At 45.8% G+C, this 52,157-nt stretch overlaps 1 protein-coding gene and 2 long non-coding RNA genes across 3 annotated transcripts; all 3 read right to left on the bottom strand.

Moving 5' to 3' along the window:
* Positions 1–24,783: 24,783 nt before the first annotated feature.
* On the bottom strand, positions 24,784–29,609 carry LOC120761119 (uncharacterized). The gene is made up of 4 exons (XM_040082016.2): positions 29,321–29,609; positions 27,469–27,810; positions 26,014–26,120; positions 24,784–25,017 (listed from the first exon to the last, which is right to left on the bottom strand). The coding sequence occupies exons 1-4, from the start codon at positions 29,607–29,609 to the stop codon at positions 24,907–24,909; spliced, it is 849 nt and encodes a 282-aa protein (XP_039937950.1). The 3' UTR covers positions 24,784–24,906.
* A 4,231-nt stretch (positions 29,610–33,840) lies between these two features.
* Positions 33,841–38,769, bottom strand: LOC120760987 (uncharacterized). Its single transcript, XR_005703524.2, has 4 exons — positions 38,604–38,769; positions 37,130–37,282; positions 36,250–36,372; positions 33,841–34,943 (listed from the first exon to the last, which is right to left on the bottom strand). It is a non-coding gene; the product is annotated as an uncharacterized LOC120760987 (long non-coding RNA).
* Positions 38,770–38,779: 10 nt separating this feature from the next.
* Positions 38,780–43,637, bottom strand: LOC120760988 (uncharacterized). Its single transcript, XR_005703525.1, has 3 exons — positions 43,513–43,637; positions 39,498–39,660; positions 38,780–38,921 (listed from the first exon to the last, which is right to left on the bottom strand). It is a non-coding gene; the product is annotated as an uncharacterized LOC120760988 (long non-coding RNA).
* Positions 43,638–52,157: the final 8,520 nt, after the last annotated feature.

The following is a 52,157-nucleotide window of genomic DNA, read 5'->3' as shown; positions in this document are numbered from 1 at the left end:
ATGAGCTGACCCACATGAATACATCCCCCACCCCCTCCAAGAATCATTGTAAAATCCCTGAGCTGCTTTCAGGTCTGCCAGCTAAGCACTTCAGAATCTAACTGCAAGTTTGAAAAACAAAAGCAGGTCAAAGTCAAATTTTCAAACCCCTCACAGCTTAATCCATTTCTCACAAATAAAGAACCCTGGCTTATGGCTTTTATGGTCTGAGCTTGAGTTGACACTACAAAAATTAAGCAACAATCTGAGCTTTGTGTCAGTCGTGTCCTTCCAAAGTGGTACAGAAGGGATCTGGATCTTGCCACCAAATGAGAGGAACCCTAATTTACACCCAGCATCACCCCTAACACAGGGCAGGGCCTCCCCCTTGTGCCTGAATCCCCAGGTGCATTTTCACAAGTGCAATTCAGAGAAGTGAATATGCACCCCTAGGGAAGGGGGCAAAGGGGAGCAGAGGCACAGTGCTGGAGCCCTGAAGAGCCAGGCTTGCTGGTGCGGGAGGACGTGTGGGGTGGAGGGACCACACAGCAGCTCTCCTGACCTCCTCAGCAGCACCAACCAGTCTGGCTGCAGGCTGGGCATGTGCCAACAAGCCAGGCACGGCTGTTTGGCTGCTCCTGTGTGGAGACATCCCTGGGCAGGCAGGGCACGGCACAGTCATGCTGCAAGCTCTGCTTAGCTCTGCCTGCCACGATTTCCAAATCCAGCCCTGTGTTTTAGTTTGGGAAGACAGGTGTCTGCCAGGGAAAGCTGGAGATTCCCTTGGAATGGAGAATGCAAAACCCCTCCCTCTGAATTATTATCACTTTGAAATTAAGGGGCTCTCAGGCAAAGACATGGGAATAGGAAGAACAGTTCTTTACTAGGAATATTAAAAATGTAGCAGTACAAAAAAGCAAACAAATGAAAAAAAAAAAAAGAAAAAACACCGCCAGAGTCAGAACACGACCTGACCCCTGTTGGTCAGGGTGTTGGGAGCAGCCCAATCCAGTCCTCCTGCAGTGCCAGGTGTGGTTCTGTTGGAGCAGAGATGATCCTGTAGAAGGCTCCAGTGGTGCTGAGATGGGTCTGGTGTTCCTCTGTGCTGCTGTTCCCAATGCCAGGTTTTATCCAGCTGGGAATGCCGGGCTCCTCCCCTGGGTGGAGCATCTCCCAATGGGTGCTGGAATTGTCTCAGCCATGCAGTGAGCCTGGATGGCCCATGAACAGCAGATATCCCTGCAGGGAGGATGGGTCCTGGAAGGGATAAAGAACACTGCCACAGCTGGATTAACAGCTGCCATTAACAGAACACAGCCGCCCGCTCCCCCTGGAGTTATGAGACACAGAAAAACTCTTCTTCAACCAGTTTCAACAGATGAGAACAGAGTGCATCCTGCACTGCAGCCCAAGACACCCTGTGAGAGTGATTCAGAGCATATTCCTACCTGCATGACCTCACACGTTTGCCTCCCCCGTCTGCAAGCCAGAGGCACGAGGTGCCCCTGACAGCTCGAGATGGAAAAACAGCCCCAAATGCAGAGGGGGCTCTGCCTTTTCTCTCTGGACTGGAGCCATGGGGCCTGCTAGAACTGGGAAAGGGGAGCAAGGAACTGGAAAACAGAATCAACAATTAAAGAGCCCACTGAAAATGTGGATAGAGGAAAACCACCGAGGGATCAACCAGAGTCTGCCTATAATCGCTAGCAAGGCAATTACAGAATTAGGGATGATTTATAACAGACTGAAGAGCTGGATACTTGGCATGTGCTATGGAAAAGCTGTAAGGAGGGAATTCTGTATGCTGGCACCGGGCTCAGGAGCCACAAGTGATGCAGCCTCAGCAGTTCTGTCCTTTACAGAGCAAACTGAGCAGCATTTGGATGTCTTTTCTTCTAGCTCTCAGCTTCCAGCTATGATTTGGTCCAGCCATCGATTCCAAGTTTTAAAAATCAAAACAAACAAAATTTAGTTATGCAGAAGGTTGGAAAAATATGAGGGATGATTAATAATAGCCACTGTTTCCTCAGTGCTGTAACACAGAGCAGCTTCCAGCCAGCACTGGCGGCCCTTTGGGGAGGAAATTACTATTGTCCAACTTTACAGGTGGGGAAACTGAGACACAAAAGGGCTGCAGAAAGCAGCAGGTTTAGCCCAGCTTTGGAGTTGTAGTCCTAGACTTTTATTACACATAAAGCTCAGTATATTCCTGAAAACTGGGGCAGGTGATACACTGTCACCCAGCATCAGCCGTCACTTGGGTCTCTGCCTGGCTTGCTGAGGACATAATTCCACTGTTATTTTCTCTTTTCTTGCACTGGCACAGCTTCATTTCTCATTGCTCTTTATCTTCCATCTGTGTCATTTACTCCGGGATTTCAAAGGATGATTTTGCCACCAATCAGCAGCAGGTAAAATACCTGCCCAAGATTTAGGGGAGCGGAGAAACAAAACCCAAACTCATTTCCGATCAACCCACACCCGAGCAACGAGCCCCAAGCTGAGAAATCCAATACTTCCAAATTAGTTGGGTACAAATTCCTTTGGAAAGCTCCAGAAAGCTCCAGGGGATTCTCCCACTGACACTGAAAGGAGCAAATCTAAAAGACAGAGGAGCTGCGACAGGCAGTGGCTTTAAGGGTAAAACTCAGCTTCATTTGAAGCTCTGCTGTGCCAGCAAGGAAGCAGCCGGGGCTGCCTTCACACCCAGCTCAGAGTGATCAATCACCATGAATCATCCCTTGAGAGGGGAGCAGGGGGGTGATTTAAACACTGAAACATGCCTGCTGCTGTTCAGCAGGTACCTGCATGACCGGGCTGACGTACCCACCTCGGAGGGACTTCAAACAGGCTGGGGAGGCAGCGAGGGAGGGTGAGGAGCACATCTCAAATCCGTGCTCCTGCCCACACCCTCTGAGCCCCCAATCCAATCCCACCCTTGCTGCTGAGAAGCACCTCAGAGCCTGAATATGTATTTTCATAACGTTTTTCTATGAAATATCCTCAGCTTTACAAACTGTGGTGTTGGGGTTTTTTTGTGCTGGCACTCACGTGGTGCAGACAGGCCCTGTGAGGCAGCACCAGAGATGAAGAGAGAAAATACAGCCACACAAAAAAGCAAAGCTGCCTCTCTCCTCACTGAGGGAGGGACAAGCACAGCATTAAGGACAACTGAGCAAACAGAGCTGGGGTTTGAGTCCAGTTCTGTACAAACTGGCAGGGACTGCAAAATGATTCAGGGAAACCACTGCCCAAGAGCAACAGAGGGCCGTGGTGTCAGCACGGCCCCTCAGCCCTGCCAAGACAAGCCAAGCAGCATCAGAGGCTGCTGGCAGTGTTTGGGGGGGCTTTGAGGAGTCAGCTGGGGCTCAGGCTGGGGCATGAATGGTTTCCCAACAGAAATGATTCAGAGTCTGGAGCGGTTTCAGGAGGAGCTGGCTGGTGCCAGGAGCTTTGTGAATGTAGGAGCAAGGAATGCTTCCTCCCTCCTCATCCCCCGGCCTCCGGCTGCTCCCGGGACCAGGCTGTGCAGAACCACTCAGGAGAAGTGGGTTGTGATCCAGAACCCCCAGGGGGGAGCTGGCCTCCATCCCCACACGGGCTGTGAAGGGAAGCTCCACGGAGTAGCTGCAGAAAGAGTCACCTGCTGGGAGGGTCGAGGCTCCAAAAAACCCTCACCTCACCCGTGGCCAAAGGCAAACAGCTCTGCTCCGAGGAGGTGGGGAGACAGGAACTATAAAAGGGGTATTACAAGCCCTAGTGCAAAAGCCTTCCTGCTGCTGCTGTGTTTAACAACTCACTCCCAGGAGGAGCTGGGACTGAGAGCAGTCAGAGGGTTCCCATCCACTGCCAGCTCCCAGCCTGGCACAGCTGCTGCCCTCACCCCCCTGTGGCCCTGTCTGATGGATTAATTTTCCTGACTGGATTAATCCTGATGGATTCATTTTCACTCAGGTGGTTGTTCCTGCCTTGCCCTCCCCTGGCTCAGATGCTGTCCCACTGCCACTGCCCCTGCTCGGTGTTGTGGCTGTCCGAGAGTTTTAACCCATTTAAATCTGCCCCCAACATCACAGGCAGCTTCTTTTCCAGTGAGGTCCTTGTGAGTACTAAAGCCAACTACAAACATCATTTTTTTGCCTTTTCTTTTCTTTCTCTCTAAGATTGAAACTACAGAAAGTAACTCGAGGTGCATCCACCTGGACCTGGCTTTGAGCCATCGTCTGTGAACAGAGTACATCAGAGTTCTGAGGAGAAACACTGCCTGTAAACACTGTCTTGGAGAGGAGAAAAGCAGTGCAAAGTAACCGTTTAACTAAACTGCTCTGAGATGCAGCTTCAGGATAGTGTTATGGCAAAAAACACCTCACGTTTCAGTATTTCCCACTGATCTGAGCGCTGGTGGATTCAGTTCTCCTACTTCCTCCTTCAGGCAGCTCATGAGTAGGAAAAAAAAATGGATGCATTAGGTAAGTAATTTTTCCTGAAGCATTCAGCAGGTTCTGATCTCCCCAGGACATCTCCACAGCCACTGCAGGACCAAACCCTCCAAGTCTTACTTGTCCTGCGTGGTCCTTGTGGCCACAGGGAGTTTTCCCAAGGAGTCACACCTGAGGCTGTTCATTTTGACAGAAAACACCGGCTTTTGTGCAGAAATTTGAGCAGTCACCAGATGGAGCTGTTCCCGACGGTATTTCCTTTTTATATCATGAAGAGCTGTGGGGAAGACAGCCAGCGGTGTGGTGCCTGCCTTCGGAGAGGTCGAGCATAAATCAGTCTGATCACGGTCTGAGCAGAGCCATTCTCCAGCCGCCGCTTCCGAGCCATGCACAAGGAGAGGGACACACAGCTGTAAACAGATTTCTCCCTCCATTAAAGCCAAACCCATTTTTATAATAATTATTACTAGCAGCACACGACCAGTGCCTCACAGCCCATCCTGATTCAAGGGTTGAGAGGCTGTTGATGCCCTGTGCTGGCTTGAAGACAAAACCAGCGAGAGACTCCAAGTCAGAAAAAAATAATTTAATAGGAGAGAAAAAAAAGTAAAATAAAATAAAACACATGCAATGGTACAAAAGATCACTGACAGAGTCAGAATGCAACCTGACACCATGGTGGTAGCAGTCCAGATGAAGTGGTCTTGTTGAAGCAGTGTTCCCACAGAAAGGTCTGGTAGCTCTTGTCCTCTGGGAATCCAGTGGGTAAGGCTGCCTGTGCTGTCCCAAATCCCAGATTATATCCAGGTGGGAATGCTTGGCTCCTCCCCCTGGGTGGAGCATCTCACAATGGACTGATATCATTTTATCAGTCATGCAATGGGGCCTTGATTGCCAATTAAACAGAGATAGCTCCTGGGGAGAGTTATCTATGAGTCATGCAGCAGGGCATTGATGGGCCATTAACAGCAGATAGTCTGGAGAGAGGGGGCAAGGGAAACACTGCCCAACCTAGTTTCAACATCTCATGTAGATGGTGATAGAATACATACTTTGGGCACATCTCACATTGTAACCCAGGACATGCCCACAGCCCCTCAGCAACGTGGCTCCAACCCGGAGGTTTTCGAGGAGAAAATCCATCTTGCTGCTGAGCCGTGCCCGTTTCATTGGCACTTCAACTTATCTAACCACGAGAGCAGCTGGGCCAATGACAAATTACACTGTTTATACAATTAACAGCCCTGGATGAGCATATCTCTTCCAAGAAACCATGAGCACTTACAAAGCTGTCTTTTTACAGCAAGGAAGAAAGCCAACGCAAAAGCGGAGCATGTGGCTGCCAGTTATAATTGAAATCATTTTAATAATTCATGCCTCATTACCTTGCCACATGGCAGTTCAAAGACCATCTCCTAATCCTTTAACCCTTCTCTCCTGCGTCCTTTGGTTCGGTTTCTTAGTTTAATCAGTGAAGAAACAAAATGGGGAATGCTCATCAGCGCCTGCCCATGGGGACAAAGCCCAACTGGGGCTGGCGAGTCTAAGCTCTTAATCCCCTTCCTCGCACCCTCCTCGGTTTCCTGATTTGATCTCTCACTGCCAGCTGAATCAGTAAAGAAATTAATAAACTGTCTGTTGGATATGCCAAGCTGAAGCTGGAATTGCTTTATGGCGTGTCTTGGTACAGCACGTTGGACAAGGGGAGCTCCTGTTATTTAGCAGCTTTGTGTGGCCAGGTAAGAATTGCTGGAAGCACATGTGTCCTTTATCCTCTGATATCTCCTATGATTTTTCCAGCTTTGAGTTGTCCTCTGGGTAGTCAGCCCTTTCTCCTCAGCAGAATTGCAATTTGAAAGTCAGGATACCAGAACATAACATTTTTTTTATGGTTTTGAAGCTTTCTTGTTGCCCATTTGGCCATCGAGGGAGAGAACACCTGATATCTATTTACCCTTCCAGTGCTACGTGGGCAGATTGCAAACAATAAAGTAAGATCTAACGTTATTTATGGCTGCAAGTATGGTCCTGTTCTCCCATGAAAAGGAAATAACCTTGTAAAAACACATTCATTTTAAGCACAGTGTGTATTTACGCACAGGAAGGGTCCCTCCTTCACCAGTTTAACTCAATGTGGATGAGGGAAACCAAGCCACGTACACACAAGCATGCACCAACATGTGCAAAATAAGAGTGCTAGCAGGAGATTTCAACAGCAGCAGAGACTATCGTTCTATCATTTATAATTATTACCCAATATGTTCCAGCAGGCAGGTACACAGGGCTGGAGATAAACCCAGCCCAGTGAAAGCTGCAGCACGAGGAACAGCACGAGCTCTGTGCTGCTGTCACCTCTCCTCCAGCACCCAGAGCTGAGCCCTGAGCCCCCAGCAGGGCACAAACCCCATCTCCTCAGGAGCTGAAACAAACCCCATCTCCTCAGCAGCTGAAACAAACCCTTCTTGAGCCCCCAGGACAGCACAAACCCCATCTCCTCAGCTGCAGAAACAAACCCCATCTCCTCAGGAGCTGAAACAAACCTCATCTCCCCAGCAGCTGAAACAAACCCTTCCTGAGCCCCCAGCAGGGCACAAACCCCATCTCCTCAGGAGCTGAAACAAACCTCATCTCCTCAGCAGCTGAAACAAACCCTTCTTGAGCCCCCAGGACAGCACAAACCCCATCTCCTCAGCTGCAGAAACAAACCCCATCTCCTCAGGAGCTGACACAAACCCTTCCTGAGCCCCCAGCAGGGCACAAACCCCATCTCCTCAGCAGCTGACACAAACCCTTCCTGAGCATCCAGGACAGCACAAACCCCATCTCCTCAGGAGCTGAAACAAACCCTTCCTGAGCCCCCAGGACAGCACAAACCCCATCTCCTCAGGAGCTGAAACAAACCCTTCCTGAGCCCCCAGGACAGCACAAACCCCATCTCAGCCACAGAAACAAACCCTTCCATGCCCTAGCAGGGCACAAACCCCATCTCCTCAGCAGCTGACACAAACCCTTCCTGAGCATCCAGGACAGCACAAACCCCATCTCCTCAGGAGCTGAAACAAACCCTTCCTGAGCCCCCAGCAGGGCACAAACCCCATCTCCTCAGCAGCTGACACAAACCCTTCCTGAGCCCCCTGCAGGGCACAAACCCATCTCCTCAGGAGCTGAAACAAACCCCATCTCCCCAGCAGCTGAAACAAACCCTTCCTGAGCCCCCAGCAGGGCACAAACCCCATCTCCCCAGCAGCTGAAACAAACCCTTCCTGAGCCCCCAGCAGGGCACAAACCCCATCTCCCCAGCAGCTGACACAAACCCTTCCGTGCTCCAGCTCCCACCTGCATCTCCACAGAGGGAAGAGCTGCTGGCAGGGGTGGAGAGAGCCCTGAGGCTCCAGCTGCAGGAAGGTTTGTGTGCTCACTGCTTTAGAGCTGCTGTCCTGGGGAGCAGATCTGGGTCCCCCTGGCAGCAGAGCCAGCCCAGGGTCACCTTGGGGAAGGTTTCAAATACACACAGTGGTCAAGGCTCAGGGGATGGAAACCTGCCCAGCTCCAGTGGCATTAGAAGAGGAGATTGATCCCGTTCGTTTCAGTCTATCACAAAGGTTTTTCTGTTGAACACAGAGCCATTCCCAGGGAGAGGGGATGATTCACCTGCTCCCTGCATGAAGTGCTTATCAGAGGAGCTGCTGTGCCTGTGGATGGTCTGGATTAGAGTGTTTGCCTTTTCCCAGGCTGGATGAATGCCCAGCAAGAAAAGGGATCATTGCAGGGAATTTATTAGGCAGCCTGAGCAGCACTCCAGAAGCTGCATGTTACCTTTGGAGCCCTAAAATAAAATCTATTGACAGATCACTCTACCTGCAGGGAGAGGACAAAGGTGATCAAAGACAGGTTTCTCTGGCAGATAAGCTCTGAGCCAAAGCTCTCTCCATTTAACAGGGAGGAGAGTACAACGAGTGTGACTCACGGCAGAGCTGTGCGGTGATGTGCTGCCCACGGGCAGGATGCTCAGCTGATGAGGCCATTTCAACCATTAGACCCCATCCAACATCTCATGCTGCTCTTAAACGTTGCAGAACCAAGGTGCCCAGGTGGGTTTTTGCCCTCAGAATGCCGATAAGAATTCTTAATTCCCCTTTTCTATCACTACTTACATTAACAAGCACTGCCCAGTGACAAAAAAAAAAAAAAGTTAAGGTTTTCAAGTACCATCAAATTGGATTTTCCAGTTTGTAGGAGAGGAAAAGTAAAGGTCACAGTGATCATTACAGCTGTCTTCTTATTCAAAGCAGAGCACTTTGGAAAGGAGTTTGGCCTGATTTCTAATCAGCATTCAGCACTGAAGAGCTTGGGGCTCTTCTGGTCTGGGCAAAGGGCCAGAGAGTGACACTGAACAGAAAAAGTAAGCAAAGTCTACTCTAACATCACTGAGCAAACCAGGTGAAACACAAAAAAGCCAAGTCCATTAAAGCACAAAACTCTAATTCAGTTTCCTGAATTTCAGTTTCTTCCCCCATAACAAGATTAGGAATTACAGTAAAACAGACAAGACACTGATCTTGAGTTTGGTGTTTGAGGACGATAAAAATGGTGCCTTGGAGAAAATGCTGCCAACACACAGCAGAACTCAAAGGATCAGAACAGAGCTGTGGGTCACGGAAGAAATCAGAGCAGAAGCCCAAGAATTTGCCACAGCCGTGTTCTGGACTGCTCTGAGAGATTACCTGCTCCCAAATCCATCCTCTCTGTGAGATGGCTGCTGATCCCTTCTCAGTTCCCAGGCACACTGCACCCTCCAGCCTCCATCCAGCTTTTTACAGCTGAATCTCCTCCAGCTCTTCCCTTCCAAACCCGTGTTCAAGTCTTTTAAGGGATCCCAAGCATTATGCAGTGGAACACAAAGGAGGAAAGCTGACCGTGTCCCTCCTCCCTCCCTGGCCATCCCTTCCAGCCACGCTGCCAACTTCCAGCACATCCTGACCGTATATTTAGTCTGCAGTAATTTGCTTTGCATTGTCTTGTGCGGGGTCCAAGCGCAGGAATTACATATCCAGTGAGGCATCCAGCACTCTGGGAAACCCTGGAGTTCTGGAGACTCAACTCCTCGTGCTGCTGCCAGAGGTTGAGAGACCTCATGGTCCAGAGCACCACAGAGACTCAGAGGAGCTGAATGGCAGCTCGGGGAAACAACCCCAAACCCCAGTCTGTGTGTGCTGGCAGAGTGTGGAGCAGGGTGGGAGCTGCCATTAAAGTGATTCAGGGCATGGATCAGTGCTGTGGGCACTGGGTGAGGGTCCTTGGCAGTCCTACCTGCCAGGGCACAGTCATGGGCTCTTCATGGCAGAGAGGCTGAGGCACAAGAACCACCATAGCATCCTAAAAATGGCAAAGAAACTCCAGATGGCAAAAAAACATTTCCAACTCAGGCTGCTTCAATCTGTTTGTAAGGAAAGATTGCGTAGGGGGACTTGGTTGGATAGAAAACACTTGGGGGGCCAATGGCTGTGAGACCCCTTCTCCTAAGGAACCCAAAGTTTCTCATTTGTCTGCCTTTAGAGGAGACAAAGCTCCTCTGTGACTGAACATCTGGGCCAAGCAGTGTCACCAGTCTAAGCCTGGAGCTGAACCTGTCAGACCAAAGCAGATCAAGAGCCTTGAGGAAGCACCTGAGTGACCCAGCAGAGCACAAGGCTGCACTGAGGCTCCAGACCAGCCCAGGGGGATGGGAGAGGCTGGAATGCCACACCAGGGTGGAGCAGCACTGATGGCATTCCCCTCCTGCAGGTCAGATTCACCCAGCACCTCCAGAGCTGAGCAGAAGTCACCTCCTAAAACGTGGTGATGCAGGGGCTGTTCAGACTGACCCGAGTCCTCATTCCAAACTGGAGGTTTGAAGTGAGAAGCAGAGCCATCACTGCCCTCAGCTCTAAGATTTACACCCCTGAAGCAGCACCCTGCAGCTGAGCCCGGCTCGGGCAGAGCAGGATGTGCTCATCCTGGAGAGAGCTCCTTCTCTCAGCACTGCTCTGTGCACAGCCTGGCACCCTAACCCCTGCCTGGGGCAGGAACAGCTTCTTTTACTCTGTTCTCATCAGCCAGTTAATGGTGGCACCATCAGCACCAGGACTCCAGGCGCTTGTGCCCCACGGTGGAGGATGAGCTGGAGGAACCCTTGGAGCCCACCACAGACACGGCACCTGCCCAGAGCCCTGGAACACATCAGCCAAGGGCCTTCACGAGGGTGTTGGTGACGTTGGGAAGCGCTGAGACAGCTGCTGGTGGTCGGATGAAATGGTTTTGTGCCTGTCCTGGTGCCCTATTGTTGTTAGGGCGGACACAACATACAGAGTGACACGACAGAAACTCTTCAGAAGGTTCTTTATTATGACCACATGCTGTCTTTTATACACATGCTGTCTTTTATACAGTTTTTAACCAGCCTCAAGCGCAACTTCTAATTGGTTAACATCTTTCTTGTTAATTATTGTATGGGTTAGTAAAAGACATTTCACTTGTCTATCAAATCTCTCTATTCTCTGGTTCTTTTCATATTTTCTTTACCGATTCTCACGGGACACATCCCTTGTTATTACAGGTACACTTATTTTTCACCCTCAGAACAGTTTGTTGTGTTAAAGGAACTTCTCATTCTCCAAAAGAAATGACAGGCCAGCTCTTAATTTAATCGAGCAGGCCTGATTTTATGAGGCTTTTCTTTTATAATTCTTCTACCTGTCACAACATCGCCGACCCATCTCCAATCCCAGGCGATGCCAAGAAGGAGCAAGGATAACCTTGCCATGGAGGGTAAAATTAACATGGTAATTGTCTCTCTTCGAGCCTGCTCCCTCCTCAACACGCAGAAATTCCTGAGGAAACATCACCCTCTTGTGTCTGAAGTGAAGCGAGCAAGAAATGCTCCAGAAGTGGGAAATAAAGGCGCCGCATCACTGCAGCTGCGCAATTCTCCAGTTTAGGGAAGCGGTCTCCAGGCTGAGGATGGGGGAGCTGCCCCCCAGAGCTCCTGCACAGAGGGTTGTGCTGGTTTAAATTAAGGGTTTAATTAAATCCCACTTAGGGTTTTACAGGCTGTGGAAGGTGAAAAGCAGCGATTCCACTCAAGGCAAATGACACGGATATGAAATAACCTTAATAAATAATATTAATATTATTAATTAATATAATCAATACAATTAAATAATATAAGATATTAAATAACACAGCTATTAAATAACCTAGCTTAGCTCTGAGAGACCTTCATGGCTGTCACCTGCTCCTGGCATCAGCCTGCCCAGCTGGAACCACGAATCAGGCAGGGCTCAGTGCAGGGCAATCAAACATTCAGAAACATTCAGAAACATTCAGAAATATTCAGAAATATTCAGAAATATTCAGAGCCAGCGCTCTGCTACCAGCTGTCAAACTTTTACCAAAATCTCGGTGTGCCACTTCCCTGGGCTTTTCCCGAGGCTCTCTGTGCTCCCAGAGCTGAGAAGGGGGATTTGCCAAGGTGCACTCCTGTGAGTTAAACTGGGCTTTCACTCTGAGTTGAGACAGTAATCTGCCACTCAGATCCCACTCCGGACAGGAGCTGTCACTGCCAACCGCAATTTCATGCTTTTTCTCAGGCTTACTTCACCCTTGGCAGAAAAAAAAACCAAATTAAAAAAAAAAAAAAAAAAAATCTGCAAACATGGCTTGAGTGAGGCAAACCTGTTTTCTGTTTTTTCTGTTTTTTTTGTTTTCTGGTTTTTTTTCTGTTCTCCTTTCTCCTGAGCGGGGCCAGGGCAGTTTCTGCTGGGCTTTGCAGAGCTGGCATCTCTCCAGCAACAACTGGACGTGCTGAGCTCAGGAACCCTGGCACTGCTCATCCCCAGCTCACACCATCACTTCTGCACGTGGGTTTGATTTTTGGGGGCTTTTTTTCAAAAGTTTGGGTCTTTAGGGGGATTTTGGTGGGGTTTTTTTGGGGGGTGGGGAGAAGTTCAACTGTCTTTTTAGTTGTTGTTGCTGGCTTTTTCTGTTTGTTTGTTAGGGGATTTTTAAATTTGTTTTGTGGTTTTGGTTTTAGGGTTTTGTTGTTGTTTTTGTTTGTTTTTTCACATTTTTTGTTCATTTGTTTTGATTTGATTTATTTTGGGGGGGGATTGTGTCAGTTTTTTTAGTTTGCTGTTTGTGGGGGTGTTTTTTTGTTTGTTTTGATTTGGTTTGGGTGTTTTTTTTGGGGGGGGTATTTTTGATTTTTTTGGGGTGGGGGGTGGGTGGGTTTATTTTTGGTTTTGGGTGGTTTTTTTTGTCCATGGCCATTTTTAGCATCTCTCACACAGCACTAAATTATGACAGCAACCCTTCACAGAGGATTACCATATCTTCCAAAGGTTTTGGGTTGGTCTGCTCACTTGCAGCCAGGATAAAAATATTTCCCACTGTCCCATCCAGGCTCAGCTTGCTCATTCCAGAAAGCACCAGGTGCCATCTCTCATTTCACTCCCCTTACGTATTTCTGCCCATCTCCTACATCCTCTTGAAAAGCCACAAGCAATTTAGCTTGGGGGAAAAAAAAGAAGTGATAAATAGCAATAAAATAGCCAACTGCAGACATGAGATCAGCAATGTGTTTGTCATTTAGATTTAATCAAAATGTTAATAGGCGTTCAATGTTATTTGAGAATTTCAGATGTATTTAAAACGAGAGGATTTGCATATCTACCAGTGAGTTTTTAATCCTTGATAAATGTGTAGAATAATCAATTATTCAATGAACATACAAGAGTTGGCTGATTAAATCTCAATTATAAAGGCAAGCCTTACCCACTCTATTTATTATGACTGTTCTCTCAGCATTGCCTAATTAAGCCATATTTGATTATGGGGTGAAAAACATTTATTGCAGATATTGTGGCTCTGTAATTGATGCGTATCTGTGGCCTGGCTGTTAAGCCCTAATAAATACATTTTAAACAGCTAATTATTTAATTAGCAGCACTCTTCCAAGCTCAGTGCAAACCATTCTGCAGCCCTGCCATGAAAGCCCTGACGGGAGTGAAAGCTCTGGAAGCTGCTGCAGTGTTTTCACCCCTCTCTCCATGTGCCAGCCTTGCTGGGATGCTCCCAGCTCTGCCTCCAGCTTTGAAAACAGACTCCACCACGTGGGCTGGCACCCACCAGTCCAAACTGGTCTCTGCAGCGTGGACTTTGACACCTGAACTGGTGTTTATCTGTCACAGTGCAGGGAGAGGAATAGGCACTAGCAGGGGGTGCTGTGCTTTTTTTTGTAGCACACACCCAGCTCCTTTCATTTATCACTTTTCTCTTCAGTCGTGTGCTGCCAGCACCCTGCTCCTCCAGCAGGTTTTAGAAGCAGCCTCACAGGTTCATTCCCACCCTGAAGACAGCGGAAGGTCAGCAAGAGGGAAAGTGCAGTTCCATGATATTACATGTTCAGTCACATCTTCTGAAATTTATTTTCTCACCCTTTTCTTGAAAATTTGACAGAACCTTCCAAGTCAAGTTGTTTCCAGTCATGCCTGGCCCAGAGGCAGCTCTGTGCTGGTCCCCACTTCAATTAACTCCAATTAACAAGAGAGGCAAAAGCACAAGGGCTTTGTAGCTCTCCCTTCTGCAGGAGATTTTGGACATCGCCAGGTGCCTATAGCTTAGTACCAGCTCCCAGTTCAGCAACTGGAGATGTTCAAAAAAGAGGAGCACTGCAGCGTGCCCAGGATTTGTTTGTTTTCCCTCAGCTATGTGAACTTAACTCCTCTTCCTTGCTGAGACTTAGCAGAAAATCTACCACAGAAACAGAGGGAAAGGAAAGGGAAAGGGAAAGGGAAAGGGAAAGGGAAAGGGAAAGGGAAAGGGAAAGGAAAGGAAAGGGAAAGGGAAAGGGAAAGGGAAAGGAAAAGGAAATGAAAAGGAAAGGGTCTGTGTGAACCCTTCCTAGATAACCACACACATCCACAGCACCAGCTCCCAAATATACACATCAGGTAGGCTGGAGGGAGATTCAATGGCACTGCTGAAGCTCAGCAGCTCTGTGACTCTCTGCTGCTTTTCTGCAGGATTTGAAGATGTTCAGTTTAGGCTATGAAGCCACTGTCTTTTCCTGTGATTAAAAATGAGCATTGCTCTAAGTTTTCATTTTCATCAGATCAAATCATTCAGCCTGCTGTAACTACCCAGCATTAAAAGCACTTGCCCAGCTCATATTTTTTTAAATGTGTCTGCTAATCCAAAGCCAGATTTGTTAATGCAGACCTGGTGGGATGTAATTGCAGCAGACAACACAAGTAGAAGAAGTTAGAAAGATTTTTGCTAGGAACTACAGAAACAACCCCAAAGCTCCTCAGAGAGCTGGCAAAGAGAGCCTGCTGCCTTTCCTAGGCAGGATTCCTCCTAGCAAGGGACCTTGCAAAATACCATAATTGAATTATCCATCTGTTTATTATCAGAGAATTATCTTCTTCAGAGTTTTCTTCCCCTAGAAGCCAGAAATGGTGAAAATTTGAAAAAAAATATCTGAAAAGCTGAATGCAAAACACCACGGTCAGCCCCAGCCAAAGCCCGTGTTTGGGACCAGAAGAAGTTTAATTGAATTTGGTCCTCAGGGAACAAACAGTGACAGCCCAATATCACACAGTGTTATCCACTCTTGGTCTCCTTTGGGAGTACAAAAGGCAACAACGATCTGAGCCTTTGAACACAGGATGTTGTAACTTCCTCTGCAAGTCAAACATCCTGGTTTATCTGCTAGTGAGGAATCCTCTTCAGGAGCTCTGCATGCTCCTTTACAAGGTAATTGTAAGTAAATTATACTTATGAGTTATAAAGAAACTACAATTTGAATGTAATTTTGACCCCAAACCATTTTTAATCCCACTTCCATCTAACAGCCACTGGCATTCCCTTTTCCTCCACCTGTAATGAACCTCGAAGTAGCAAGGCTGCTCTTCTCCCTCTTCAACCATCCAGGCTGGTAAACTGGACCCAGAAGTTCCACCCACAGCACCCCGAGTATTATCATCTTCTCAATACATTTGGAACCATCTGTGTTGTGCCTCTAACCCAGGTTTGATGGCAGCAAAGAGCACACTGGCCTTGCAGAGGATGGCAAACACACACAGACTCTTTAAGCAGCCAGTCAGGTGCTTCAAAGTCTCTGAAAAACCAGGCAGATGTAACAAATCAAACCAGAACTGTGTGTGTAAAAACCTGGGCTGATGGTTTGAAACTCAGTCCAAAGCAGCTCAATGATTTGGTTTTTTCCACTGTCTCAGAAAGAATCACTCAAAGGAGGATACTGCCCCATTTTTATCTTGGGGGAGTGTGTGGAAGATATTTCACACTGGAGCTAAATGCAGAGACTTTGGGGTAAGGCATATATTGAATAGAAATACAGCTACCTGCATCCTCCAGCCACAGCTGGTGGGGAGATGACAGGGATTCCTCTGCAGTGGGATCATCTGTCTGCAGCTCTGAGCTGCTCCTTCCTGGGAGGAAGAGTCAAAGCTGAGGATCTATCATTAGGACTTATCTTCAAACGAATTTTAATGAAGCAGGAATCCTAAATGTAGAAAATTAAAGAGCCTCCTGTTTTATCCCTGGTATCTAAATCCTGGTAGGCAACATGAAAGGCACTGAAATATTTCTAAGCCTGAATAATACAAAATGTACAGATGAGAATCTTCCTCTGATGAATATTTGATAGGAATAGTCTCAGCCTGGAATGTGGAGAGCACCTTCGCTCCCACACGCATCTGTGTACATGCAGAAACCTCTAGAGGCTGAGACGCTACCCAGGAGTCTAAAATGAAGAGATTTTGCCATGCAAAAGCACAACCATCAGCCTCTGTGTTCCTCTGCCAGCCAGGGAGCACAAACTCCACCTCACTGTGATGTTCATCAGCCTCTCCCTCCACCCTGTTCCCCATTCCAGCCCCTCCACATGGTGCATTTCCAGGTTCTAGAATAAGAAACGTTCCTAAAGTGGTTAATTCAGCACAAATTGGCATCGAGGACATCTCTCCCACAACTCTTTTGTGTGGCTGTATCAACTCCACACCAGATTTACTGAGCCCCTCTCCTCGGGCAGCGGCTCCTCAAGGTCCCTGACCTGGGCCGAACCCCGGTGCTGAGATCAGCCAAGGAAAAGGAGCAGCTTTGTTTCCCTGGCACTCCTGGGCACAGGCTGAGGTGTGAGCACAGCTCAGGATCAGCTCAGATGAGTTTCAAGGGAATTAAACTCGAGCACAGACTGAGAGTGATGACACCAGGAGGAGGCTTCAGGGACAGGGGCTTCACTCCTGGGATGGGCTGGACACGGACACAGGGAATTATTTTGTGTGCTGGAGCTGTGCAAGTCCTTTCTAGACCCTGCTGGCCCTAGCCCATGACTCTGCTTTAGCATCCTTCCTGGTGCCTCTTCCCATGCTTTAGGAGCAGTCTGTGTCTGTCTCCATTCTCCTAAAATGTCCTATTTTTAAAAACCCAGGGAGTTCCCTCCCTCGTTAATGGGTATGCCCAGAGGTGTGGCAGGTGGTGTATAATCTGTTCATAGGAATCTATTCATATTCATTAATATAATCTATTAATAAAATCCTTTACCACCATTGCACCCTTAACACCACTATGTGATCACATGTTTTCCTGTTAAGCATTGATGCCAACTCCTGCTGCAGTATTCACCATTAAAAATCTTTTAAATGTGCTTTCACTGATGTAAAAAAAAATATATATGTCCGAGGCCACAGAGTATTAAGTATGGATTTCCTTCTTTTAGACTGCTATTTCCTTTTTCTTTAGCTGAAAAGGGTGTCAGAGTCACAACCTTTCTCCTCCTTTCCTCTCAATTGGCCAGGGTGCTGGACAGTGCTAAATGAAAATTTAACACAATCTGATGTAGTAAATTGAAGCACCTCAGAACTAACCATTATACTTCTGGTTTTTTGAAGACACATCCTGTTTTGATGCAATGGAAACAAAAAGACACAAGAACAGAGAGGAAGAGCCCAAAAAATAAAAATGCAGCTTCCAGTTCTTACAGACGGATCTTGCTCCGCAGGAAATACGCTGCCAGCACAAATATTAAGGAAAACTTCACAACGACGAGTTGAGGTTTTGAGGCATTGCATGTGCCTGCCTTTTTATTTAAAGCCTTTCAAGGTAGCTGAAAAGGTGACATTTATCCTGGGGGCTTGATTCAGGCCCCTGTTAGACGAGCGCAGCCACAGAGACAAAGTGTTACCTTGGAGAGGATGCAGCTGATGTGCAAGGTGCAGCAAAACCACAGCAGAGCTACAAAAGGTTGTGACATCCCCTCCTTCGCTTGAGAGAACTTTCAGAGTGAGCACAACGCCAGCTCAGGGCTGCTGGGTGTCCTGGGGACGCTGGGAACATCCAGCACCTTCTTCCCCGCAGCGCTGCTCGTCCCTCCGAGCGGGGCAGCGCCTGCGCTCCTGCCTTTCGCAGGCAGCCCGAGGATGCAGCTGGGAGCATCTCCCACCCTTTCCAGGGTGTCTGACAGTCACAATTCACTGCACTGAGGGACAGAGTGGCCACAGGCAGCTGTAGCACAGGGCACAGTGTGGCAGCGCCAGCGAGGGAGCCGAGGGGCCACAGGCAGCTGCAACGATGTCTTAAGATTTTAGCGCTTGTATTTTTCAAATCCTGTACTGCTCTGGTGCATAATTGAACTCTGTATTGAGAGGAATGAGATTTGTCTTTGCAAGCAAGTCCTGGGTCTGCTGGTAGATAAAACTAGCGCTGAGAGATAAGAGAAACAATGGGAAGGATTCTGATGATTGATGGATGGAAAAAAAATGATATTTGCCTTTACAAACAAACCATAGGTTTGTTTGTAAATAAAATTGGATATCAAAAGATGAAAGTAACAATGGGGAAAACCCATAAATCCCATAAGAATTGAAAATTAGGGAGGTTATACATTAAAAAAGGAATCTTAGGGCTTAGGCATTTCGGGAAGTCTGTACCACTCAAGTACCTCAGCCAATGGGGAAAGAGAAGGAAATGCGGCTGGGAAATTGGGATAAAAAGGAGGCTGCGTCCTCCGAAAAACTGAGAGACCCCAGGGGAAATGCCCCATGGCCTCTCCCTTTATTCAAATAAAGTGAAAGGACTCCTCTGTCTCCTTTTTGGACATAAACCTCTGGTGTTCATGGATTAATTCTCCTAACAGTACGAAGTGTTGGCTAGCTCTCTTCACATTTTGGTCAGGCAAAGCAATCCTTCCTGGCCTGAGACCCAAGGGCACACTCTGCCTCAGGCCCTGAAAAGTATAAAAAAAGAGAATTGGGGGAATATGGCTTCATTACCTGAAGTTGTAATTGAAGAAATAACCCCTGATATGTAAGTGGAGACCAAACTTATACCTGTCTGAAAAACTTGTGACCATTTCGGGTGTAGTCCCTCGGGGAGGCTTTGTCTGCCCTTGATGTACCTCAAGGCCCTGCTTTAAATATATCTGCTTTTATCCTTTTAACCTTGTCTGTCTTCTGTGTCTAGGTAAGCCCAAAAAAGGCACCAGTAGCACAGAGCAGGGGGTGACAGTGACAGCTCGGGAACCTGGGGTGGTGGCAGCTCAGAGGAGCACAGCCGCGCTGGTTTCACGGGTGACGCTCTGCAGAAGCGCTGCTGCAGCCCCGAAAAAAACACACAACAACCACGGACCTCTCCCAGATCCCTCTCCCAGCAGAGGGCCAGACCAGAGCCGTCCCCTGCAGCGCTTCTGAGCACACCTAACACCTCAAGCCACCCTGCAGCGGTCAGGCTTCGCTATCTCCGCCGCAAAGCCACATTTTGTTTTTTTTCTTGAGGCATGAGAGCAGCTTGAGAGACGCGAGGCGCAGGAAGCATGTTGTTAAGGAACGCAGTTATTTTTGTTATGGATCTTCCTGCCTCTCTTTTTGTCCCACCCAATGGTGCCCCCAGGTCTGAGCATTAGGGCTTGCCATGGAGTCAGAGGTGCTGGGAGCTCTGCCCGTCTCTGCCTTCGGCCAAGCCCACTCAGATAATTTGCAAGCCCACCATGAGCAGCACGGTGAGATTTACTAACAATTCACAAACGAAAGCACCAGGCAGGAGGACAACAGCCATCCCTTCAGTGACGGATCCCTCCTGGTTCACCTAGCCCTGGACAAGTCTAAAAGTTGCAAACCCTCAGTTCAGGTTGTTCATTTGAGCTTCTCTGTGAGTTCTAAACCTGGCAGGAATTCTCCTCTGTTTCCTCTTTTGGCTAGGACAGAAATCTAATGATCTATTTTTCCATGCTACAACTTTATTTCCAAAAAACCCTTGCAAGAAGGAGCACATGGCCCTGTCTGCGTGCTCTCTGTGGAAGGAATGTTTTTAATTTTAGCCTTGAAAGTCATTAGGAACTGTAATGTCTTTACCTGCAGTGTGTACACGCACATGCTTGATTTATTTTTTGGAATCTGAAACTGTTCAGGCTTTAAAAAAATAAAATAAAGAGTTTTGACTCCAAAGGCTGTTAGAGTTTAGGCACCAGGGGCCATCACTTTGAGGAGACTTCTTAGAAAAGCTTCCATGGTGAGAATTAGAAAGTACAAGAATGAGGGTAACAGAGAAATCCACAACAATGCTGCAGAGTTTCTTCAATAATCTTAATTTCTCAGAAATCGTGAGCACTTTTGCAAAATGTCATCTCTACATTGGGACTTTAAATGTCACTCACCCACAAGCTTGCTGCCAATTGTCTCTGAGCAGAGATAATACATTAGTGGAAATCACAAGTGGTAAACTGGCCTTGGTGATTTCTCAGAAGACTTGCCCCTCAGTTGTAAGGCAATAATGTGTGAGGAAAGAGACCCCACAAACCAAGTGTCTTTTTTTTCTGTCCTACCACATCAGAGTAATAAATTCCACCATCTAAGGATTAAATGGTGGCTACCATTGGGAAAGCATCACTTGCACAGTGACCCCCAGAATAAGTTTTTACAACTTGTGTGATTCTGCACAGAGAAGATGGACCAAATGTCTCAGGGTGTCATGAACTGCAGAGAGGGATGAACTTCAAGGCTTTCCCAGAGAGCTACTAATTACTAATTACTGATACTAATTCCTAGAAGGAATGAGATCATCTTCCACTGGGCATGTGCAGTGTTTAGACATTATTCCCATTACAGACAGAAAGCACAGGAGTGTAGCAGAGCATTTCTGATATCTCAGGAGGAAATCTCTGGGGCCATGGACATGTTCTCCAGGGAGAGTTTGAGACACAGGCCAGCCAGAAGGAAAAACATGGTTCTTGTGAAGCAGTTACAGAGGAATTAGCACCATCCAGAGAGTTCATCCAGCCCTCCCAGCAGCTAATTACAGAGTGGGGTCACCTCCCATCCACAACTGGACAGAAAATCTACTTGTACCAGACAGATTGTGACAACACCGTAAAATTTCAGTGTTAGGACAAAATGGTTTATTCCCTTTAGTCAGTATTTAGGCTGGTTGCTTTATTTCTGTTTCTTAAGTGAGAAAATTATGTGAGATTCTTGTAGACAAGGCAGGGTGCTCTGGCTATATGAGAGAGTAATTATGATGAGTAATGTATTGATTTTTCTGAAAAATAAGTTAAAACCAGTTGAGACTCCAAATGAATTTGGAAAGATTTCTTTCATGTTGTACAAAGCCAGTAACCAGTCATTCCTGACGGATTTGAAATAGTATTACCACGCAAAACAACATAAACACTGTTAAATTTATACAACAGCCAGTAAAAGAATTCATCAACTAGTGCAGGAGCATATTAACCAAGTATGTCAGATTAAAGAAATGGCAGCAATGAAGCCTTTTCAGCACCTCGAAGCTGTGAGAAAGCCAAATCTGTGAACCAGAAAAAAATCCCTGTGTGTTTTCAGATTGACTGTTAGCTGACTGCTAATATATTACAAGTTACAAAGCATTCAAAAAGAAACTAAATGCTACGGAAAACAAGAGCTTATAAAAGCTTGCATACCACGAGTGGAAAAAGGTTTTTTACTGACACAGGGACTTTGAGAAATCAGCACTCAGTATTTTCAGCAGAGCCAGCAGTGCTGGACATATTTTGGTCAGATCCTCCGAATCCCATAAGAGGATGCCTCCTGCACGAGTTATGGGATGTCACAAGCATCACAAGTGTCACAAGTGTCACAAGCAGCCACCAGCAAGAGACGGGTGGGAGAAATTGGCTGCAGAGCACTCTCCCAGTGTGTGTTTCAGACAAGGATCATGAAGCACTTACAGCTGCTAGGAGCACATCAACACTGGATTGCAGGGGTCACTGGAGACATTCCAGTGTCCTGCAATATGTCACCAGCCGCAGGAGCAGAACCTGCTTCTCTCCCGTCTCCTGCCCTCCTGAAAAATGTTTTGTGGCTCAACTTGGCTTACCAGCCCCCTTGGCACCTGACTTTAGGCATGTCCTTGTCACACACACCTGAGTTGAGGGGTTAAACTACTTTTTCCAGCTAAATTTTCCAGCACTAATCCATGCGTGCCGGCTGATTTCTTCAGCTTTGCAAATAATCAAAAGCATTCTTGATGAGCCTTCCTCTTCCCAGGGACTCAGCCCAGGCCACTCCATCCAGAGCTGGCCCCTAAGTCATTTCAGACACTCTTTGTACCTTGCCTGTTGGGTTTTCTCTGCTTCGGACCGGCTGTCCTTGCTCAGCTGCCTTGGCTTGCTCCATCTCTGCTCCGCAAACTCTGACACTGGAGCTGCAGCCCTGCTTTGCATTTCCTGTGATTTATCCCATGGATGGGGCTGGGGACATCACCAATACCCTGATACCATTCTCACTGCTGCAGGTCCAACCCCAGCCTCAGAACTGCACTTCCCACCTCTCCTTGAACATCATTTCCCTCTCCAGAGGCTGAGCCGAGAGACAGAAGGAGAAGCAAAGGCAACAGAATTAGCCCAGGGCAATTCTGTCTGAAACTCTGGTGAAAAATTCAGTTTTTGTGCTTTCCACGGAAGTTGTGAGACTGAGTGCTGATTTCTCAAAGTCCCTGTGTCAGTAAAAAACCTTTTTCCACTCATGATATGCAAGCTTTTATAAGCTCTTGTTTTCCAAAGCATATAGTTTCTTTTTGAATGCTTTGTAACTCTGCATCTTCAGACTGCTCCAACCCTCTTGGGCAGCCAAATCCCCAATTATTCCCTGACTCTCTGGAGCTAAATTCCCCAGCCATTCATTCACCTCTGCTTGAGTTAATCGTGGTGATGATTCTCTGCCCCTCTACACATGAAACGTACAGCCCATGAAACGGCTCAGCAGGTCATTTCCTTCAGCAAGGTGCTATTTCTTTTGTAAAAAAATTGTTTACACCAAGCCAAGAAAACCACCTCTTCTGTTTTCTTTCACAGCTTTTTTTTTTTTGTAAATTCAACCATCGTGGTTTGCACAACAAACCACTTCATGGCAACGGTGTTGTTGCAGAAAGCTGATCTCAAATGCCACTTTGTGCTGGCTCTCAGGGGTTTTGCCCCTTTTTGACTAAACCTGCAACTTGTTCCAAAATTGAAAATGTGATGAAAGGTGATTGACTATGGACACCTCTGTTCCTAGACTGGTACCTAACTTGTTGGTTCTTCCCCAGCTCTTCACCCACCCCTGAGCTGGGCTTTTCCAGGGACAAAGTCAGAATTGGTCCCAGCACCAAGTCAAACAGAGTTCAAGAAAAGTTTGGGCAATGATACATGGAATACACAGGGTTTGAAGGAGTCTTTTCTATTTTCTTCAGTGATTGGTTTTAGAAAGAAAAACCTCGCTTGCAGATTTTATAATTAAAGAGCAAAGCAGTTATTATGTTGTCCAGTGGGATGCTGTCAGGAGCAGTTTATACAGAATTTTCAAAAAGCCTTGAATCACTATTAAAAAAAAAAACCAACAAACCACTAAAAGAAAAATCCATTTATTTGCAAGATATGCAAAACAGCTTTTAATATATGTACAAAAATATCTATGAACTGTACAAAATCCAAATGCAAACGCAATTTATTCAGGTCTGTCTGTGTGAAGAGAGCACCTATTCGCTCATAAGGTGAGCTTGCACCATCCACCCCTCACAGTGAGGAGGTTTCTCCCTCAGGTCTGGTGCACAGCATTTCATGAGCGGTATCTGGAGGGAAATGGGCTCTCCTGAGGGGCAGGATTGTCTTGGCAAGCTGGGATCTTGTCAGAGCTCTGCTCTGCAGAGGAATTATCATTTGTGCCTGGCCTTGCTCCAGCTATGCACTCATCAAAGCCAAACTGACCCTAATCCCTCAAAAAAATAAACAATTACATCAATAGAGAGAAACTCCAGTCTCAGCCTGTCCTCAGCAACCAGAGGTCACCCCCATCAATCCTGCCCTGTAACAAGGCAACCCAGCACACCTTCGTGGAACGTTGTTGACTTTCCACAGTGGCCCCAACACTGCAAAACCAAAACACCCCTGGAGGAGGCTGAGCCCTTCCTTGGCCCAGCTCCCCACAGCCACCTATTCTAGAAGCTGTTACTAAACCAAATTTGGCCTCCTCTTGCCTGATGTGAGTTTTGACAGATCCCCTTGTTCAGAAGGGGGTTTAGATCATCCCCACCCGTGCCCAGATGGGAATGCAGGCATTGGCTTTACCCTGGATTATCTCACCTTGCGTTGCACAGTGTGGAGTCACTGGGTTGGAGAAACTCATCCTGCTGAGACAACACCGGCACAGCACCAACATTTCTGCTGTCCCAGGAAGCCACCAGGACCCAGGTTCAGTCACTTCATCGTCAAGACCCTATGAGTCATGGGAGTAGCTCTGGCAGAGGCAGTAACTAAAATCTTGTCTTGATTGTGTTTTTGTGGGTCTGTCATGACCTTGGAGCAGGATCCAAGCCTACCACCTTCCTGAAGTTTCTCCAAAACAGATTTTCCTGCTGTAACTCCTGAGTGTTTTGAGCTGCCTGAGCTCTTGGGCAGCCCCCAAGGATCCGTGAGAGAGCTGGAATCAATGCCTGTGTGTATCCATTGCAAACTCCTGACCAGACCCATGTGGTCCTCCTGACCACGTAGCAAAGCTCAGAACCAGACCTCTCCATCCACCCCACCTTCCCAGAAAGGGTTATCTAGCCAAGAAACGAGCCCGTATGTTGCATTTAGCCTCAACATGCTGCTTTTTCACGCTGAACTGCATGCACGTGTCCAGGGTGCCTGAATTTTGCTACATTTTCTGTACATTAAAAAAAAAAAAAAAACCAAAAACACAAACAAACAAAAAAAAACCCCCAAAACCAAAACAAAACACCAAAAACAAAAACAACAACAAAACCACCAAAAAATCCAAACACCTTCACATTAAAAAAAACAGTAGAAACAGCCTTGGAAATGAGGTTTTTCTTACCACTGAAGAAGGTAGGTGGTAGCAATTTCAGTTCAGGGGCTGAGGCAACTCTCAGAGCTGCCTGCTCTAAGGGAATGGTTGATGCATGCACGGTGCCAGCTGGCAGAAGTTTATTCATCTCTGGAATAGGTGTTGTTTCTGACCGGTGTGCTCCGTCTGGAGATGTAGGACATGTCTTCATACACCACATTGGGCTTTTTCTTCTGGAAATATTTCTTCACCTGCAAAACAAAGAAAACAGCCATTCAAAACAGAGCCTGGAAAGACCCTGACCAAGGAGTAATTTTCCATCTTAGGAGTCCATCTACATCATCTGTTGGAAAAGGAAACATACTTTTAAAATTCCTCTCACGACCCAGTGAGGTCTCAGAGGACCAAGTGGAAATTATCAGCTTATTTATTTAACTTCCTTTTATGAGTCTGATGCAATTTCCTTCAAGAGTTGGATGTAACTGTAGCTTTGACATAAATAATAAATGGCAATAATAATAATAATAATAAATAAGGCTCATTCTTAGACTGTTACTGGTGACACAGGACACCAGGTCCCACTGGGCTTTGACAGAATGATGTTACACTACTGGTTTTTAGCAGTGCTGGATCCACATTTGGAGGGATGACACAGGGGCCTGTGAATCACACTTATTTTTCAGTAATCATTATGAAGCAGAAGGATCTATCAGAGATAATTTCTGGGCACTTTCTGCAGTATATGTATATAAATAATCCCAGTGAAAGGGGCAATTTTTTTTTTTCTCACAGCACTACTTTCAGACATCAGGCTAATTTTTGTTTTTGTTGCCCTTGTGTCTGCCTCCAAGCATTCTCTTACATCTCTTACAAGTTTGCTATGCACAGCTCCAGTCCCAATTCACAAAAAAAAAAAAAAAAAAAAAAGCAAGCAAAGCAGAACAGCGAGGGGCTTTGTTCAAGGATACACACACAACACATGGCTGTGTCAACCACACAGCTCACTCGAGGTTTGTTATCAAAAGACAAACAATATCTCATTTACAAAGGGTTACAGAAATACAAGACACTGTGTTAGCTGCCAAGGGCTCACAGCTGGAAGATATTAAACAAGGGCAAACAGGAGAGCAATAGGAAGCCACAATTCCTTAGGTTTATCAGATGTTTGCTCGGCTCAGGCACTGTTTAAGAATAGTATCAGTTGTCTCCACCTGTCCCAAGTTTTGCTGTGGTGACAGTGTACTCACATCCACATGGCGCAAGGTGCAGCACACCAGGGCACAGAACAGCAGAGCCACCACCGTGAGAAGGACATACAAATCCCAGGAGCTCTTCCCACATGCCTGCTCCACCTCTGCATTTAAAATTACAGCAGTATTATTATAAGTACGAAGAGGCAGAACCTTCTTTTTATTCTGAAAAAAGTAATTTTACAGGCTAACCAAAAATTCGGACAGCAACAGCTACAGAGCCACGTTTGCCATGCCATTAATATTCTCACTGGCATTCCCTCTGCTCTTCCAGACACTGGGGGTGGCTCAGCCAGGAACACTCTACAAAGGCAGCTTCCACACCACTGATAGCACCACAGCCTCCTGATGGGAGCAGAAAATGCTTTCCTGCAGTGCTGCTGCAGCCCTGAGGGCTCTGAATTATCCAAGAGCCCGGCTGGTGAGAGGTACAGACAGAAGCAGGAGGATGCTGTGGTATGAAATGCACTGAGCAGAACAATGCTGGTGGAAAGGGTTTCAACTCTCTAAAGCCTCAATTAGTCCATATATTAATGGCACACTAATTAATAATCACACCCCTGCTTTGTCAGGCTGCTGTCATTTCCCCCACCTCACCTAGTCACTGCCCCAGTTGTGGGTGATGGCACAGAATAGGATCACAGCTGCCTTTGCAGACTGAAGGAAAATCCTCTGCGACTCTTAGGACCTTTGTACACCTTATTTTACAAGGGCCTCAGCAAAGCCCAGTGCACACGGTTAAATTGCACCAGTAAAACCAAAATCAAGCACTCGCTGGTTCTGACTTCAGCTTAGTGAATGGGGTACAGCACCACCCTGCAGAAAAATTCACAACTCATCTTTGGAGCACAGAAAAGTAAAAACTCATCTTTGTAGCACGGAAAAATCAAACCCCATCTTTGGAATATGGAAAAATCAAGGCCCCTCTTCGGAACACAGCAAAATCATCTCCCTCTCTTTGCAGCAGATGCTCACAGAGAGCTCAGTGTGTAACAATGGTATGTGAGAGCACCTCTGCTGCAGCCTGTGGTGCTTGAAGCAAATGCCCAAGGGCTTGTTTTGAGCTCTATTTTTAAACACACGACTTGCTAGAGGGAATGGTTTCTAAAAGCCATTTATGTCACATTAAGGTCAAAGAATTGGTGCTGAAAGTACTTATTCATATCCTAAAACTGACAGATTGCACACAGTGAAGTGTTTGTTACTTTGTTTGGACCTTTTTTTCTTTTTCTAAGCTGCAGGATTATGGCAAGGTCCGAATTCCCCTCTGGTTGTATGAAGCAGGTGGAAACACAGAGTCTCTTTCTGTGTCCGAGCTCAAGAAAGCACAAAGGAGCCTGAGCCCACTCTCCAAACTTTCCTAGGTTTGCCTGTCCTGACTAAGGTCCCAAAAGCTTTCTGTCCACAACATAACAATAGATATTTATGATTAAACAAGCAAAAGGCTGGTACCTTTAACCAGCAGCATGGTGCCACTCGCTGAGAGCAGAGGGGAACCCTTCACCTGCTCAGCACAGATGTACTTATCGCTGTCTTCTTTCTGTAGGTTGTGTAGGGTTATCACAACCCTATTTCCTTCCCTTGAATACTCCAAGCGATTCCCAAAGGCAGGAGAAACCTCTGACAGGTTCAGATGTGACACAGACAGAACTGTGCCAGGCTGCACGTGAGTCCTGAGCAGGTAGAACTCCTCATGTTCAGGTGAGATTTTCAACACGCAGGTGATGCTGACAGACTGGCCTTGCTCAGGGTTGGCATGGAGAGGTGACTGCTCCAGAGCCCTGCTGGATTTAGCTGAAAACAGAGATTAGTGGTTACCACATGCTTAACACAGTGCATTTTAACTGGGGAGCAAGGGCACAGAACCCACAGAGAGAACAGACCATAGAAATGTAGATAAAATGAGTTTTCAAACTTGCTTCACGCAGGCTTTGAGAAGAAGGATGTATTTTCTTTGTACACCCTGGCATATCTTCCTGCCTTGGGATCTAAAAGTAGGACTGACCAACATGTTTAGCTGTAAAGGGCCTGCATCTACCTAAAAAATTATAAATACTGACCTCCTCTAAGGGAATAGAGCCTGATCAGCACATCCTGGAGTCATGCATCATTGCCTGCTTTCTCAAGTGAGGTGAAGCCATGGAGAGATCTGGGGGATACTGGTCTGGATCAAATCACACAGAGTGTGTCCCATCAGTGTTGAAAATGGTCTATGAGAATGGAGTGGTTATTAGTGACTCACTGTCCAGCCAGGAAGACATTCCACTGAGTTCCTCTGAGGACTTGTTCCTTTTAACATTATCACTAAAGTGGATAAGGGAGTGAGGACAGAATTTATCATGTTTGTAAAGCGAAGGTTATAAGCATTTCAGAGAAAAGGATCAGAATTAAACAGAGCTATAAAGCAATTTAATATTATAATTTGGAGAGAAAATACACAACAAACAAGATGTGATTCATTTGAGAAAACACAGCCAAGAAATTTGAAAGGAGAAGCCCAAGGGAGGAGATGACAATCCTTCATGGCTATAAATTACTATTGCTGATCAGCAATCAATTACATTTCACATGCCTTGGGGACAGGAAAGGAAGAAAACCCTGTAAGCTTTGGGAAAGATGTTTCAGGTTAGAGGTACATGGAAGAATAAACTGCCAAACAATACTGTAGACTCAACCCTCTTCTAATGAAAAAAAATAAATAAAATAAATAAAGTCAGAAGAATTGTTCCCCCAACCAGAAACACCTGCCAAAAAAGGACTGCTGACTATTCAGCAACTCTTTACTAACAAGACAAAAAACTCTTTGCCCACTCATGCCCAGCTTGCAGACCCTGCCTAACACCAGCTTCCCAGTTATTATCAATTTGTCATTTAAGACAAATTAGTAAAGACAAAAGAGATTTGCAAAAACAACTGCTAAAAAAACCAACCAAACAAACAAACAAAACAACAAAACCCAAAAACCTCTTTACTCTGCTAGTTGTTTAAAAAGTTCTGACAGGTTGTTTTGGAAAGAGCTGTGGGACCTCACTGTTTCCAAACTGCTGCAGCAACCTTTCACTCATGTGAAAATCCGTAGTTGGAATTAATGAGTCACAAATTATTCTTATATGATGGTTTGGGTTTTTTTTTTTTTTTGGTACCATACTATCTCATGTGTTTTCTTCATTGTTTCAGGGAACAAACCCACACATTCCTTCAAACCTGTACATGACCTGAGCAGACACAGAAGAAGTCCTGTCAGACTCGCTCTCCCTTTGTGTCTTCTTCCAATCTCTGATTTAAAATACAGATCTGTATTTACCTTTATTTAAAGGTGGAATTGCAACACCTTTGACCACTACTATGGTTGTCTTCCCATACAGGTCTTTGTGATGGCCATTGATTTCAACAATCTCAAAGCATAGGTAGATTTCAGATTCCTGTAACCCGTGCAGGGTTATCCTGAGATTCTCCCCTTCCTCTGAATACTCAATGCGATCAGCAAATTCTGGATTGATCTTTGGCTGTTTCTCCTTGTGAAAATATATCACATTGAGATTCTGTGTGACAGCTTTCAAGTACATCACCACTTGATTTTGTGAACCATTCATTGGGCAAGTTATGTTGATGGAGTCTCCTTCCCAAGCACTGATAACCTCTGTTGACTGTTCATTTCCTCCACCTAAAAATAAGAAACGCAATTGAAATTGTAATGTCGGGGTTCCTCTTGGTCTGTTCATATCAAAGTAGGTTTCAAAACCAACTCCTCCATCAACAGAACTGCTCTGTAAGACTGGGCCTCAGACTCCTTATGCTGGACATGTCATTTCTTGGCTGTCCTGGCACCTGTACTGCCTTTCATGCCCATTGACCTGAGCAGCTCAGCACCTTCCCAAACTTCAAAAGCCTTCTGCCACTCACACAGAAAATGTACTTCTCCCTGTAGATTCCCAGGATGATCCCACTGGTTTTCAAACACACAAGCTGCAGTAAATCCAGCCAGATAGCTGATTTCAGATCTAAATCAGGAATTCAAAAGTAAGGAAAAGTGGCAGAAAATGGAAGGAAACACACTCTTTTTTTAAAGCGGCATTTACTAACATCAGGGAACTGGACAATACAGATTCTCAGATTCAATACAGGAAGAGGGCTACAGAAGGTGTAAATCTAATCTATTTTAAGAAACAAAGACGTGCAAATGTAGAATGAGACCCTTGGAGTTCTCCAATGACCCCAATATCCAAAGAAACTGAACAGGGAGTACTTTTGCAATGAATAGAGAGGAATAGAGAGATCAAATGGGAAACACCTGAGAGAAGCTACATCAGAAGCAAGGGAAGAAAAATTAAATAGAGAGCATTGCATGTCTAAGACAAACATAGTTTAGAAAAAGCTGGAAAAAAAGGAAAGAAAATATTGAAACGTAAGCAGTGTAAGAGCATCAACATTGTACATACCATCCTGGGTGGGGAAGCATGGAAGAAGGAGAAGAAGGAGGGATGCATTTGGGAGACATGACATCCACAGCATTTTCAAAGGTCTTTTTAGTTGCTCCCTCAATCTGACCTATGAGTTAAAGTCCTGAGGAAAGCGTCATAAGCCCCAGGCTGGGCTGTTGCCTGCCAGTTACTGGAGCTGTCTACTGAAAGAAGTCAGCACAGTTTTGCTTTTGGCTTTGTATCACAATGATTGTAAATTGAGGGGGAAGAGCCAATTCTCTGGGAGGGGCATTCTTGGGTGTCTTCACATCTAAACCACCCCTGGTTTCCTGCTGCTGAGCAACCCCCAGCCCCCGGTAGAATGTTGTCTGCGGGGAGCACCTACCTCCCCTCTGAAGACAACTGAGAAAAGGGAGGCTTAAATTTGCTCTTCCCAGTGCCAAAGTCAGACAGCTTTTCCCCAGTTGTGGCCTACCTGGAAATGTAGGGGCTTGGTAGAATCAGTTCAGTTTGTCAAGACTCCCATAGGCTTAGATTGGTGGCTGCAGATGCAAAAGTCTTGGCTTTGTAAGTAGAAAGGAGATGAGAGATGCTCCATTACTTCAGGAAAACCCTCAATTATTATACAAACCCTCCACACAAATCAGCAGATTTGATCTGCATCTTGGTCATGACAATGTGAATAATTCCCAAGCAGGAGGAGCTGGATTTCCTTCAACCACTCACACCCAGCTTCTCCCCAGGGCAGACCTGACCCACAAACCAACCCACCTGGCATCACCAGCAGGAGAAAGAGGATTTGACAGGAAATCTGTAGAACCCTAACAAGATCTTTTGATCTTGTTAAAAGGAGGAAAATTTGAGGAAACGTCATTACCTGAAACTTTCGGGCTTCTCCTTCTCCCATCATTGCGTCATTGCAAAACAAAGACAAGAGATAATTCCAACCTTTACCAAGACAATAAAGCTTTTTCCATCACAGCAAAGTACTCTCTCAAAGTGAGAATTAAACTTGTAAGCCAGAAAGCCAATTCTATTCTACACATCTACTTAACAAGTAGTAGGAGCAACAATTTCTAAGAGACTGGCCCTGAGACAGGAGCACTTAAAGAAGACAGTGTGAGCACCTTGTTGGCATTTCTCCCATGCCAAAGCATCTGTACACAGATATAAAGAGTCAGTGCAAGGTACCTGTGAGAAATTCCACTTGTCTTAGGTTGCAATGCAGGATGTACCCAGCAGTTTGTATTCTATCCCAGCTGTTAATCCAGCTGTGGCAGTGTTCTTTATCCCTTCCAGGACCCATCCTCCCTGCAGGGATATCTGCTGTTCATGGGCCATCCAGGCTCACTGCATGGCTGAGACAATTCCAGCATCCATTGGGAGATGCTCCACCCAGGGGAGGAGCCCGGCATTCCCAGCTGGATAAAACCTGGGATTGGGAACAGCAGCACAGCCTGTGTGCACTGGATTGCCAGAGGAACACCGGACCCATCTCAGCACCACTGGACCTTCAGAGGAAAACTGCACCCTGCTACAGGATCATCTCAGCTCCAAGAGAACCACATCTATCACTGCAGGAGGACTGGATTGGGCTGCTCCCAACACCCTGACCAACAGGGGCTCAGGTTGCATTCTGACTCTGTCAGTGCTTTCTTTTGGTCTGTTTGCTTTTTTGTACTACCACATTTTTATTTTTCATTTTCCTAGTAAAAAACTGTTATTCCTATTCCCATAACTTTGCCTGAGAAGCCCTTAATTTCAAAATTATAATAATTCAGAGGGAGGGGGTTTACATCTTCCAGGGGGGCTCCTGCCTTTCTTAGCAGACGCCGGTTTTTCCAAACCAAGACACCACTGGAGGGCAGGGAAATGCTCTCTCTGGACACTTTTGTGTCTCCCCAAGAGGTGAAGGGTTGGGCCTTGGTCAGCCCAGGATCCATCGTTGTTTGGGGATCCACCAAGAGCAGCAAATGGGAGAGATCCCAGCACGGAGAGGCCCCATTCAGAGGAAGGTCACTGGTCCAGGAGAGCTCCAAGGGTCTGGTTTCTCACCACGGTTTATAAGGTCATGCTTCAGTCTCAACAGTGTTTCATCCTGGCCCCACTTCAGACTGGCACACGATCTTTGGAAGTGTGAGAACAGGGATGTTGTGCCATTCAGGCAAGAAAAATCATTTCCAAGGCTGCTCCTAAGGAAACCAGGAGCTCTTTGGACAGCAGCAGTGCCTGGGAGCAGACAGTGTTTCTGATAAACTCCAGAGAAGCAGAGCCAGGGACTGCTCGTCAAAGCCGAGGCTGAACGAATGTTTCTCAGATCGAAGCGTGGCCTGGAAAAGGGAGGATGCACCACCACACATTGAATAGCCAGTGTTTAGGACAAAGTTTTATTGCGATTATTATGACACCTCAAATGAAAAAAAAACAGCTATCAAATTATGGCTTTTGATATAAGATGATCTTATAAAATAAGATGATCTTTTAGGTCCCTTCCAACACAAACCGTTCCATGATCCTATGATTAAAAGTATTAGCCTCTATGTGTATATTCAACAGCAAAATGCACTTCCTGAGGACAAACACTGGGGATTTTTAAAGCAAGTTCTCGCTGCTTTTCCTGAGATGTGGCACCTTTGGCGTGCACCAGCACAACACAGCTCCAAAGGGGCAAAGTGTTACAGTAGGTAGAGATGTCCCCAAATATCACAATATGCATAATTGCCCACAGGAATGAGAGATGTGAAGGAAAGAGTGCTTGAGTGAGACATAAAGATCAGTGTGTGACTTGTGTTTTCCGGACTCATCTCACTGAGATGCCCATATAACTTTTCCTCTCAAATCACGTCCAGCTCTCTGGCCCCAACTGCTGTTTCGGAGTAGAAATTAAATCTGTACATCATTAAACCTGAACATCTCAAGTTATACAATGCAATTTCCAAAGAAAACCTTCCTCACTCCTTTCACACAGCTCTACGCTGTCAAAAGCTTCCAGCAGTTTTGTTGAGGGGGAAAAAGATGGAAGTGCAATTGTGATAAGACGCTACACTAAGAGAAAACATATTTTTCCTTCTACTTCTTAGTTCATCCACAGTCTGGCCTTTTTACAGGCAACCTTAGTTATGATTTATTGAGTAAACATAACATTCTTCATGATAAAACACAGCTGACAACTGGATCATCACCATAAACTCAGTAAATACCTGGAAGCCTTGGAATACCTGGATTGTCAACCCTTCAGGAATGTTTGCCTGAATTCCACCACATTAAAACTGAAAATTTGCATCAAATCAGCTGAAGGCTGGGTTAAAATTGTGAGTGTAAAGCCCTGACTGGAGAAAAAATCCCTTCCAACCCACAAAAGCATTGGTCTCCTTTGCCAAACAAAAAGTAAATTTAAGCGCAGAGGCCCTTCTATCTTCCTAAAAATTAATTATTAAAATTATTTGGACCTTTTATATTAAGAACTTTTCCTTTTAGATTTGACTGAGGCAAAGTTCAAAGGGACACAATATACCACATCCTCTTGGATTTCCTGCTGGAAGTTTCAGCTACAGGTTTATGGGGAACCAAACCATGGAAAAATGACTCAGCAAACATTTGCGTTGGAATTTGCTTTTAAACTTGTGCTGCCACTGATTTTTGCTCAACAGTCCTGATACTAAATTAGATCCAATGCAAAAGGTGAGGATTTATTCAAACCAGGTGGGAACGGGAAATGATTTAAAGATACCAAGTACCCAATGGGATTCCTGAGGGGCTGTTTTCATCGTACATTGTCTAAACTTACCTAATTTGTCAGGAAGATTGATAGCAGAGTTCAGTTCAGCCTGGGGGGAGGCCAAGGCCCCTGTGACCCAATGCCATTCATTCAAGGACACAGCCTCCCACCCACCCCTGCACAGGAACAAGCACGCAGACATGTGCTCAGCCTGCGGGTGGGGGAAAAATCAAATGTCTCTTCAAAAAACCAAACTCCTCCAGCTGAACCAACCAGCCAGCTGTGCAAAAGTCTTTGGTGAATCCAGAGATGGCCTGAGAATTAAAAAACATACAGACACCTGGGTGATGCTGTGGAATTACCATGTGAAAACCATGCAGAGGACATGGGAAGCAGTTCAGTCTTTCAGTCACAGAGAATTCAGCTGGTTTCTGCCTGTGCTGCTGAGACAGCCACACGCCCTGGGTGCCTGCTGTCTGCAGCCAAGCACCAGCAGAGGATGGAGGCTCCTGGTGCTGTTTGTGCTGCTCACAAAGGTCTGGAGGTGGACAAGAGTCACAGTGCTTGGGGAAGGTGTGGATGTGGTGAAGGTACATTAGTGAAATCAGGATTTTTTGTGAATACAAGAACAGGAGTTCCCATGGAACATCAGTCTGTGTTCAGCTGGTTGCTGTACATCACGGGAGAGGAGGAGGATGCTGCTGGTGGAGCGATTTTCTCACTTGTAGATGGTTATCAAAGAGGTGTCAGGATTTCTCTGTCAGGAACCTGTCTGCCTTGCCTAAAACCTGCAGAATTGAAATAAAGCAAAACCAAACCAAAAAAACAGGGGGAAAAAAGAAAAAAAAAATGAAAAAGAAAAAGAAAAAGAAAAGAAAAGAAAAGAAAAGAAAAGAAAAGAAAAGAAAAGAAAAGAAAAGAAAAGAAAAGAAAAGAAAAGAAAAGAGAAAAAAAAAAAAAGAAAAGAAAAAAAAAAAGAAAAGGAAAAAAAAAAAAAAAATGAGGCCACCAAAGAAATTGGTAGATCCCAGTTAGAATTATAAACAAAATGCCTGTATTTGTGAAATCCTCCAGGCACCTCGCCTCTCCCATCTGTTACTGGGCCACCCTTTGCTCCACAAAGGGGGCAGCTTCATGGCCATGAGCATGGGTTCAAGTCTCTGCTGCCACCCTGCCCTGGTGCTGTGACCCATCAGCCTCTGCCTTACAGGGACTCTAGGACACACCTGAGACATCACTGGACACTGCACCCCAGGGCAGGACCTCGGGGCAGTCATTACTGTTAAATTTTTTACCCCTCACACCAACATATCCATTAGTCTGTTGATGAAAAATCAGCAGTGAGTCTGGTTTACTCCCAGCTGGTGAGACTGCCTTTGCTGGGTTTTGCAAGCTGTTGTTGTGCGGCTCCTCCCGAAAAAAGTTCAGACTTGGAAATTCAATCCTTTGACTCTCAGAAAGAAACAACGAGCATCAGTTTCTAGGGGATGGACTGGTCAAGTAACTGAGAGGAATCTCAGCCACAGGCATACACACAAGGTGCCAAAAACACTGGAGACAAGTTGACACAGGATGGAGGGGGAAAGCTGGTTCAAGAAGCGTCTGTAGAAGCCTCCACATAGCCCATCCCATTCCTATGCATCTTGGTTTGCAAAACAAACTTCCCTCTCGGATGCATTTAGGGAAATATTTGTTCTTAAGTTAAAGCTGGCTCTGTGGTGGGCAGGGCTGAGAGAGGAAACCACTCTCCTGAAGGCCCTGTCAGCCCGTGCCTGGATGTTCATCAGTCTCCTGGCTGGGACACATCTCTGCCAGGGAAGCTGCACAGCAATGCTGCAGTCTGGGACTGCTCCAAGGAACAGGATCCCATGGAGGGAAGAAGCAGTGAGGATTATTTTTCATAAGCAGCGCTTATTTTTCATAACAAAGCCACCGGATGGGCACTGTCAAGGGAGGAGAGTTCATTCCAGTTTTCAGCACAGTGAAGATCATTAAGAACTGCATAAACACCACTAAGGAGATGAGATCCAGGAGGAAAACCCTTTATGCTTTTTCCGCTTCCAGGTGTGCAACACACAATTTGTCAAATTTTACCTCGGCGACCCCGCAGCCGCAAGAAGTAATGCGTGGTGGCCCATCCTGAGCAAACCGCAACAACCACAAATGTGAGCAAGATGCCAATGCTGTTCTTTTTGCTGGGGAGAGATTCAGGATTACCTGCAGAGTAGAAGAAAACAGAGCATCCAAGTGAAGCAAGCAGGAGTGCCAAGCCATGAGCTGCCTTGTAAGTACCACACAGAGGAACTGGCCCCATCTGATGAAGAGAGGAGGAACTGGTGAATGAGAGAACAAAACTCTGGCTCATCATATCTTACAGAAGGTACCTGGTATAATGCTCACTTTGTCATCATTCAAAGCAATTTCTTGTCAGCCCACCTCAACAGATACCTTTGAACATCAATCTTATCTGAAATAAACAACAAGTGCTGTGAGACCCATCCTTGATGAAGTGTTCAAATAAGGAAATCCACTTTGACTGGCTTTTAAAAACCTTTTTGTCCATGACCTAAGGAAGATGACGGAGGTTTCTACCATGAAAGAAATTTGAATATATAAACATCACCTTTAGTTGACAAATGTCCTCTTAGTCTGGAGGCAAGGTCTCATTTAGCACTTACAGATAGGGTCAGTTCTTGGGAACTGCTGCATGTCCATCATGCACCCCCTTCCCTCAGCATCCCTGTGTCTGTCACTATAAAATTACAGGAACTTGAGCCTGTGAACATCTCTGTCCAGGACTGGACATGTACATTTGCCATGGCTAAGCCATGAGACTGGATGGCTCCAGCATGCGTAGATTCCAGTTATGAATGTACAGGACATCTCCTCGCCCATGTAAAACTCTGTTCATATCAAGCTGTCTGGACAAACCCCTCTCAAAGCAAAAGGCCAACAAACATGAGAAGAGATTAACCTAGAAGTCCCTCAGGAACACCAGCTGGCAGTGCCTTGGGTTTTGGATGTGACTTTTGAGTGTAGCACTTCAGGGTAGGGTTGTTTCTCCAGATATCTGTCTCTGCTTCACAGCAAACATTCTTCTCAGTACTGATGTTACCTCTTCCATTTTCTGAGAAAGATGAAAGGTAAAAAAGTTTTGATTATAAATATGGATCATGTAGACAATCTTCAGTGAAGGGCTAAAGATGCTGAAGAAGTTAATAGATGTAAAAAGTTGATCATGTTGCAGAAAATGTTGGAGATTGCTATGATTGCTACGAGTTACTAATGTTTCATTCCCTAACAGTCCAAATCAACCATTGCCATTTCCTTCTCACTAAAGCTGATGAGTTGTTCTGGGAATCAAAAATGGAAATATTTGAAGGTGGTAAGAAAGTTTTCACATTAAATTAGGAAAAGCAAGACATCTGTAAAAAGCTTATTATTACCTTTATGCAATAAAAATATATTCAAAAATTTTGCAGCTGCCTGTTATCCACATGAACCAAAGAAGAGGAACAAGCAAGTCCAGTATCTGAGTAAATCTCTAAGACCCTGGAGTGCATCTCCTATCAACCCTGCATCCCACTGTGCCATTGTAGAGCTTAATCTTCTTCTAAGAGAATCTGGAGATCTCCCTCCTATTTTCACCTGTACATCCACCCCTTCCCCTCGCAAGGGATACTGGGATCCCTCTCTACAGCAGTTTCCAGACTGTTGTCATGGGTTGGCACAGGTTTTTAGTTATGGAGAAATGTGCAATGCATTTCCTGGTCAGGACCAGGGAATTGCTTTAGAAAGGACAGAGAACTATCAGAGGGCTAGTTTGGGATATTGGCATCTGTTTTGACCACTGAGAATGTCAGTTGCGACTTTGGGAAGTACCCATATAAAAACCCCTGATTTCCTGCAGGTCAGCCCTTTTTCCTTCGGCCAGAGAGAGAAAGGTAACATTGTGCAGCAGCCAGGGGTTGGCCGGGGCTGGGCTGACCAGGGCCCAGAGGAATCCCTGATTTTGGGACTTTTGTGAGAAAGCTGGAAAGATGCTCCTGTGTGTTTATCAAATTGGACTGAAGAGCAGCACAGAGCAGCTCTTGAGGCTGGACCTGGGTCTGGGTGTGCTCTGGCTGAGGCAGGTGGGACTCACACATGGCAACATGGCACAGAATTCCACCATGGGAATTGCTGTTGCCAAAAAACCCCTAAAATACAAACATATCTTTATAAATCAAAGTAGTGTGTGTTTATCTGAATCTCTCCTAGTGTAGCTTTAAGCAGTGTTTGACCTGAAAGAACTGAATTTAGTTTTGTGAATTACTTTATGACTTTTTCACAGAAGAAACCTATTTATTCCAGTTTATTCACTCATAAGCCTTGCTGTCTGCCCAAATAGAGAACAGTTCAGTTTCCCACCCAGAACTATGTTTCCCATCAGTTAATAACCAGCATACCTCCAGAATTCAGGATGCCACACGAGAGTCCTGCTCCTCCAGCTTTCCTCCAGAAGATACCATAAATTCCTTCAATACAAGAATTTGCCCGCTCAAAGCAAACAGTGACGTGTGTTTCATTGGCCACCAACTCAATTTTTACACCTGAAAATGTCTTGTTTTGTGTTTCAGCGATTTTTTGGAAGTTTTCAAAACTTTTTGCCTTAGACTTGCATGTGCTGCTGTTACAGTCCTTACAGTGGTAGACCGTCACAGTTGTGCTGCCAGGGGAAGAGTCTTCTGTCCCTTCAACAGGGACAACAGTGGACATGGCAATACCTAAAACAGAAAGCAGAGAAAAAAAATTTCTACCAATTTTTTACCCAGAGTTTTAGCATCAGAGTTTTGGTGGACAAGCTCAGTCATGGCTTCGGAGACATTTTCTGCCAATGGGCAAATTTTATCCAGTATTGGGGCCAGTTCACAGGATAATTTGGGGGCTAGAAACATGATAGAATTCCCCCACTGCTTCCACTGTTTTATTTACTGGAAAGATGGCAGCTTGGGAAGTGGGATCCCGAGAACACTGAAGTTCAGAGCTGAGCTGCCAGACTGCCCACTCTGGGTGCAGTGTCCGAGGTTTCCTCCCTCAGACTCTCCTGGGAAAGACTCAGTCCTCTGGGAGAGGGCTCACCTCATCTGACATCAGACAGACCCAAACAATCACCCCTCGCAGAAGAGGTGATTGTGACAGCTCAAACACATCAACCTTCACCTCCGTAATTTCTCTTTTCACCCTAGAGGTTTTGTGGTCTTGGTTTTAACTGGGCACTGCTGAGCTTTCTCCTAACAGTTCAGGGGTTTTGAGCTATGGAAGTGCAGGGAAAAGCACCGAGGTCAAACACAGACACTCACTTGGATGGGGAGCAGCAAGGTCCAGGATCAGGAAACCCAAGAGCAAGAGGTGGGGAGAGTCCATGGCGCTGCCCAGGGGGCTCAGCTTCAGCAGGGCTGGAGCTCTCCCAGATCCTCCACAGTGCCAGGGTAGGCTCAGCAGGCTCCTCACTCAGTCTTCTCCCTGTTGGGAATTAAAGGCAGTGCTTAGCACCCAAGTGTCTCTGCTCTCTTTGTCCAGACAAAAAGATAACAGCTCGCAGACCAAATGCCAGGCAGCTGCCTCCAGCCCAGGTCACGGCGATGGGAGCAAGGCAGAGGAACCCTCACACTGCTCAGGGCTTTTGCAAGAGCCAAACTCAGCCTTTCCACCTCTGGCTCAACCACACCAGTAGGAGACATGAGGTTCTTCTGCAGGGAGAGGGAAATCCCTCCTGGGCCTGTTGGGCAGAAGGCTCCATGTCCACGTCCTCTGGGCACCTCCACGCAGTGGCCCTGCACACAGCCCTCAGCAGGAGCAGCAAATAAGAGCTTGATTTGCTGTCACTTCCAAAACACACCAGAAAACACACTAGAAACACAAAACACACCAGAAAATTAACTAAGATGGATTATGCTGAATGAATGTTTCACTTGGCCTGAGATGAGATATTTATTTTTAATTTGGGAGATCTGATGGGAAATAACCATTCAAGTCAAATGAACAAAGAGTAACTTGGTATTTCTTTTCAAAGCATCCTTGGATTTAGTGAGAACTTCATTTTCAACCATTTAGATAAATTTTGCCTCAAAATTTCCTATGGAATAAAACCTGGGGCACCTCAGGCTCTTGACACCCCTATGCAGGATGAAGCTGCAGGGAATGTTGGACAGAGCCAGGCCTCCGGCATTGCTCCATACACACCTACAGGGAATGATCCATTCTCTTCCACCACCACATGAGGGAACTGTTTGCACTGGATGCACAGAGCTCCTGCTCACCTGGACAGTTCTGCAAGGATTTCCTCTGGCCCCACAGAATATTAACAACAATCTCTTCTCATTCTCTTCTCACACGTTAAAAAATGGATCCTGTATTTTTAATTTTTTTTTTCTGATCATTGATATTGCACACGTTACTTTATCCCATTTCCTGTTTTGCAAAGCACAGTTAACAATGCCTGTCCCTCCTACCCTGCAGATGAGCAGAGCTCCAAGGGATTGACACCAATCTTGGAATCACAGAACCCTAAGTTTGGAAAAGACCCTCGAGACCATCAAGTCCAGCTGCTAACACAGCTCTGCCAAATTCACCACTTAGATCACGTCCCTAAGTGCCATCTGTTTTTGTCTTTTAAATGCCTCCAGAGGATTTATACCCCAGGGCATGTTCCCCGGCAGCACATCTGGCAGAGTTATTTACCCAGAGGTTAAGGTTTGGGTTTTCCCAAGTAGTTTTCAGCCTGAGGTCTGTATCTTGTATCCTCATTCATTTGGTCCGCTCTTGTGTGGTTTTCTTGCCCCTCTCCTCATTCTGGTCAAAGGACATCTCCCTTCTTCTTCTCTCTGGTGACATTTCCTCCTTCTCCCCCTCTTCCCTTCAGTTTCAACAGCTAGAACACCATCCACCAAATTTCTGTTCCCCTCCACTGATCGTCTCAAAATCTCAAGATTCTCCAGCGGTCTTGGCCAGCTCCTGCCATCACTTTTAAACTTACTTCAATAAAACACTCAAATCTAAAGTGAAACACATTTCTTGGACAGAAAATATTTTCCATCCATTTTTTTCACCTGCTTCCCTTTCTTTTTCAAAGCAATACAAATTTTCACTGTTCAGATCTACTGGAGTTATCTGCAGAGCTGTAACAGAGCAAAGCCAGACCCTAAAAGCAGAACAAGCAATAGGTGGATAAAGGAACAAACAGGAAGAGCTGGAATTCCTTCAGCAAGCACTCAGCTTCCCCCCAGGTCAGTCCTGACCCACAAACCAGCCCACCTGAGACGACCAGCAGGAGAAAGTGGATTTGACAGGAAATCCGCAGAGCTCCAACAAGGTCCTTAGGTTCTGTTTTCAAAAGGATCTACTTGAGGAAACATGACTGCCTGAGACTCGCAGGCTTTTCCACCCCCCATAACAAGCACAAGACAATAAATAACTCCAGCATCTGCAGAGAGAAGCAAATTCAGTCTCCAATGCAATGACATCACTTCCAGTGGAGCAAAGGCTCTGTCTCAAAGATAAAATCCAGTGACCTCTAATACTCTAATCCCATTTTTCCTCCTACTCCAGCACATGTTAAACCAGCCTTTCCAGAGTGTCTCAAAGATAAAATCCAGTGACCTCTAATACTCTGAACCCATTTTTCCTCCTACTCCAGCACACGTTAAACCAGCCTTTCCAGAGTGTCTCAAAGATAAAATCCAGTGACCTCTAATACTCTGAACCCATTTTTCCTCCAACTCCAGCACACGTTAAACCAGCCTTTCCAGAGTGTGTCCTCAGGCTTACTGCCTCTTGTACAAATTCAGTGGGGACCCCAAAGTGACCAGAGTCCCCCCAGCACTCCCCCAGGAGCCAGCAGAGCAGAGCTGCTGCCCCAGGGTTAACAACCAATCATTAAGCACAGTCATGGACACACAAAATCCAGTGCCGTTCTCCAGCTATAAACACTGCATTTTGTCACCCCTTTCCCCTCTTCCAGCCACATACCCTGGGCTCTATAGCTTTAGAAGCAATTTGGTCTGTGGGTTTTATGGTGAGAAGCAGCTTGGTGGAACAAGACACCACAATCTCTAAAAGATTTATCTTGCATCCTAAGGGTCCCATGGAGAAGGCTTAAGTTGCAGTCAGTTTGGAGAAAATAATAGTACTGAAGGAAGTAAGACAGCAACAGAACAAAACTCAAGGAGCTTCAGAAGATCCTACAGATTTTATTTTCCACTCTAAGTTCTTTCCCAGAAAAGGAGAAGTAATTTCATAAGATACTTTTGGTATCACTATCACTTTTCCCTCACTGGTCTGCTGTATACCGCTCTTAACAAGCCTTTGCAATAGAAGCAAATAAATAAAACAAAATCATGTGAGGGGATAAAGCAGCTCTTTCCTGAGTGAGTGTATGGTGTATGATTGCAGTTTGTATCCACAGCTCCAATGAGCCACTGCAGAGAGAGCAACCAGCAGGACATTGTGAATGAGAAATCTCTGCAAAATATCCTAAATGTAAAGCACACCTCAGCTTTCCTCCACCTGCTCTGAAAAAAAAAAAAAATCCACAGCAACCACTATAAAACATTGGTGACTTTCTTTTTTTTTTTTTTTTTTAACTGCCTGCAGTGCATTAAGCAGAATGAGGTATTTCACTGGTTTTACTTCTTCTATTTCAAAACCACTGTCCTTAGTTACTAATGCCCTGTGTTTCAGTTCTGTTTTGTTTCATTCTGAAGCCAGAGCCACCAGGTTGGATTGTTCATCAATCAGGTTGGACCTGGGGAAATGCACAGTCAGCTCCAGCTTGGGTGGCAACTTCTCCTTGGAAAGGAGGAGAGCTGCAGGGATTTCTCCAGCAACCCTTCTGACAAATTCTCCCTTATTTGCAAACACAACACTTTTGGAAAAGAAGATATTAGCAAGTTATGCTAAGGAGTGATCAGGAAGAAAAAGGTTAATGGATACAGGAAAAATTATTCCGGAATTACATGAAGAGAAAAATGCTGTTAATTCACTTATTCTATTACTTCTGAGGTCACTCACACTTTTATACAAAGCACCAACAGGAAGCTGTTGAGTTTCTGCATTCACACAATCAGTGTGAGTTGACACAGAGCTCTCTGAAGCTGCCAGTCCGGGCTACAGATGTGGTGTTACTTAGTTAAAAAAATCACCAGCAGCAGTAACACATGTTCCTCCCTGTGGAGAAAATGTGCAGCCCACTGATAATTTCCCTCCTGCCACAGACATTTCAGTGCCTGCTTCTGAATGTCTACTTCAAAACAAGAAAGCAAGGATTTGTAAGAGAACAGGGTGGAAGACAAGACCCTCCAAAGAAGAAAACAGTACCTCAGAAGCTGTTTGTGTCCAAGGAAGCCTTCATGCCTCTTCCCGTCTCCAAGCACCTGTGCAGCCTTTCCAAATCCCAATTCATTTAGCTCTTCTTCCAGAGGAAATGAGTGAAAAGGGCTGGGTCCTTCCTTCTTTAAATATGATCCAATATTGTAAGTATTTTCACTTTTGCTCTGAGGAGCATTCAAGCTGTGGTCACAGAACAGTGCGGACAATGCAAACTGCAGGAACTGCAGCTGGAAAACATGGGGGAAAAAACAAATCAATCACACTCCCAAAAACTTCTCAGAAGCCTGCTTAGAAATACCTGGGCAGTCACCCTGTCCCCCTAGGTACTGCAACAGCCACGTGAAGTGAGTGGATTTGCTATCAGCTCCCCAGTCTGGCACTGCCTGGCCATGCAAGGACTCCCAGGATGTGTTGTGAGCTCCGTGCCTGCAAGCACAGGGTAAGCACGAGGATAAGATCTGCTGCTTCCTTCTCTTTTTTGGGGGGTGGGGCTTTTTTTTTTTTTTTTTTGGTGTGGCATAAGGTAAATCAAAGTATCTCAGCAAATGCAGGTTATAACAGGAGGGGACCTGGAGAGTGCCTGACCTCCTGCTTTCCCCTCCTCCCTACAGGATCTTGCCAGAGAGCGATAAATTATTTCACCTTGACTTGGCCCCTGCTTTTGACACACAGAACAACCTTTGGGGTTTTGTTTGGTTTTGTTGCCCTGTGTAAGCTGTCCCCCAGCCAGTGACAAGCAGCAGTCCCAGCACTGGGCTGCCCTAAACCATAGCTGGATCTAAGAATAGCAATATTTTCTCGCTGTCCACAGTTCACTCTTTCACTAAACCTCAGTTTTATTGCATTTTGTCACTGTTTTTATCACGATCCACAGCCCAGAAAGTCCATGCAAGGAGTTTCTGCTTGCAAGTTTTGCTCTGTGAGAAAATGAGTATTCCTGGGATGATTAACATGCTTGGTTTATTCTGAGCACTGCAGCACCCGTGCCCTTGTAGCGGAAGACATGGAGGCTGACCCTTAGGGAAACTCAGTTTCAGGGGTTTATTTAGCAGACATCATACACAGAACTGATCAGCCTTCAATTTAATCACTGTGCTGCACACCCACACTGCCCCTCCAGGGAGCGTGGGTGGCTTGCTTTGCTCTCACAGTCCCAGCTCAGGGCAGCTGTGTGTCGGAAAAATGCTCCAAAACTGGGACGTTTGTCTACCATTTCACTCTCGTGTTTCAGGCTCAGGACATTAAACTGGAGACGTTTTCTCAAAAAGAAACCGAAACCAAAACCACTATGACAACAAACACGGCCGAAAACAAACAAGCCAACGAGAAAATCCACAATAAAAGCCCTTGTTTTCCTTATCTCATGCCCTTCCTTCAGGCAGGGTTTGCCCTGCTGGGAAGGATCACCTCCAGCACGAAAATAAGGTTTCTACATCTCTAGAGGAGTTAAACACAGGCAACAATAAGTCATGAGGTGGGTAATCATTTCCAGGAATGAGAGGTGATGTAGCCACTCTTGAAGTAAGCCCCACGTCTGCATTTTTTTCCCCTTCAATCCCCTGGCCCTCAGCACAGTCTGTCTGGCAGTGACTTCACAGCGGGGTTATGCTCCAAACAAACGCGTGTGCCACTCCCAACCAGTCCCCAGTGCCACCTTCCATTAAATTCCCACCCTGAAACCATCCCTGTCAGTAGAGACTCACTGGGTGCCATGGGTTGGGCTGAGCTGCTCAGCCAGGACTGCCTTCATGTGTCATAACACGTGATGCGAATTGGCGCAAAGAAGTGAGCTGCAGTTCTGGAATGCAGCAGAAAAGAAATCACTTCGGGGGGTTTGAGGGCTTCCAGAAGATTGCTTGGTTTGAGGAATTGCTAACAGAACTGAAACCTTCACTCAAACCCACTCAACCTAAATAGCAGCTGTTCTAGTGTATGCTGGCAGCAGTAAAGATATCAATATTCAGGGAATATGACACAAAATTTAAATTTTTCTTTCATCTTGATTCATTTTCCACTGAAAGTGTTAGTCTCCAAGAACAGGATTTGGTAAAACCAAACCACACGAGTTGTTTCAGATCCTTCCTCATGTCTCTTCCTCAAAGACACAACACTGAGTTCCCCTGGCCCTGCCATAATGTGGTTTTCCACTTTCAGAGTTCCCTCTGAGTGATACCAAATTCCTTAAACATCTGCTTTCTGCAAGCAGAGGGCAGAAATTCAGGGGTAACATATGCTGCCTAATTCACCAGGACCAGGCAAAGATCTTCTGTACCCAAAAACTGCTTGGAGAAGTTTTAGTTTGTACAGAGTTAGTGCTGCATGCTTTGACTATAAGCTGAACTATAAGTAGAAAAAAATTATTAGTAATTTGTGTCTTCAGTAAGGAGTTTCTCCTTCTCGTTAGTTAAATTGTATTTATGTTGCAATAATCCCAGAAACTCCACTCCTGAACAAGGCTCCATTTCGACTCCCAAGAGAGAGAACCTCCAACATGAACTTTCGCTTATGGCCAAGGACTCTTATACTTTGATCCATCCTGACAGCACAAAATCCCTTCTAGCTGAATCCAGAACTATCAGCCCAGAATACTGCTGTTAACTTTAACTAGAATTTTACCCAGAACCTCTACATGATAAATGAACCAGAAGGTATAAAAGTTATACTCTATGAACATAGAAGAACCTCAGTTTTCTTAGCTATATGCAAGATTACCAGAAGTCTTTTGGGCTTCTATTCCTTTTTGTTTCAAGCAATTGTAATATCTTATAAATCTTTTTCCTGTTCTGGGAAATTGAAAGGATTAAGGCAGCATGGGAATTTTTCCAAAATCTCATTAGACTTTGTCCCATTAGACTGTTGGTCTCAGTGTGTTTTGTCACTGATTTTGGCTTCCAAATCTCACTTATCTACAGAACCTCCACTTTCATATTGGTGAGGAATTCCCCTGCTAATCTGGTACGCTAATAAAATAGAGTGTGAGGTTGGAACATAAAAAGGAAAATCCCAGTGACAGTTATTGTAGGGTCCAAAAACGCTCTTTTATTGCCAAGCCGTTCACCAGTCAAGCATCACAAGAAAAAACAAAGCTGTTTTCTGGCTTTGGTTAAAAATTAACCTTCAAATTTGAGTATACGCATTCACCTTTGCTCTGAAGACTGAGAAGACAGGCTGCTGTGAAAAACCAAGTCCTTATATCTTGGCACTGAAAGGAATGCAAAAGGAATCAACAGCTACCCGAGATGTTGCAAGTGAAAAGAGCTCATGCTAAGCCCCCATGGACACCACATGAGGAAGTCTCTACTTCCAGGAGCTGCCCTGGAGGCACAAGAGTGACCAAGGGCAAGAATGAGAAAAGATCCTTCCTAACCCCAAGGACAGATGGACTGGAGACAATTTTGATCTTTTGCTTAGAATCATAGAATCATTGAGGTTGGAAAAGCCCTCCAAAATGATGAAGTCCAACATTTGACCAAACTTCTTTGACTTCAAGGCCATGCTCTGTTACAGAGATGCAGCCCCAGGGGTGAGCATTCTCTGCTACAGGAGCTGCTCGAGTGTCCCATGGGTAGCACAGCTCAGGGATCCCCCCATGCTCTGGGCACAATGTAAATTATAGAATCACAGAATGCTTCGGGTTGGAAGGGAGCTTGAAGGTGCAGTTAAAGCTCTAGTCCCACCCCTGAGAAACACGTTCCACTAGACCAGGTTGTCCAGGTTCCCATCCAGCCTGGCCTCGGATACTTCCAGGGATGGGGCAGCCAGAGCTTCTCTGGGAAACCTGTGCCAGGGCCTCACCACCCTCAGAGCAAAACAGCTTCCTCCTAATCTCTCATCTAAAGCTGCTCCATGAGTCTGAAGCCATTCCCCCTTGCTCTGCCACTGCATGTGCTTGTAGAAGGTCCCCATCCATCTCCCTTCCTGTCTCCCTTTAGGTCTGGAATCCTCAGCCTTGTTAGCTCCCAGGGCTGCAGGGCCACACAGAGCAGCTGTGCTGGGCAGGACCCCACTCACTGCCAGGGCACAAACATTTCAACAGCTTTTCTTCTGATGACCATAGAAACGGTCTGATGTCACCCATGTGTCGTCCCCTGCTCCAGAAACCCACAGAGCGCTGAATGAGTCAGCATCAACTTGATACCATAATGATGCCTTGGGCAGGCTGAGCTGGAACAGAGACTGGACAGAGCTGGAGAATAAAGGAGATATTTATTAAAAGGCCTTTAGGATCCACCTTGGGCAGGACAAGAGCCTGGCCAGGGCTGCACCCAAGGTGGACCCAAAATGGGCACAAAATGGACAAAGGGTCACGAGGTCTCACACTTGGATCAGTTTTGGTCCATTTGCACTTTGGGGTTGAATTGTCCAATTGCAGCTCCAGGCTGTGAGGTCCCATCCTTCTTGTTCCTCCCTCCAGCCACCGCTGTTTGTGCTTTTGGGGCGGAAAACTTGTAACCATTGTCCTTGGTGTGCAGCAGGAAAATGATTTGTTTTGTGTGGCTGCTGTGTGCAGAGAGCTGAGTGACGCTGAGTGTGAGCTCAGAGCTGCACCTGGGCAGCACAGAATTGGAAACACATGAAAGATAAAACTTAAGGCATCAATAACACTTCCTCCAGCTAAACTACCTGACAGCACAATTAAATGGATGGATGGAGCAAATTAAGGTCATCTCGAACATCACAAGGCAACAAGGTCCAAGGCAGCAGCTGCCCACCAGGTCTGTGCTGTGGCGCACAGAGCAGCCCCTGCTGCCAGGAGCTTGTGCCAGGCCCAGCAGCTGTGTAGCCACCAAAAACTCCCTCATCCCTTCACTGCAGGATGATCTAATCACCTCCCCAACTATTAGGCAGTTTCTCTTATGATTTTATTATTTTTTTAAAGTGGTAGGAGAGTTACTTTGAGGCCTGCCAAGAAGCTGCTCTCCCTACAATACAGGATCATGCACTATTTGTGTTTGTGCTCTCTTTCATTGTCGACCTGTTTAGAGCTGCAGGTATTGGCTGAATCACCCTGAAACAGTAATCTTGTCCAGGGAGACAGCAAGTGTGAAATAAAGCACGTCTCTTTCCATAGCTGTCCTGTTTTTGTATTGTTGCCAATACCAGAGTTTGGAAAATTACCATATGGCATGCTACCAAGATGATTTTGCAAGAAATAGACTTTGGTAGCTCCAGTGTCAGTGGCAATGATCCAATACCTCTGCAAACGCTGACAATGAGCTTCCTCTAAAAGGCAGACCATTTCCTAGAACGCTCTCTTCCAAGAGTGCCAGACCAGAACCTGCTGCTGTGGCCCTCTGACTTCAAAGTGCATTGATATATTTTAAGGAAAACCAGCACCCTTTTCCAAGCATTTGTGCACCCACTGTGCATGTCCAAGGGAGCTGGTTTGGTCTGCTATGGCACAGTTAGTACCCAACAGCATCCCAGAGATCAGAATACACAGAAGCAGAGATCCAAAACCTCTTTGGTTTTGCAGCTGAGATCAGCTGAGTTGTCAGAGCAGGTGCTAATAATGCCAAGGTTTTGGGTTTCATCCCAAATGGGTTTAGAGCTAGACTTGGTGATCCTTCTGTGTCCCTTCCAACTCAGGCTATTCTGTGATTCTGTGAACCAACAATATGTTGAACAAAGCTGTTCCATCACAGTGTAAAACAAGATTCAAAGCCTTCCCTGAAAGGAAACTGAAACAACTTCTCAGAATAAGTTGTTTACTTACTGCATTATATTAAACCTAGCTGTTGCTACTGATCCTTTCATAAAAGAAAAGAAGGATCATGAAAGAGAAAGCTGCAAATTAAATCCAAGTTGGGACCCATATTTTCTTTGATTACTCCCTGAAATTAAACGCACTGGTGATCTTAACAAGTCTTTGTTTCACAACAGCTAAAGAGGACATAAGAAAATTTCATTTTTCCTGAAATACCAGGTGTCTGAGCCCATGAGACAAAGCATACAAGTTATGTTTTATCACATATAAGTTAGTGCTTGGTTTCTAAATCTCACTTCTCTGCAGAACCTCTTCTTTCATGTTTGCAAGGGACTCTCCTACTAATCTAGTACATCATTAAAATAGTGCATGGAGTAACTTATGAGGGCCATAATTTTTTATGGAAATGAAAGCAGTATCACTAAAGTTATTTTCATAACTCAAGTGATCAAATAATCCACCAGAAAGCTGTTCACACAAGGAAGTTGTCAGGCGTGGTTTTCCCAGATGCACGAGGTGCAGTTCCCTGAGGTTTCGGTATCACCCGATCAACAATTTGGCTGCAGAGTTCAGAGCTGCAGTTTCACTCTTAGAGAGATGCTCCAGCCAACACCAGGACATTTGGCTGCCATTACACTCATGTGCCAGGCTTGGGGTATCAAAGACAGAAGAGTTGAGACTGCAGGTAATGGTCACACTCAGAGGTGAATTAACATCACTCTCCAGTACATTCTTACATCACTTCTCCCCACCTACCCTGAGCTTTACTCCAGGTGCTCCCTTCTTTCCAACACTCCTACAGGTTTTGGCTAAGGCTTTTCTACTTCCTACCCCATTCCCTCTCCCCTTAGATCAAAAATCAGCTGAGCACGACCCAAAAGCAGGTGGAGGAAACTGCCTTCTGCAACTGGATGCTGGATAATTATAAACTTTTTAGGGCAGCCAGCAGCATCCCACGGATGCAGAGCAAACTGCATCCTTCCCCAGCCTCGTCCAGCCAGGATCCCCACTGTGTGGCAGACGTGGTACTCGGGGTTTCTGACTGACAGACAAAGGTCTAACCCTTGTCTAATTTTCCTTTAAGGTGACAGCTTGGTAGGTAATCTTATAAATGTTCTCCAGTGGTGACATAAATCTGTAAGTTTTAATGGATCATTGCCCTGCCCTTTCCCCTCACCCCTAAAAAAGCCATGATTTAACATCTTACAAGCCCCAGTGGCATGTTGGGCTATACTGTGGGCTGTAAAACACCTCTACAGCTGAAAAACTGTGTTGCCTCAAATTTTTCAACTGCCAGCACTCTGACTTCTTTATAACAACACAGTGACTTGCCTCGTCTTGCATTAACTAATCATGTTCAGACTTTAAAAAGTGGGTCCTCTGAGCAGCCTGGAAAAGGAGACACACAGCTTCTTTCAATACCATCCTAAAGAAATTTGGTATTTCCCTGATGTAGTGGTTTCACGTTCACCAAATTCTGGTAGCTAAATTTAGTGTTGTGGTCTTAGCGCCCACTCTTTTTCTGTGGGGGAGAGACTAGGAGAAAAGCAAAGCAGGCTCAAGCTTAAAAATGAACAAATAGTTTTATTAACATACACTAAAAGAATGGAAAAAGAAAGTTGGGAAAAAAACTAAAACAAAACAGAATGAAACTCCAAAAAACTCTTCCCTCCCCTTACATAGTGTTAACTCTCCTACAGAACAACAGAAAGAGACAAAACCTGTAATTTTCAGTCAGTTTCACCATTTGAAAATAGCCTTTCACCGGTCTTTAGGAGAGGAGTCTTTCTTAGAGTCATGGATCCCACTGACAACCTAGAAGAGTTCTCTTGTGGGTTTTAACTGTCACAAAAACTACCTCTCAGGGAAACCTGCCTTTGTGACCCCTCCCAGGAGCAGGTTCCCAAGCTGCTTATGGGTCATGGGTCTTAGACTTTTGCATGCTGGGGTGTCAGCCTTTAAAGATGAATAACTCCAAAGCAAAGGATTTTTCATCTCAAGGAACAGAGATATCTTCTCACTTCTTCACTGGCTCAGAGAGCTTCTCATCTCTATCTCTGTTCAAGCATCTTATAGGATTAATATCACTTAGTCCATCACAAACACCTTTGCTCAAATCCACACACAAATCTAAACAGTCATCTCCCCAAATGCATATCTTTTCCATGATTTAAAGGGATAATCTACATATAAAGTTCATTTTCGTGGCTCAATAAGGATAGAACAACAAACTCCTCAACCCCCTGTCCCAGCAGTCCTTTCACTCTCGCTCCCCTGACTTCATGCTGTGTCTTCTCTATGTTCACTCTGTCCCTTTTCTCTTCTCTCTCAGGGAAAGGTTAGGCCTTGGAAGCTTCATTTTTGCCAGGAAAGGGTTAAATCTGCCCAAAGTATTTTTCTCTCCTGCTGCAGTTCATGGTGGTAGATGTTCAAGGCCCCGCTTCTGGGGGGCGGGGTGAGGGGAGGAAAAACTCACGTAGAAAGGTCTGAGATCAGAGCACCTGCACAGTCCGGAATAATAAAAAAACCACGGCGTTTTTGGCCCGCCCCTCAATGCAAATCAGGGTGACCTTGGCCTAAATGGGGCTCATAGCTCTTATCAGGGGCCCAGCCCCATGGGGCCCAGAGGCACAGCCTGGTCAGAGCCGCTCCTCTGGGCCCGGGTCAGCCCAGCCTCGGCTGCCCAGCGAGGGGAGAGGGGTCCGGCCGACCCCCGGCTACCACACCGTGTTACCTTTGTCCCTCTGGCCACAGGGAAAAAAGAGGGTGACGTGCATGAAATCAAAGGGGTTTTATGTGTGTCCTCTCGAAGTGGCAACTGACATTTTTAGTGGTCAAACTAGGTGCCAATATTCTAACTAACCTTTCTGATAGGTCCCTGTCCTTTCTAAAGCAATTCCTAGGTCCTGACCTGGAAACACATTCT

This window comes from Hirundo rustica, chromosome 18 (genome assembly GCF_015227805.2).
Source record: "Hirundo rustica isolate bHirRus1 chromosome 18, bHirRus1.pri.v3, whole genome shotgun sequence".
Taxonomy (NCBI): Eukaryota; Metazoa; Chordata; class Aves; order Passeriformes; family Hirundinidae; genus Hirundo; species Hirundo rustica.
This window is presented reverse-complemented; position numbering and strand designations above follow the sequence as displayed.

Excerpts from the sequence above, each read along its gene's own strand:
- LOC120761119 (XM_040082016.2), bottom strand. The coding sequence starts at position 29,609 with ATGAATGGTTCACAAAATCAAGTGGTGATGTACTTGAAAGCTGTCACA. Across the intron at positions 27,811-29,320 it reads AATTCCACCTTTAAATAAAG|CTAAATCCAGCAGGGCTCTG; the intron begins GTAAATACAGAT and ends CTCTGTTTTCAG. Across the intron at positions 26,121-27,468 it reads CACCATGCTGCTGGTTAAAG|AGGTGGAGCAGGCATGTGGG; the intron begins GTACCAGCCTTT and ends TTTTAAATGCAG.